The sequence below is a fragment of the Lonchura striata genome, chromosome 11 (genome assembly GCF_050655825.1).
Source record: "Lonchura striata isolate lonStrDom1 chromosome 11, ASM5065582v1, whole genome shotgun sequence".
NCBI classification, from domain to species: Eukaryota; Metazoa; Chordata; class Aves; order Passeriformes; family Estrildidae; genus Lonchura; species Lonchura striata.
This window is the reverse complement of record NC_140713.1, coordinates 4,099,219-4,152,265: the sequence shown is the minus strand read 5'-3', so window position 1 is coordinate 4,152,265 and position 53,047 is coordinate 4,099,219. Positions and strand designations below refer to the sequence as shown.

The window sequence follows — 53,047 nt, the reverse complement described above, 5'->3', positions numbered from 1 at the left end:
TTGAGACACTCGAGCGTGTCCAGGAGGCAACAAGGCTGGTGAGGGGCTGGGAACACAAGCCCTGTGAGGAACGGCTGAGGGAGCTGGGGGTGTTTAACGTGGAGGAAAGGAGACTCAGAGGTGACCTTATCACTCTGCAGCTCCCTGAAAGGTGGTTGTAGCCAGTTTGGGGTCGGTCTCTGCTTCCAGGCAACAACTGACAGAACAAGACGACACAGTCTTAAGCTGAGCCAGGAGAAGTTTAGGTTAGATATTAGAAAAAAAATTCTTCACTGAAAGAGTGACTGCATGCTGGAATCGTCTGCCCAGGGAGGTGATGGAGTCACCAACCCTGGACATTTTTAAAAAAAGACTGGACATGGCACTCGGTGCCATGGTTTAATTGATGAGGAGGAGTTAGGTCACAGGTTGCACGAGATGATCTTAAAGGTCTTTTCCAACCTAATTAATTCTGTGATTCTGTCCATAGTTGGCGGTCAGTAGAGAATGCAAGTTACCGAGTACCCATCCAATGGGAAAGGGGACAGGGACCACCCCAGCCACGAAAGGATATAAATAGAAACCATTTTCTCAGAGGTGGTGTGTGTTCATCTCTTGGGGAAGGGAGGCACACACCTGGCTCAGCAGAATCGTTACTAATAAAGAGTTTTGTTTTGCTTCAACGATTTGTCCCCATTTAATTGTATCTAAAAGTGAGTACATTTTTAACACCGTGGAGGAGGAATAAGGTGAGCTTTAAGATCCCTTCCATGTTCTATGATTCTGTGACTGGGCACGAATGCAGCACTTTCACGGTCCTTCTCCCACTGCAAGCTCCTCTGGTCCTGGAGTTCGGGTGGGACTGGACAGAACTGATGGAGCCGCCGCATGTCTGGGGTAGCGGGGCTCCACGTTGGCCAGGGAGCGAGCGGCCCCACGGCTCCCGGCCCAGGGACGCGCCTGGGTGTGGGAAGGGGAAAAGAAAAGGGAAAGGGAACAATGGCGCGGTGCTGGGTCGGGGGCCGGGCAGGGCGCAGGCGGTGGCAGGGCCAGAGGTGGCGGCAGAGTGGGAAGAGGAGCCGGGCCCCGGTCCCTGTCCCTGCCCAGGGCTGACGGGGGGTGAGCGGGGCACGGCCGGAGGGTGCCGGTGCTCCGCCCTGCCCGCTCCTAGGCAGGGGCTCATGGAGAAGGCCCGGCGCCGCCTGCGGGAGTTCGATGTCGGGGACAAGTTCTCCCGCTTGCCGCTGCCCCGGGCCGCCGTGCTGCTGCCGCTCACGGTGCGAGGGGGGCGGCTGCACCGCTGCTCACCGTCCGCTCCGTGCAGGTACCGGGGGGCTCCGAGGGTGACAGTATGTACGGTGAGATTGGTCCGTGTGCTCCAGTGACCCACTCAGATCACCAGGATTTCTGCGTCAAAGTCCTTCAGGTGATGCTGAGGAGCCCTGTTCAGTCCTGGCCTGCCCAGGGTCTCCCCTGAGCATCCCATGAGACTCATGTCTCTCCTGATCCCTTGGATCCCTTGTTGCTGACCAGCAAATACACCTGGGGGCATGTGGGCAGCAAAAGGAGGCCCAGAGGAACAAATGAAGTGACAGCCCACAGCAGGAGGGGACACAGGTGAGGAAACACAAGCAGCCCAGCTCTGTAATATGACAAACCACTACAAAATGAACACCATGAAAATCATCATCATCTCCCTGTCCAAACCCACAGCCACATCAGTCTTGAAATATTTTCTATTGTTCTGATCTCAAAAACCAAGCTGGAGCATTGCAAATTAAATAAAAAAGGGACAAGGGAAAGATTAGTAAGTACAGAGCAGCTTCTGTATGATCACTGAATGGGATTCCTCAGTCTAGAAATCAAATGGGAGATAGATGTGAGAGGTTTGCAACAGCATGAATGGCCTAGGAAATGGAGATGAGGAAAAATCTGTCTTGATTTGTCACCAGTCAGGAACTTGAGGGCCTGAAAATGTTATTAGACAAAAACTACATATATGTGTAGAGGGTGACAAGAAAAAGGGTCTGTGACACGCCAGTGGAGAAGCACCATATGGGACAGAGCTGTGCACGCCACACATTGTATGGGAGAGAGTCTGATGGAAACCTCACACCTCACATTGCCCAGGAATAAAATAAAACTTCACCCAGGCATAACCACATGATAGTGGAGAATTAGGGATCCTCCTTCTTTCACTCAGCAACTCCCAACATCCCCTGTTAGAGGGGATCCACTTTGTCAACTCCCTAAACACCAAGGAGTTCTCAGTTTTCTCTGGGGTAAAGCTGAACAGGGGAGGGACCTCTAGAGGCAATGGAGGGGGATAGGACAACAGGGAGTGATGGTGCAGAACTGTCCCGTGCCCCGTGCAGGGCCCAGCACTCACCTGTGTTGCAGCACACTACCAGGGACCCGGAATGGTCACCAGTCTTCAGCGGGTGAAATCTCACTGTCACCTGCATGCTGTCACCAGCGCCCAGAATTCCTGTGGTTGGAACCACGAAGAAAGGACTGCAACACAGAGAGAGGGATCAGGACTGGGGGCACACCTGGGGATGAGATTCCTTCTGCAGTGCAGCTCACTTCAGCTCACTTGGGCAAGCAGGGAGAAAAGCAACCACAGTCAGCAGAAAACAGACAGAAAAGACTGAATCAGAAACAGCCACTGACCCACCTCTAAGAAGATCCAGCCCTCACAAGATCCTGTGGGATAAAATTACTTCACGTCCCCCATACTCAGCCCTCTGCAATGAGACTCAAGGGTCCGACTGCCAGCAATCCCATCATGGTTTGTGAAAAGCACAGAGAGGGTTCAGAACTATCTGCATGCACAACTTGACACTGACTGCCTCAGGAATTTCTCTTTACCTGCTGCCTATAAACCTCATCTCAAGAGATGCAAATGTTAGGGCACTACCTGTCCTGTGAGATTACAGCCTAGGAATCAGACAGGGAGAGGGAGCTTTTCCTTGAAGACCAAGGAATAATTACTGCTGAATTTGCAGTGTGGCTCTTTGGTTTATTTTACCTTGAAAATGTGCTGATTTAGCCTAAAAAGGGCACATTTTATCAGCATTTCGATGAAAGCTGTGCTAAGAAAAGGAGCAATCAAAGCTCTGAAAGAGTGCAAATGCAGATTAGAGCAACACAGTGACATGGAAACCCAAAAGGAGGATGCCATTTGCAGACTGAAGGATCCAATCCCAGCTAAATGAATCACCATTAGCAGCAGCACATCAAGGAAGTGGAACAGGAAGTTTTGGTGTATTTACCAGCAATGCAGTCTGGCACTCTGGGTTGTCATGCATGCTGGTAACTGCTTGCTTGGCCCAGCAAAGAAACTCTGTGCTATGTGTTGGTGCACTTTGGATTTAACAGGAGCAATTAGGATTGGTCACCAGGTAAACAGCTCTTGCCTGACAAACACAGGACTCCATGCTTTGATGCTCAGGGACAGCTCAGGGGAAATGTGCTTCTGCCCAGCAGCTGCTGGGCTTTGTGCTCTTCTACAGCCCCACTGATAAAACAAAAGTTCCTGGCCTTGGGGCTTTGCTGGTGGCCAATCTGTCACTTAAAATCTGGGGAGTTGGGTGATGAATGCATCACACACAAAAACAAAGAGAACATCTGGCAAACTGAACTTCATGTCAGTAGTGACAGCTGATGAACTTTGCTTCAGGTTCTGCTCATTAAGGATCTATTGCTGCAATGATGGGCCTGACCTATTCCCATTACCACTAGTGAGAACATCACTACTGGCTGATGAGGAAGCCTTGGGCCAGCAATGTTTATGTGCTGCATGTGAGACTTTGGAGGGAAGGGAGGAAAGGCCCCACCGTCCCCAAAGCCAGATCAGTGTACGTGCTCCTGCATCTGCCCCAGGGGTGATGCCAGGACTGCTGCAGGTCTCTGCTGGGGCTTGGGGCGATCAGTGCCTGGTGTGGGCAAGGCACGGGATTTTTTCCTATTCTTTTGCCAGGAATTTCACCAGAACAGAGAAGCTGCCAGTTAAGGGAATCCCTGGCCACACTTCAGCACTACATTCCATTCCATTCCATTCCATTCCATTCCATTCCATTCCATTCCATTCCATTCCATTCCATGCCATGCCATGCCATGCCATGCCATGCCATTCCCACTGCTGCCACATGTTACATGCTCATGCCCTCAGATGGCAGGATGGGAATAACACTCCGAGGGGTGACTTCAGGGGTTGCCTGAGAAAGGAGGTGTCTTCTTATTTTGAAACTATCAGGAGAAGAGTATCCAGCCAAGTTCAGGATTCAGTTTCAGGACTGAAAAACTGAGTGCAAATCAGCCTCTGCATCTCCAACATCCCACCCTGGGCTGTACCCAGCAGACTCCTCTGTTACTGCTGTAGCAGTCATCTCTCACACAGACCTGGCTCCCCAAGACCCAAGGACACAAGCTCTACAGCTAAACTTAACTTCTCTGAATTTCAGCCAACATCATTAAGCTGTTCCCCGAGCCCACAGATAGAAGAGCTGTGAAGAAGACATCCCTGACACTGTAATAACCAAATGAAAACCACTGCCAAGAGGTGGGGCTGGTAGGCTCAATTTTGGCCTTTTATCTGTAAATTGTGAGCTTTCCCTTAAGACAGTTCTCATCCTGTTAGATCTGCCCTTTCAATGAATCACTGCTGTACCCAAAAGGCAGAAAAAGATAAGCTTTGGAGGGGGTTTTAACAGGTTGCTTTCTTCTGCCTTTTAACTAGGTCCATTTGTATCTTTGTTTCCTTGTACGGCATCTAAAGACAGGTCCAGATCTCCCAATGGCACCTTGCAATCCCCAGACACTGCTCTTGCTTTGAGCAGTGTGTCTGCTCAGATGATTTCCAGAGGTCCCCTCCAGCAAGTTATTCTATACTTTTAACTTCTAAATCAGCTCAACTGCTTTTCACATATTCCCCAAATATGTCTTATTTCCTATACACCTGTGCATGTAGCTATGAACATGTGGTATATTGATAGGTATTAGAGGAGCTCGACCTTCATGGAAGTTCCCAATGAAGAATGCATGATCTTCTGGCAAACATTTAACACAAAACAAAAAAGAAAAAACAGCAGAAACAGAGGAACTTCAGAATATTTAAAAATAAATCTCAGTGAAAGAGGGCCCAACCATATTCAGAGATTTAAATCATCTGTTTGAAATTTTAAACTGGCTTTCAAAGGTTTATCATGGAACAGAAGAGGTGACTGATGTCCTCAGCTGACAAGGGCAATCAGATCAGCTTTAAGTAACAGGAATGCACCAGATGCCTGCAGCACAGCTCAAGCTGGGCATCTGATGCAGGGACCACTGGAAAGCCACGTGCCTGTGGCCTCCCAGAGAACGGGTCTATTTGGCTGACAGTGGTGAGTAAGCATTTCAGAAGCTGCTTGCGCTCAGGTGGGTGCAAGCCAGCTACTAACATGTTCCAGCACCCTGGAGGAAATCTGGGACAGAGAAAGCTCAAAGGCTGCATCCTGCTAAGAACACTGAAAGCAAGAGCAGATGCCATTCATCCTGCCCATTTCCAGCCAGGCTGCAGGGCAGCAGCTGCGATGCTCTGGTTCCTTTTGTTCCTCTATCCCAGCCCTGTTATCACCCAAAGGTGTTTTGGACTGCCTCACCTCTGGGTGCTCAGCTGGTAACGAGCTGCCTGGTTGCTGACATTGCAAACCAGCAGAGTCTTCTGGCTGCTGTACTTGACCGGACACACCGGGAAGTCCAGCTGGTCAGGGAAGTCCAAGATAGCTCGGGCACCAACTGCCCGAATTGGCACAACTATCCTTTCCCTTGCACTGCTGCAGACAAGCTTGTGGAAATAATCCTGCAGGAAAAGAAACTAGCTCAGCACAGGATATTTAGTGCCATCCCCATGGCAGAAGAAAAACCATTTCCTGTAACTCATCAATGGCATCCATTTACCTATCCCACCCTAAAATGAACACTATGTCCTACTAATATGTCACATTTTAAAGGCACCAGTGCACTTTGCAAAGCCTATCTCTGTGGCATTAAGCTCTTGTGTCACTTGGATCATACAGAGAACTACCCTAGGCCACCATAATTTTTACTCTAAATTTTAATAATGTTAAATAATTCCTAAGTCCCTTCTAAGGAACATGGAGCTAGGGAACACAGGACATTCCTCTTTATGTTTCTATATTCCCGCTGTCTGAGAACAGGACAAAGTGTTAAACTGACTCTAAGCAGCAAAAGGAAGATGAGAAAACAGCTGCACCCAAAGAGCTCCTGCACCTCTGACCTGGTGTAGAAACATTAGTTGGCTCGAACTCCCTTCTAACTTTGCCTCTCCAACCAAGTCAGGAGAAGAACAGTGCTAAGAGGTTGAAGGATGCTGTTGGAAAGAGCCTCTCTTTGTTTCCCTGCAAGGCTTCCTCCCTTCCATGCCATGTCCTAAACCCTTCTGTATGAACAAGCCTCCGGATCACAGCACTGAGATCAGACTTGCCAGGGCCCCAGCACTGGTGTTCAAACGTCCTCATAAAAGCAGGTTTGGCAGGGAATGGGTGCCAGTTGACAGAGCCACCACAGTGACAGGCATGAAGACAGAGCCACAGCAGCGTCACTGCCACAGGCTCTGGGCTCACGGGTCTGCCTGCAGGTTGTACCTGCCCTACACGAGCTCTTTCAGGCAGGTGTCCAAGTCCCCTGCAGCTCACCAACCTCCTGCTGGCTAAGGGCACCTAGAGCCCAGTGTGGCTGTGCCAGGCCGGGCTCACAGGCCCAGCACATCCTCTGCCCTGGCCCTGCAGCTGTATCATGGTCAGCTGTGCTCTGGGACAGCACAGCTGCAAGGCTGGAGAACAGAGGGTGTGAAAAAGCATCATCACTCACCTGTGTTGAGGAGCTTGATTTCCTTCCTGTTGAGAGCTCTGTAGCTGATGGAGCAGATTCCCCTTGCTTTGAACTGAGGGGAGAAAGCAAAGATATCTGTCATGCTGAGCTCCCCTGCCTTTCTCTGAGGCCAAAGCTGGCCTTCCTCCTCACAGAGGAAAGCCTTCTTGCTCCTGATGGCTCCCAGAGAGCAGCCTGTAGCACCCATTGCTGGACAGAGCAGCTTTATCACCAGCTTTGTACTACACATGGGGATACTGAGACATTTTTTTGTTCCCTCTTCCCTAGCCAGGGATGCAAATGGATGATAGCTGTGGCTGCCTGCCACATACCAGCTGTGGGGTGGTGCCTCCTCACAGGAAGGGTGGTGCAGGGCTTCTCATACCTTTTGCTTTCCAATGCAGATGCACCCTCGTCTGCTTGGCGGATGTGGAATTTGAAGTTGACCATGCCTTTGTTCTTCAGCACAAGAGTCCGGCTCTTCCTGGTGCCCTTGATCATGGTACCGAAGTCGGTGGGTGAGGCAGGCTCAATGCTGTACTTGCTGTACTCGGCTCTTGCTGACACCTTCAATGGGATGTTGGCGACAGCCTGGCCTCCTTCCCTTGAGCTGCCATCTATCACCTGTGTCCACAGGAAGGGAGGTAACCAAAGCAAAGAGGCCAGCCTCTACCCCAGTCCCAGCCTCCACCTCCATCCATTTACCCTCCCTGTTTAAGCACCTCCTCCAGAGTCAGATGCTCAGCTCCACTTAGGAAGCCTCCCAAATGGTTTTGAAAGGCTTTGTTTGTGTATGTAGGAGAGAGGATTCTCCAGTAAAGCCCTCCTTCCATTAGACACCTATCCTGTTTATGCTCCCAGAACAGCGTGTGATAACACAGCCTGGCCCAGGCAGCTCACCTGGCAGTACAGGATGGGCTTGTTCTTGAGGACAATTTCACTTGTGGGGTGGAAGAGCATCTCAATATTCACACCAGACTGGGAGGCAGTCAGCATGCCTGACTGAGGCTCAGCAGTGAAGTGGGATGCCAAGTCTTGCATCCTGGGACCTGCATCCTTCAGCATGAAACTGGGGAGAAAGGGAAGGAATGGAGATCTCTGCAGTTAAAAATATAGGTACCACCAGCACAGCCAGGACTTTGCATTGGACCAGAAAAAAAGAAAAGGGAGAGTCCAGCTCTGCTCAGGGAATCCTGGATCTTGACAGAGAGTGCAGTCAGTCACGAGGTTACTGCAAGAAACCTTAAGACAAAATTTTTCATTCACTCCTTTACAGAGTCTCAGAAAGAGAAAGGAGGTGACCATCAAAGAAAGGCAATGAATCTCAGCATTTCAGTGGCTGACATTTCTGGGGCTCTCCTTTGGGCTCCAGCTGAGCTGTGAAGAACTGCTGGTTTGTGGCTGGATTCTCTGGTAGAATAATTGAGATCAGAGAGCCCAGGGTTTTTATTTACCATGAGGCAGCCAGCATGGAAACAGTTCTAGCCATTGACAGAGGGAGAACACGGGCTTGGGAGCCTGAGGAAATGCTCACTACCAGGCAGCTGGACTCACCTGTACTCAGTGTTGTATACCCCTTTGCTCTTCAGACTCAGGACTTTCTTCACATTATCCAGGACATTAATGGTTCCAAATTCCAAGCTTCCATCTGGACCTGCAGAAAACCCACAGAGCAAGGTCAAACATGGTTGCAGAATATACCAGGTCACAAACTACATGGAGGTCTTGGCACAAAACCCTTTTCAGCAAGTTTCCATTCTTGGAAGTGTTTTCCAGCTACTTGTCTACCCTTTCTCTTCCCACTCAAAATATCTGCAGGCTTAGTACCTAAGGAGCTTGTCTCCCATTTCCTCGCTTCCAAACACAAATCCAATTGCTTTATATGCTGTGCTGAGCCTGTGGGAGTTGCAACTGCCTGTTCATGTCACTGTTGTTTCAAAGCCCCAAAATCCAATCTGCACATGAAGCTGCACACTTCAGAGTTCAGAGGGGAGAGACTTAAGGCTGTCAGTGCGCTGACAATGCTTTATTCCATGCACCTTGCAGGGTACGTGCTTTATGTGTCCATGCCATCCTTGCATCCCATCCCATCCCATCCCATCCCATCTCATCCCATCCCATCCCATCCCATCCCATCCCAATGTGCTTTGGTTGCCCACCTCCCAGGGTAATGTAGTGCACCTGGACTACTTTGTTTGGGAGGCATCCACTGACCTTCAGGGATGTCGATGCTCAGAGGAATGTCATAGGCTTCTGCAGAGATTTTGATGTTTTCAGTCTGAACAATCCCCAGGATGTTTTCTGTATCTGAAACCTGAGGCAGCAAAAAACAGACACTGTTCATTAATTATTCTTTTGGTAGACAGCCTGACAGCCCTTGTCTCTGCTGGCTGCTTCCCCTACGGCCTCCCTGGCTTCACAAGCATTGCAGGACTCCCAAGCTTTGCTGTTTATCTCATGGGCTGCCCCAGTGGGATTCTGCTGCAGTAAAAAACCCTATCAGCCCAACTCTGCACTCCCACAGCAGGGAATGTTGCTGCTAAAGCATCCTTGAGAGGCACAGAGATGTAAGAACAACCACAAGAAGTGTGAGGTGTCTCAGAGCAGGTGGCATTGACAACCTTCTCCAATCACCTAGCACCCTCTCTGAAATGCAGCCCCTAATCCACGGGGAACAAAATCCCAGGGGGAGAGTTTGTTGCACTATGCAAGAGCTTCAGAGAAAGTCCAGGAGGAATGTAGAGATCACGCTGCAGTCTGTACAACCACACAGCAACCTTCAACCACTCACAGGGACAAGGTGGTTGTGGTACAGGCTCAGGATGCAGTGTCTGGTTATCTGGGGGGATGTGGACGCACTGCACATTCTGGCAAACGCTGTGCAGAGGCAGAAGCTGGGGTCACAGCGCCCTTGTGTCTGTCAGGTGCAGCTCTTCCTGGCTCTGTCCCTAGCAGCACACAGCTGCTCACTGTGCCCCGCTCTGCCAGGCAGGGCACAGCCCCTCTCACCTCTAATCGGAGGCTCTTCTCAATGCTGCCAATCTGCCCGGCCTTGAAATGCACTGTCACTTCAAACTCTGAGCGGGGAGCAATGGTGCCTTTATCTCGTGACAAGGAGAAGTCCTCAGCAAGGTCATCCAGCCCACTGAGCTGTCAGGCCACGGGCAGCAGGGTGTTGTTTCTCAGGACCAAGGTCCTGTTGTCAGTCCTGCAGAGACAGGAAGGCACTTGGTGTCAGCTGCTGGATGGTCACACCAGCCTGGCCACTGAATGCAACTTGGAGCAGCTCCATCCATGCCCTGGAAACCAGAGTCAAACGTTTTCTCTTTGTCACAAGTTTTGGAGTGCTTGTGGGATGACTGACCTGTGCAGAAGCAGCTTGTCAAAAGACAGCTCCAGGGGGCTGACGTCCAGCTTCACGTGCACCCCATGGCAGCACAGGCTGAAGACCACTGGCTCCGGGTTCTTCCCAATGCTGCAGATGAGTTTGTCTTGCAGGAAGCCAGGGGAAGTGGGGTATGCCCAAATGGTCAGCTCCTGGACACGGCCCCACAGGAAGAAATTGAAAGAGCTCTGTGTGTGAGCAGGAGGAGCAGCCCCTGGGCACTTCTACGGTGCTGCTCTGCCTGCCCTTCTCCTACCTGCTTCTCCTTTGGTTTCAGCGCCATCCTGCGAGAGTTCAAGAGGAACGTCGCTGCTTTCCCAGCATTCTCAAAGGAGAACTGGACCTCTATGTTCATGGGGGAGTTGTTGAGGATGGTTATTTTCTCCGAGTTGCTGGGACAGTTCTGGCGCTTGTACCTGTCCACAAAAGGGGAAAAGGCTGCAGAGCAGACTGCTGCCTTTGCCACACACAGAGGAGAGCACCGTGTGCACCTGAGGAAGCAGTGCTGGAAGACCCTACTCTAACAAACAAGTGAGGGAAATGGATCCCAGTCAGGGGCATGGGCGTGTGCTCAGCCTGGCCTTACTCTGATGCCTTCCCCCGGACTTGGTGTCTCCAGCCCAGAAGCCTGATGATGCTCAGGCCACTTTGAGAGTTTTTGATACAATGCAAATTCAAAGGTGCCCAGAAAAATAACAGTGCACCAGGCACATGGCTTCTTTCCCCTTCTTTCTTGGTGTGCCTTCCCTGCAGGGTATAAAGAAAGGCTTTTGGAAAAAGAGTTTAGCTAATCTTTTTCATCAAAGTCATGAAACTGGTTTGAATTTCATGGGTTAGCTCAAAGTCTGAGAAAGAAATATAAAGCATCAATTTTCAAGAGAAATGCAAAAATATAACAAATGACCCTTCTCTCAGGTGTGGAAATGACTTTGGAGTGAAAGGGTAAAAGAAGCAAACACAAATCCCAGACCATCCATCAATCTGGCTAATGATTGTCTGCTATTTTAAACTATTTTGATTTCATTTCCTTGGGTTGTCAAAATAGACTTAGCCCTCCAGAGTTCCTATGGAGACAAGATCTGAAATATTATTTAAAAAAAAGAGTGACAGTAAAAGTAGAAATACACAATAGCTTCAATGACAGTGTGTTTAGGCAAACTTTATCCAGCAGTGAGGATGCAACGTTTTTACAGGAAAATGTAATTCCTGCTGTACGTTCCTCCTGATACCCATTGGCAGGTCAACCATAAAATCTTATTAATAATTCCAGATTAATAAAAGGTTTACAAAACCATCTACAGAATAATTGCTTGATCAGGCTACTTGCAGAGCTCAAAGCATTTCAAAAATCACCATAAAGTTCATTTTCTAAGGGGTGAAGCTGAGATGTGGAGGGGGACAGAAGTTGCCCCCAAATCACTTTTGGACTGGCAGCAGCATGTGGCTCTGGCCACCAAGGTGGCCACCAAGGCACCCACTGGGCAGGCAGAGCAGCTCCTCCAAGGCTCATTTGCCTCTTATCTGCTCAAGTTCACACATCCGTGGTCCTTCAAACCCATGTGTCTCCCAGGACTCTGCTGGGGACTGCCCTGGATTGTGCCACCAGGACAGCCTGTTCTCCCTAGGAGTGTCCACAAAAGTGCAAAGCCCAGCAGGGAGCACATACCAGTCTCTTGATTTCCCACACAGCAGTGGTCCAAAATGGAATTGCTTTGTGCTCTCAACATATTCCTTGAAGATGATGTCATCTGCCTCCATGGTCTCCCTCCACTGTGGAAACACCAGCCTGGGCAGAGAAAGTGGGGAAGGAGGAGCTATGAGATGCTCCAAGTAGGAAATGTAGTCAGAAAGCCAAAACCCTTCCTGGTGGCTGAGGCACCATCTGCCTTGCCAGCTCCAGCACAGGAGGAGGTGCTGGGTGACCTCAGGCAGCACGATCTGCCCAGGCAGAAGCCCCAGGGGTCAGCCCTGGCTGTGAGTTCAGGGGCAGCTGTGCTGTGGGGGCTGCCAGGGGCCAGCCTTACCGTGGGTCCTGGCTGATGCTGGGGTACAGGCCGGTGCCACAGCAGGGCAGCTCGTACGGGTGCTTTGTCTGCACGAGCTCAAACCTCAGTGTCTGCTCAAATTTCCCTGGCTTTTTGGTGGAGAAGTGGACCTTCAGTTTCACCTCACCGTGGGCAGGCACTAGCCACCGGTACCGTTTCAGCCTGGCAATTAAAGAGGAGCCTTCAGACATTGCTGAGGAGCAAACGAAACAAGGAGGGTGCACTCGCCATCCCGTGGAGGCACTGGCACAGGGTCACTGTGGAGCTGGGGATGATGGGCCTTGTTTGGCCAGAGGACCAAAGAAGCAGAGGCATCACTTCCTCCTGTGCGCCTCACCTGAGGAATTCTGTGGGGTTTGAGGCACTTTCCAGCATACTTTTGGACCTTGTTGCAGAGGAATCCTGGGGACTTCTCTGCTTCTCCTTTAGAGAGCTGTCTCTGCTGGCTGCTGTACCTGTCTTTGGTTGGCCCTCAGCAGAACTGCCCTTCACATTTGGGGCCTCGGCCTAAGGGGAGAGAGAAAAGGGAGGGAGAGGTGAGCCCTGAGACATCCCCATCCTGGAAAGCAAAATGAGGGTTTGTTCACCAACAGAAGAGAGAATAAATAAGTAAGTCCACCTGCCCATGGACTTGGTCTTCCTTATTGGTGTTTTGCCTAGGACACTCCTTCAAACTCAGGACTCTCCTCAAAGCAAGTTGATGGTTTTAAGTGATTTTTTACCTCTTGTCTTACAGAACTGCTCTGTCTCCACAGAGCTGTCTCTTTTGTCCCATCCCTGACAGAAAGGAGACCTGCAGACACGAGGCCCCATCACATCTTCACTACCTCTCCACAATGCTCTTTCCATCCAACCTGTCCCCCATGCCCCCATCCAGCCTGGTCCCTGCCCTGGCAGCACTGGAGCACCCACCAGATTGTCTTCCACAGCAGCACCTCGCGGTGCCACAATGGTGAAGGGCTCCACACGCTCTGCAGGGCCCAGCCGCTCCTCTGGGTACTTGACCATGGAGAGCACAGCAGCAGGGGCAAGGGGAGGGCCGTCGGGACGCAGTCCCAGATGTTTCAGCATCTAAATCAGAAGAGAAAATCCTGCTTATACTTCTGTCTCCTCCATCCTTCTTCAAAGGCACTGGGCTTTTGGCAATGAGTTTTTTGACTTATATGAAGTATAAGTGCTTTGCTATGCCCAGTGGGGTGAGCAAGCTCCAGAGCAGAATCAAGAGCTACAAGTGGGACCAGGAGAGAAACCTCTCCCAAGTGACTCAGCGGAAGAAAACAATGACTATGAGCTGCCCTGTCCTGGGACTGTTTATAATGATTTCCGGGCTGGGAAACTCTGAACAGATGGGACACTTGTACACAAAGCACTCACACTTCCTGCCCATCTGAGGGATGGTGATAACCTCCCCATCCACACAGATGGTACAGAGCCATTGCGGAACATCATCAGGGGCCTGGACAAGGCTCTGTGCCATTATCACCTGGGGGACACAATGCTCCAGGGCCCATGACCATGGCAAGCTCAAGATCTCAGCCTTGCATGGTTTTACCTGGTCTTCCGTTGGCAGCTTCCCATCCCTCAGGATCTCCCTGATCATGGCCTTGGGATCTGAGACCTGGATGTCCAGGCATGGCACCCCAACATGCTTGTCACTGACTGCCCCTTCTGCAGCTTCACTTTGCATCCCCAGCTGAGATGACTGAAGACTCCTTTGGCCTACACGTTCACGTTCAGGTTTCTTCACCTTCTCCTGAGGTTTACTGGTTTTCTTTAGACCTTTGTTTTCACTTGAAGGCTGGGACTTGTTTCCCTTTTGGATCATAGGTAACTGCATAGTACCCTGAACTCTGTCCCAGGAGGAGAAAACCTCTGCGATGTTCTGCTGTGACGACTCGTAGATCTGAAACCTCAGGATCAAGTTCTCCATCTCAGCTGGGTCCTCTGGGATTTTGGCTTCCCCCTTCTCTGGGACTTTGGTTTCCTCCTTCAGGGCTTTTGTTTCCCTCTGCTGTGGGGCTTTGACTCCCCTCTTCTCTGGGGCTTTGGTTTCCTCCTTCCCAGAGGTTTTGGTTCCCCTTTTCTGTGGGGCTTTGGAGTCCCCCTTTCCTGGGGCTTTGGGTGCCCCCTTCTCTGAGGCTTTGGTTTCCTTTTTCTCTGAGATTTTTGTTTCCTTCTTTTCTGGGCCTTTGGTTTCCTTTCTCTCTTGGGCTTTGGTCTCCTTCCTCTCTGGGATTTTGGTTTCCTTCCTCTCTGGGATTTTGGTTTCCTTCCTCTCTGAGGTTTTGGTTTCTTTTTTCTCTGGGATTTTTGTTTCCTTCTCTGGGTATTTGGTTTTCTTCTCTAGGATTTTTGTTTCCTTCTTCTCTGGGGCTTTGGTTTCCTTCTTCTCTGGGGGTTTGCCTTCCTTCTGTGGTTTTTCAGGCTGCTTCCCCACGGAGATACGTATATTTTCCTTCTTCTGCTTCTCTTCCTCCTTCTGCCTCTCTTCCTCCCCTAAGTCTTTTGCCTCCTCCTCAAGCTTTTGAGCCACCTCCTTCAGCTCCCTTCAGCAAACAAAATAGAAAACATCGCAGAGAGTCACCACCAGAAACTTGGGCTCACTAGTCCTGGCTGGCCCTGCAATTCATTCCTTGACCCCGAGGCCAGGCAGAATCATGAGACCATTTCTGTGGATTTTCCTCAACCCACAGAGGTTGGGAACATCCCAAGTGAGTGCCATGGTGGAAGAGGACCTCCAGGACCAACCAAACCTACGCCTTGCCACCGTAAAGGCTCGACTGCAACCTCCCTCTTAAGGCACACCCAGACACCTCCAGCTCAATGCCAAAGGCTGATCCACCAGCTCTCTGTGCTGATGCCTGAAAACGCTCTTTGTCTCTTGATTTCCCAGTTTAAAGCAGAACACAGATTGCTAACATCTGCTTATCCCTCCTACAATTCATCCTCCGCTCATTCAGCCCCCTTCTCCCTGGGCACAGCCTGCCCCTTCATGTGAATAATCCTTTCAGTCACAAAGCAAAGGCTGCAGGAATCCTCTCCTGCAAGACAGGCTCCTGTCAGCCAGGTTTCCTGCTGGAATCAGCTGTGACCAAGCAAACCAGTGCTATCTGCCATGCAAACGATTTGAAGCAGCTTTGTCTGTCACCTCGCCATGAAACCAACTTCAGCCTGGGCTGAAAGGAGCCCTGATACACAGGCTTGCTTCAAGCAGCCTCCACTCCCAGCTCCACAATTTTCCTGTGAGTCCTGAGCTGGGCTGCCTTGCTGGAGCAGAGCTTGCCTACTGCTGCAGCGGAAGGGGAGCCTAAAGGACGGGAGCTTTTATGGGTGGTGTCCCACCATAAGGAGAACCTTGGCAGCTCAGCATTGCAAGGACTTCATCTGTGGCAGGACCAGGACCCTGTGCCTCACACCTGCCCATAGCACAATCCCACTGTTTTGGTGAAGAAGGGAGATGATAAAGAAGGCATAAATCAACATCATGGACTTGAAGAGACTTCTACAGGCAGTGCCAAGGCAAGCCCAGAGCCCAGCTCCCTGCAGGCAGCATGTAAGCCAGGAGGGCTCACCACTAAAATAGAGAAGATGATGTTCTAGCTCAACAGAAGAAGGTGCTTCCTCTCTTGGGAGCCAGGGAGCTAAGAGAGTGGCCATCCTTGTGTTGCTTCTGGCCTTTGCTATCAAATACCTCTGAGCTCAGAGTCCTTGGAAACCCTCTAGGGACTCTGAGCAGTAACCCATGGACGGCTTACTCACCCCTCCGTCTGTATAGTCTTCGTTTCCAGTATTATTTTATCCACTTCTGCTTTCTTCTCCTCAGGGAGGGTGTCATACTCGTCCTCATCCATTTGCAAAACATGTTCTCTGTTCCTCTGAATAGCTTTTTTCTGCTGCAGTTCTTTAAACCAGAGGAGAAACCATGAGTGACTGCAAGCAGAGCTGGATGCTCTGTGTCAGCTGCAAGGATTCACAGCCTTTCCTGACCCAGCCTATCATACCAGGAGATATTGGGGAGCTCATATCCCTGCTCCAAAATTCAGACAATCCCCCAAACTATGGCCGGGCAGTGTGGTTCTTGGGCTTTGCCTGGCTTAAGTGCACCAAGGCTGAGGACAGTCGTTTGTCACTGAGCTACAGCAGCTGGCACTTGTGCACAAGATTTAATGTTAGAGATTAAGGTGAGTCTTTAAACCTCACATCTCCTGCAGCTCTGAGATGAGTGCTGGTTACACTGAGGCAGAAGGTAAAAAGATTAATAAAAACATTTCTTACAAGCTCTGCTGCAAATCCAGATACACAGAGATATGGTTGAGGGCTTAAGAGAGATAATTTGAGAGGAGATATCTCACCTTCCTTCTCTGTTTGAGCTTTCTTCCTCTTTCTTTCAGCTTCCTCCTTGGCTTTCCAAGAAGCATAATCCTGATGCAGGTTCACCATGTAAATATGATGACAAGTCTTGACAGCTCTGAGTACACAGAGCAAAGAAGATTCCAGGCTGCTTGCAAAGAGGATCTCCAAGCCATCAAAGACCACTCCCTTGTAGCAGTCTTTACCCTGTGAATAAAGGGAAGAGTAAGTCAGCCACTGCACACAGGGGGCTTGCAGCTGCACTGCAAACCCCGATGTCACCAGCCATCCTTGTTCCAAGTGCAGTAGCTAAGGGCAGCTTGGATCTGTCCGTGGGCTCTGCCAATAAGGGCAGCTGCAGCTTCCCCCAGGGCTCCCTGCACACAGTCCAGCATCCTCCAGCAGCATGTACAGACCTCCTCCTCCTCCTCCTCCTCCTCCTCCTCTCCGAATTGTACCCCAGTGCTGTCTCTCTGGAGCAGGAATGTCTCCTTTTCCCTCACCCCACACACCTTCAGCCTCTCACTGAGGATGTCCACCAGCAGGTCCTTGGGCAGCACACAGCTCAAGCAGTTCAGCTCTTCCCCACCACTGCTGGTGATGTTCAGCTGCTGCGGCGCAGGAGCAGTGGAAACTGTGAACTGCAATGTGGACCATTGTAAGGAAAAGAAACCACGGTGGAAAGCCCTGAACAACTCCCACTGCTGGGCTTGGAGCTGGGGTTCCTCCCTAGTGGAAACTAGAACAGCCCTGCAGTGCAGGCTGGGGGCTCCAGGGGATGGTCCTGGAGGGCCCATCCCTTGGCCAGCAGACACCCAAGGTTGCAAGCCCCCAGTGCAGCCTCCCAGCACTTTGCTCACTGCCTGCAGCCACACTAGCCAGGACTGCACTTTGCCAGTAAACCACTGAGAAGCAGTGGAGCTGTCTGCCAGAGCACATTCCCAGCCCAAGTCGTGGCACTATGGACCCACCTACCAGGCCGTGGCTGGCACAGAGCCTCCACTGTAAGCAGCCCCTGCTCATCTCAAAGACAATGCAAAGGTCCCAGGCATCAAACAGGGCAGATCATGTTTACCTTGGTGTCCTTTATGTTGGGTTTGCTGGCTGGCACCTTCTTTTGTGCTGGAGGGTTCTTGCCTCTGGCATCCTTCTTGTTGATTTTTTCCCCAGGGGCTTGTTTATTCTTGGTTGGAGCAGTGAGGTGAGGCTTTTTACCTGCACAGGGGACAGATGGTTCAGAGGGGCTTTGAAAGCAAGCAGGCACCTTTCCCTACAACAGGCACAACCCTGGGAAGGAACATGGCACTTTTCCCCAGTCTGCTGGGCACTGGGAGCACTGTTTCCCAGAAGCACCTCCTTCCCTGCTTTTCTTACCAGCAGGTAAAGCACACCATCCCATACTTGATTTTAAAGTCAGCACTATGTCCCTCCTAACAACTGTGCACACAGGTGACGCTGCTTGCACAGCAGTTCCCCTGCAGATCAAGCCAAAGATTCGTCCTCCAGGAGTAATTTTTCCATACACTGCACCCATCCAGCATTCTCCTGTGGAGATCTGCAGCCCTGCCCCACTTGCATCACCTGTCTCCACTGAAGCTAAATCCTCCTATGGGAAAAGTCCGGCTGGGACCCAGATTCTTTTCCTTCCCACCAGCTCCCAACTCAGCCAGGTTCAACACTGAGCAGTGCAAAACTTCCCCCTGCACCGAGCCAGGTTTGGCCTCACCCTGCAGAGCTCAGGGTACCAAGTACCCAGGAAGTTTCGTGAAAGTCTCCAGTCTCACATGGAGAACAGCCCAACGAGTTGTGTAACCTGACAGTGGCCATAGGTAAATCTCTGGAGAGAAGAGCTCATCTGGAGCATGTCTCTCATTAGAAATTCCTCTGGGAGGCTGTCCTTCCCTTCCTCTCACTTGCAAGGTTGCACTCACAGTCAGTCTTCCTGTGGCTTAATGAGCCACTTCAGAAGACTTTTCTTTGTTACAAAAGTGCAGGGCAGAACTGCTGCCCACGAGGAGCAAGCTCAATTCAGCTTTGAGGAAATATAAAAGACTTGGGAAAGAGACAGGCGTGCTTCACCACCCCTAGAAAAACAACCACATGCCAAGAATGGCAGCAAAAGGGGCCATAAAAGAACCTCTGACTAAGCCCTTAAAATGGACTTTTTTTTTTTTTTAGACAAGCCAGAGATGCACTTCAGCCATGTTCCCTAAGAGACTCAAGGACTGCAAAACTGCTGCTCTGAGTAAGCAGAAGTGGACATTCAAGGTGGGGTTCTCAAGCTCTGGGTCCAGCATTTCTCCTTACCAGCATTACCTTTATCTTTGCCTTTTGGCTCCATGGCAGCCTTGGTGCAGAGCTCCCGGGCACTGAGCCCTGCTGGGCTCCCATCGTTGGCCATGGCCTCTTTCACCACGGTGTCAATGGATATGTAAGCAGCATCATAGTACTGACACAGGCCTGCTGCTATCTCTGTCTTTCCTGAGAGAGAGAGGGGGATGCTTGGTGACACTGGCACAGGAGGCATTGCAGGGACAGGCCCTGGAAAAATCTCCAACAAGATTTCAAAGTTAAAAGGGCAGTGGGAAATCAAGTGTCCCTCCAGGGGAGGCCATGGGGGAGGCAGCTAGAGCGTGGGTACAAGCTCTGAATTCTAGAGCCAAGGGGATCATCTCCACCTCCTGTTCAGCTGAGGACTTTGCCTTAAGCACCATGGCCCACCAGGACACGTTCCTCCTGCCCGCCCTCTCCCTGCAGCCCTGGGCTGCAGCTGACGTACCTGCCCGGGGTGGCCCATGGATGATGACAACAATCCCTCTGGGCTGCCTCTCTGAAGATGCATCAATGCTCAGGTGGCGCATGACAGCCCGAGAGACAGGACTGCCAGTGCCTTTCACCATGGACTCAGGACAGAACGTGAGAGTCCTGTGATGTGCTGCAGTGCAAAACCAGGTCAGCCTCCGGCCTACCTTTGATCCTCACCATCCTCCCCATCCCCTCAGATCCCAGGAAAGGAAACTTGGTGAAAGCAACATGTTCTTGTTCTTTTGTTGCTAGGAAGGTGCAAATATCAAAGAGCCACTGATATTAGACTTGGTCCTACTGGCTGAAGAACTCATACAATCCTAGTCTTTGTGGCTAAGGGACACAAGGGAATATCCCGATTATTTCCACAGTCTGTGGCAGGCAGATAGGAGTTTGCTTTGGCTACACACAGGGTTGGTAGAGGATGCCACAGCCCTTCACCCAAGAGCTCCTCCACCATCTGGGGAACAGACAGCTGCTAAAAACATGGACTTTCCCTGGAGAGCAAGGTGACAGAGAGTTCAGGGTGTATGGACTGGAGTCCCAGCTGTAACCACAGTCAAAAGACACCGCCAAACCCTCACTGTTTTTCTGACCTGGTGCTGCCTTGCCCTTGGCCTCAGCCTCAGTCCTGGCCTTGGTCTTAGTCCTGGCCTTGAGCTCTGCCTGCTGGGCCTTTGTTCTCTTCTCTGTTTCATGGTCTTTTAGCACCTGTGGAGGCAGAGTCTTACCCACAGCACATGGAGGCATTAAAAAGCTCTTTTGATACTCAGACCCCACTGCCATCCGCAGGATCTGTGTGTGTAGGGAAGAGAAACCACACACAAGATTCCTTTTCTTGCCTTTTGATCACACAGACTCAACAAACCCGATTTCTGTCTTCTCCCTTCCTCCCAACAACAAAAACTATTTAAGTCCTCCCAAGGCATGTCAGCAGAGTTGCCTTTGCCCTGGGGATTGCCTCCATCTCCCTGGCACAAGCCTGGGAATGCTGGAGTGCTGTGAAGCTTGGGCAGCACGTACATGGGGACCAGACCTGCCTTCTCACCTTCTTCTCCTCAAGGTACTGCTCATCAAAATCCAGGGAGCAAAACTCAATGGGGAAGTCGCATGGGTTCCTCACCACTGCTGTGGCCTCCAGCCCATCACTGTCCACCAGCACCCATCCCATCTTTAGTGCTGGGGGGTTGAACTCCAACCGTGGCTCCAGACCTTGTCCTGAGAGGTGCAGCTTTAAGTGATTGCTGCTCCCACAAATGTTAAACTCCAGCTCATTCCTGTAAGACCTCTGAAAAGAGAAAAGTGGAGAAAACTCATCCAGGTGACAGGACCCCAAATACAACTCTTGCCCCAAGGTCAGGGTGTTATCAGTCCCTCCAAGGTGAATGGAAACCAGATATTTACTTCTGCTAGGGACTACAGCATCTGTGTCCTGGTCTGAGTAACTGGGATGAATCCTGGTGTGCACTGTAACTGGGTATTTGGTAGCAGATGCATGTACAATGGACTGTCAGACATTTTCCCCTAGTCATGCAGGAGTGCAATGCTCATGGGAAGGGCCCTCGGGGTTACAGTGTCCAGACACTGTCCTGGCACTGCTGCATCAGGCAAACATCAGCTCCAGGAGAGAGGCAAATCAGCTCTCGCTGGCCAGAAATAAGGGTCATCACCTCTGCTTAGTGTTTGGCTCTGGTCCAAGCCAGACAAAAGATGGTTACATCTCTTGAGCAATTAAAAGATCCCTGGGACTGTTTGTGAGCACAGAAGCACTTGTGTCCATGCTGTTACACACTACCAGTTTCCAAGACCCAGCGGCCACAGGCAAACTACTTTTGGGAACGCTCCATCCTTTAAGATGAATCCCCAGATGCATGGGAATCTACAGGCAGGCCAGAGCCCCAGGCACTGCTGGCAGCACACCACTACAGGTGACTGCCCACCATGCCCAGGAAGGTGTGTGGTGGCTGTTTTGTCTGTCAGTCCTGCAGTAGGATGAGCCTTGACTGGTCATTCCAGGATTATCCTCTGCAAGTGGGCAGCTGCTCTGTACTGAGTGTTGCAGCTGCAAATACAGCCAGGCAAGGGGGAGGCTGAGGAGAGTTGGGCACATTGCCCCCATATGCTGAGGGGCAGCCCTGATGCTCTCTGTGCAAGGTCCCTGTGGGCATTTCAAAGCACATCTCATGGGAGTGCTCTGTGGGGTGAACTGAGCCACGCTGAGTATGGGCCTGGCAGAAAACTCCCTGTGAAGGCAGAGCTCATACCACACCCTCTGCACCAAGCCCTCATTTCCAGACAGCCCTGACAGGCCTCCTGGGCTGACACCTGCCAATCTCACCTCCTCTTTGGGTGTAAACCGGATCTGCAAGTTCCGCCACTTTCCTGCACCAAGGATTCCTTTGGAGGGCTTCACTTCAAAGGGACAGGGCTCATCCTCCAGCGCCTGCTGCTTCTGAGGTAAGGCTGGTGTCGTGTATTTGAGGTGATTGTTCTGGGCAAAGAAATCAGTTGTGTGAGGTCTCCTCGTGCTCTGAGACACTGATATGGTGCACCCACAGCCAAAGCAAGTGTGGCCCCAAAGCCTAGAGCTGGAATTAAAACCTGTAGACAGGGCAGGCAGATAGGGAACTACTGTCGTCAGAGGAGGAGGAATGGGCAAAGATGGCAGAAAAGCAAAGCATCAGCTAATGGAACAGGTCCAGGCAAACCAGCCTGGATCCAGACCCTCAGAAGCTTCCTCAAATGCACTGTAGACCCAAATGCTCAGGCAGCCACAGGAGCAGAAAGGGCAAGAGACAGAAAGAAAACACAACCAAGAAGTTACATGTTCAATGTCGCCTGTGCTTTACCTTCAGAACAGGCTTGGTGCCAGTAATGAACCATTTGCAGGGTACTCGGAACCAGTTGTGGAGTTGGATGGTCTCAACCTGGCACTGCCCAATGAGGATGTCAGAGAAGTGCAGTCTGTTCTTGGAGAGCTCGAGCGACAGTTCAGACACGGTGGCATGGAGGCGGATGTTATATGTGGGGCCTTTTGTCACCTGGAGAAGGACAGAGAATTCAGTGGAGGGTCCAAGTGACATCTGCTGCTGTGCCCAGCCTGCTGGCTGCCCCAAGGGCTGTGGTACCTCTATGGGCAGCAGCACATCCACGTCACCCTGGGGCTGGTGGGCACTTTCAAAGCGCACTTCAAGCACCACGGTGTGGTTGCGGGCCAGGCCCTGCACCTGGTCCAGGTCCACACTGAAACCTTGAAGAGGTGAAAACAGAGCAGCTGAGATGCATGAGAAACACAAAATGTGTCATAAGCATGTTAAGGCCTTACAGGTGTCCTAGCTGAGAGGTCTGGGGAAAGCCCCACACTGTGCTGTGACCTGGACAAAAACTTCAGACTGCACTGAACACACCTCAGATGCAGTGAGCCACTGTGTGATGGAAGTGCAGCCTTGCCTCAAGGCCTCTTTTGGAAGCCTCTTTTGATCCACCAGAGGATCTCACAGGCTGTTTCCTCAATAAAGGCTGAATACAGGAGCTGCGACAGTGTGAACTCCAAACAAAGCACTTCCAAAACACAGCAGACCTCACTGGTTGACAAAACTAGCCCATAGAGCGCCCAAAGAAACTTGCTGCTCGTGGGAGCCAAGGGCAGAAGATGCTGAGAGGTGACCAGGGTGATGAGCCCATCTGGCCCCTGCACAGAAGCATTTGGGCAGTCACAAGGCAGACCAAGTCCCTGGGCATGGCTGGCCAGGAGAGTTCTGCCTCTAAAGCTCCCAGCAGGGCCACTGAGAAGAAAAAGCTCAGAAACCTCCCCAGGTTCAGTGGCTTAAGCTAATCTGTCTGAGACACCTCCTTCAAGCTTCATGAAGTGTCTCTACACGCTTACCTGTGTCTGGCAGGACAGATACATCAACCTGGAAGGACACTGGGATCTGCCCTGGGTTGGTGATCTCCAGAGGGCTTCTCTCAATGTGACCCTTATGGACAGGGCCCATGTCCAGGACATACTCGGGCAGCTCAACTCTGCAAGGAGGAGTAAGGACAGTCCTTAAACCACAGCCTGGCTACACATCCAAGTGGATGGAGGATACAAAGACAGTGGCTATTTCTCTATTCACTGCTGTAAAAACTCAGCTCAAGCCCATGAAACCCATGGCCCGACCACCGGGCAATGACTTTGGGAAGTCAGGAGGAGTGCAGGTCCTAGGTTTTATCAACTTCTAATGGTACCTGAAAATAAAATTAGTTTAAAATGGACACTGGCCACAGCTGCTCTGCCATGAAAAGCCAGTGTGAGTACACTGGGTCTCCACTGGTCTCAGTGAAACTGCCTAGCCTGGTATATAGCCTGAGCCTGACATTGCTTTGGGGCCTAGGAACAAGATTTGCCTGCACAGGAAATCTTCATTGCTCTGCAACCAGATCACATGATCTGTTCTGCAGAGCATCTTCTTCCTGAATTGAAGCCTCCTGTGCTTGTGCTGCATCACGATGGTGCAAAGAGAGGGACCAAGTTACCTGGATAAGCCCTGCCACCCCACCAGGGTTCAAGCCATCTGATTTTGGGTTTTAAAGGATTTGCTGACATGTGCAGTTCCCTTCTCCTTTTGTTTAGTGTGCTCTGTTAGTTGGCACCAAGACATCAGCTGGGAGCTGTCTCTTTCAGAGCTAGTCAGCAGGGACAGAATTTATGCTGTCTGGAAGGGCTTGAAGGTCTGCACTGGGTCCCCCAGCTCTAGGGACAGAACCCCCACACCTGTGGGGAGCTGAGCAGTCCAAAGCTCAGCGTGGTGCTGGGGAAGGGAGGACACTCTGCTGTTCCCATGTAGCGTGTCACAGCCACCGGGACCAGACTCCTTCTGAAGTCCAGGCTATTCCCAGCTCTGCAGACACAAGGAGCTCTCAGGAGAAGGGGACATGGCTGGGTGTTCCCCATGGGGCACCTGGGGATGGGAGTCCCTACTCACTTGACAAGACTCTGGCACAGCTCCTTGTCAGGGAACCTGCTCTTCGGGGGATAGTATGTGAGCTTTTGCTGCAGCTCCAGATCAGCCTTCTCTATCAGCGTCCTCATCGTGTCTATCTGTAGCTGAGAGCTTGGCTAAGGAAAGGGAAGACAGTGGCTGATTAGCAAAGGTCCTTCCCAAGGCCCAGCTTGCACCTGAGAAAGGATCCCTTCCTGCTCTTGTTGAGAGGGGGTGTGGGGGTCCTCCTGGCTGGCTGCTCAGTGTCTGTGACACCTCCTGCTCTCTTAGCCAGGACCTCATCTCCAGGGACACAACTCCAGCATCTTTGCCTGCCCAGACACTGTTAGGAAAACTGATCTGGTCAGGCAGATATAGGATGTCGGATGGGAAGTTATGAGGCAGAAATGCCTTGGGAGGAAACAACTGTGTAGTTTACGGAGAGAGAATGAACCTTTTTCCCATAGTTCCTTGTTTCAGATGCAAATACTGTTCTGTCCATCAAGCTGTAGTTCAATCCCCTGTTCCAGAAAGTTCAATGTTCTGTGTTCATTCATTGGTCCCTATTACTTGTCATTCATCCCTTGTTCCTCCATTGGTTGCTTTCCAATCACCCCATCCCTGCTCCTCCCATTACCCTTTCTCTGGCTGGTTTCTTTCCACAGTTACCCCGCCTATCCTTTCCCAGTTATATACCCTGGACCCTCCTTCACTCAGGGCTTGCTGCCTCTGAGCCTCTTCAACCTGCCACCCTGCTACCTGATCTCTTTACCTCGCTTCGCCTGGACCCTCCAATAAACAGAGTTGGACCCTCAAGCAGCAAGCCTCTCTCCCTTTTACTGGTCTGCCATTATTACCACATCTAGCCCTCAGAGCATCTGGTGGTGTGTGGGAGCTATCCGCACTGACCAGAGAGCTCGCTCTCGGGAAGGCACCACCCCACCGACACCTGCCCTGTGGCCACAGGCAGACAGACCAGCCAGGAACCTTCCACAGCTCCAGGTGCTTGCCTGCCCACAGCTAGTACCAAGGCAGCTTGGACAAAAACTGCTTTGAAAAGGAACCAGAATGAAGCTGGTGCCTCTTGGAAATGAGCACCACCAGCACAGCCCCAGGGCACAATCAGGCAGCCGCTGTTCAGGTCTGTAAATCTAGCAGGGCTTGGGTCGGGACCAAGAAACTCCCCAGAAATGACCTGCATTTCCTTCAGAGCACCATCTGAACTCCATCCTTTGAGCGTGGCCTTCAGGATCTCTCCCTGGGGTAGAGCTGTTGCAGCCCCAGAAGAGACCATGAGCAGAGTGGCAGCCCTAAGGGCAATGCTGAGGTGACAAATGGTTGTAAGTGGGCAGGGAGGTCCCAGGTGCAGCAGGGAGCTGCTGTGGGCTGCAAGGGGCTCAGGTGACATGGGGAGGGTCGCATGTGCCAAACAAGGCTGTAGCTGTTCTTACTACAGTGCCAGAGCCAAGATAACGGGGCTTCAGGTCCCGAGTCTTTGGATTCAGAGTCTTCAAGGTCTGAGTCATCAGGGTCTGAGACTTCTTCTGAACAGCTGATATACTCCTCCGACTGTACTGATGCAGGGGTTTTACAAGCTGTTTCAGTGGCTTCTCATGTTTTTCATTTCCTGAAGGAAGAAAATATCCACAAAGAGAAGTGTGAGCAAAGTGCCAGTCCCATTTCAGCTGGGAAGTCCCTGCCTCCCAACACTGGTTTCTTCCAAAAAGAAATCCCTGAAGCAATCTATGGGAGGTGGATGCTGCTGCTGCTCTCTGAATCCTCATGTTTGCTCCCACCCATCTCCCACCCCCCAAGGAGCATCTCATCCCCTGCAACGTCACAGAATTCCAACCCTGCCAGAAGCCCTGCCAGCCTCTCTTACAGCTTTCCCAAGCCCTTCAGTCTAGCCATCATCCTTCAGGACCCTGCCAGATGTGCTGGCAAGCTCTGCAGGTTGGTTCCTGGGACAAAGCCCACACGGCATCCTCTGCTCAAGACTCATGAAGCAACCAGGGGGCTTGACTTAGTCTGGGAGTCCTGCAGCCCTCCAGGCTCGGTAGAGGTGAGCACGAACTGCCCTATGGGCATATGGTAGGGAACAAAACCGGAGGAGCCCTTCCTGGGGCCAGACAGGCAGTGCCCACCTGTGATGTTCCAGGGCAGGTTCACGCTGATCATGGGACAGGACGCTTCTCCTTTCAGGAGGATATTTTCTGGGTCCAGGTCACCCACTTTAAGCTGGTAAGTCCTCTTGAAGGCTCCTGGTAATCCTGGCACGTAGGAGAATTTCAGCACTTGCTTCTCACCAGGTGCAATGGAGCCCTGCAGGGACAGGAGAAGAGGGAGGGAATGCATCAGAGTGATGGGGATGGCTCAGGGGACAGACAGGCTGAGGAGACAGGTTCTCATCTAGAAGAAGCCATCAGACCACATCACCTTTGTGACAAATACATCACAGTGTTGGCTTTCGCAACTGTTAGAATAAATACTACGCGTTTTATAATGTTGGCTTTTGTAAAAGAAGTTTTGCTAAGGTTTAGAGTTCTTTTAATGCGAATGTTGTGTTGTGATATAAATATTGGTGAAGAGCTGTTGTAATAATAACGTTTAACCAGTGAAGGAATGGAAGCCTGTTGAATGTGCTGAAAGGTAACAAATGACTGGGACCAGGACATCTGCACATGCTCCAAAAAGGCAGGACAGAGGAGGAGCTATGTTAAAATATTTCAATATGTACAAGCATTTGTAGATATGGATTAGGCTGATGCAATACCCAGGGTATATAAGGGGTGTTGCTGTGTTGCCTGGGTGCCTCTGGCTGTGCCTAAGCACCCAAGCCAAGCACCCAGCACTGTTACTTCTCCTTTGTTGACTTTGTCCCCTACTGTCTCTTATTAAATTTTCTTTAAATTTTAACTAAGGAGTGGCCTTCGTTTCTCACACCTTCTACCTTCCTTGTGCCCAAAAAGTCGAGCCTCTGACCCTAGGGTGCCGTGTGTCCTCCCCAGGGCTCATAAGGCTGCAGCCCCAGCACAGCCTGATGTGAGCACACCTCTGCTGCTAATGGGGTTTGCCCTCTGCCAGCAAGAGCCCACCTCATCAAAAAAGGCTCTTCTGCTGCCACTGGGGAAGTCCCCGCACTGAGCAGGGCCAGCAGCTCCTCTCCTCCCTTGTAGGAGACAGGCATGAAGAAATGGGAAAGCAATTGGCTTCCTCTTCCCACTGCAAAGAGGGACAAAGGCAGGAGTGCTGCTTCGGCTCAAAGGCATCCAGGCAGGACTGAGAAGCTTGGACAGCAGTGGGATGCTGTTAATTTTTCTCCCCGCTCTTCCAGCCCTGCTGCTCCCTGGCCCAAAAAGCCGCTGCACAGCAACAAAGCTGGAGGAGGCAGAGACCAGCAAGCCTACTTAAGGGATATGTGATCACACAGGCACGGTAAGGTGACCCTCAGAAACACTCCAGTGCCAACACAACCTGAGATCTCAGCCGTTGGAGTCCCCAGAGTGACTGTGAGCAACCAATTGCACTTTTAATTATGCCACAACATATGTTATAAATACACGTTCTGATGTGGGGTGAAAAATTACTATAGGGGCTGTAGATGTGCTGAGAGCCTTAACACATCCCGCGTGTAAAGGAGATTGCTGGGAGACAATGCAGGCAGGCTTTGTCTAGGGGGCTGCAAGAGACCTCCCCCGTGGAGGCAGGCAGACCCCAAAGCCCAGGAAATTTTTGCCTGTCTGACCAATCTTCTAACAACTTTGCCCGTTTGACCATCTTCCTAAAAGGGCGGAGTTATGGGAGGAATCTTACCATATCGAAGCAGTTAACACTGCCAGGTTTTCCCCACCATTTTTTGTTTTTTTGTTGGGCTGAGAGCACCTGGAGGGTCCGGCTCCCTGCAGAGCCATCTCTTCCCCGTCTGTCTACGCTGCTGTCGCCGCTTCCCCGCTCGCCACGGCAACCCAGTGCTCCGCTGCCTCTCCGAGGGAGCAGCCGCCGCGCCCCGACCGTGACAAGTGCCCGGTGCCAAGTGCCCGGTGCCAAGTGCCCAGTGCCCGGTGCCAAGCCGCAGCTGCTGAGCCCGGCCCGGCCGCAGCCCCGGGACAGCCGCTCCTGCTGCCGCTGCGGATGGAGCCCCTGCACCGCACGCTCGGTGCTGCTGGCAGCACGCTTGCTCCATCTGCCGAGCAGGACCCAACAGAGCGGCCCAGCACTCTGGCGGTAGCGCTCCGTCCCTGTCCTCTGTTGCTGTCTCCGTTGCTCATTTTCTCTCCCTGCTCTCTTTTCTATCCCCTTCTGGTCGGGACCATACCCTTTCTTTATCAATAATCAGTTTTCAGATATAACACTTGCTGCGTTTGTGCCTTATTTTCATCTGAGAAATCTATCAAAAAGAATTCTCCTCTACTTCCCTTACAGCAGAACAGTGACCAACACACTTGTGCCTCCTGCCAGTGTCTGCCCTGTGACAGCAGAGCCCCCATCAGCCAAGGCCTGGGGGAGTCTATCAGGAGAGCTCTTGTTTGATCTCCTCTGCCCCCGGCAGAAATTGCTTACAGCTCTGTCTCTCTCATGGCTGGGTTTGGGGTTTTCCCCTCTGACTTTTTTCCCCCTTCCCCCCACCCTCTTTTTTCCTTTTAACACTCTTCTGGGCCACCTGGCACAGGGCTGGGGTCAGTCACTTGTGCTACTTACAATGGTGGGATTGACCAGAAACACACCAGGCAGATGCTCGGCTGCAGCGCTGGGATTTAGCGTCCAGATGAATTCAATCTTGCCAGTGTTCACCAGGGTGACCGTGCTGTGACCAATTTCATTAAATATCTGGAGAGAAGGCACAGGAGCAGGAAGTTACAGACTCAGGCCTGCTGCTGGGAATCTCCTTCCTCTCTCCTGGCCTTGGAAGCAGACACATCATGGGAGCAGGGACCAGGGAGGAGATAAGGGCACTTGGGAACCCGGGGAACCCCCAGACACAGGGCACTTGCACAGGACCAGGGAGCTCTGGCAGCACACAGCGGTGTGGTAACAACCGTGTGAGGGCCAGCAATAAATGAACCGGGGCACACGGGCCCTCTGCACTCTGAGGGGTCACCAACAGCCAGGAGAAACAGAGACAGCACTGAGGCATTGCAGGAGAAAAGACACCTGCATGCAAGTATTGGCAAGCAACATACATGCAACAAGGGATTCACACAGGGCAACACCGACAGGGCCAGCAGCTGGAAATATCTGTGGGCTTTCAGTTAAAAGAGTGATGTGGGGATTATTCTGGGACAGTCTCCCCAAATACAGTGACTGGAAGCCCAACTTCTTCCCCTGACTGTTGTGTGGATTAAGCAAGAGCTTTAGATAAGAGCATCTTCGTGGAGGTCAGGCTTTAAGAGTGGATCAGCAGAAGGATGTCTTGGGAACATGCCCCTCAGAGCACCCCCCGGGATCCTGCCTTCCTCAGGAGGCAGTCTTAGGTACCCTGAAAAAGAGGCACTCCCAACATTTTGGAGAGGGTTGGAGATGGCCATTTTAAACCAGCTTGGATGCCAGATGTGTCCCTCAAAGGTTGTACTTCCAAGCCCCAGGGCCAACAAAGAGGCTGGGAAGGGAAGGGAGCCCTGGACAGAGGTGGGCAGGAACCTGCTGGCCGTGGTCCCAAGGCAGCTGTGCCAGGGTGTTGCAGTTCCTGTTTATTTTATTAGTTTATTGTCAAATAATTTGCTCTGTTGCACCTCCATGTTCTCCCCAAGTTGGTTCATCCCTGATTTGTACCCTGCCTCAATGCTGTCTTTCATGCCATTCCCCACCCCTTGTTCCAGCTCTTTTCCCTGCCTGTCAAGGCAACCCAACCCCTTATTCCCAAACCTGTGCCACTTCTTAGCCTGGGCCAATCCCCAACTGCAACACCCCTTTGGAATTCCCCTAAACTTGGATGCCCCTTTGGCCCATGTGACTTTACCCTTCCTCCCCCTGCCCAATCCCAAAAAATTGATGTATTCCCTTTACTCCTCCCCTGAAGACTCCCCACTGGACAACTGCTAGCAACTTCCCCGTAAATTGCAACAGTATAAAAACCCATGCAGCAGGGAGGGCTCTTTTACATTGCTCCTTTCACTTGAAATAAAATCTTCCCTGTGGAGTCTTAAGACAGAGAGCCTCCTCCTTTCTCCTTCGCCTGGTCCCTGTTGTGGCTTGTATCTGGCACTGCAGAGCATGTGGCTCTAATTCTGTCTCTGGCAAATCCCCACACCAAGGCAGTTCCTCACACCTGGCAGCACCAGAGTTTCTAGAGCTAGCCTGGGCTCTGGTGGGCTGTATCACCAGGGGACACGTGTGGTACCTGAGAGCCGCAGTTGATCTCCCAGAGGCTCAGGGAGTAGCTGACACGTGAGGCCTCCCCAGTCACCATCACCTCGTAGGTGGGGCCTCCCTCCACGTGGCACAGCGCCGTGACACTGGAGATGGCGTTGAGGTGGCCAAAGAAGGTGAAGGAGACCTGCTGGCTCCCTCCTGGCTGCAGCACACCTGACACTGGCACAATACTGAAAGCCTGGAGGACAGGAGAGATTGAGGTGTTGAGCATGGAAATGGGTGCAGAAGAGCATCCTGGACCAAAGTGCAGCTGTAGCCACTGCACAAACATGGCCACAATCACCCTAATCTCTTCCTGCATCTGTGCCACTGACCAATGGAGGGACCATGGGGAAAATCTTCTCCCATACTCAGGAATCAATGCATGAATTAACACATTACATTAAAGTGAACTGGGATGTCTCCTGGTAGCAGAAATTCTCTCTGGCGCACAACTTATTCTTTTTAATGCCTTTCAAAAGCATTTCTTACTGCTTTTAGAAAAGGGGAAGACTCAGAGTGAGAGCTCTTGGAGCTCAGGGAAGGACTCTGGCCCAGCTAATCTGACTTCTGAGGCTTTTCCCTTCTCTTTGATTTAAATGCTGCTTTCTCAAGGTGCCTCAGCAAAAGGTCCTGCAAAAATTTCCTACGGACTAGCTGATGTGTTCCAGGGGGAGCAATGCCCTCTATAGGTGCTGCACAGCGTCCCTGGAGTGTCCTACAACATGTCCTGCACAGCCCCTCCAACAGCCAGTTGGTTCAGCAGCACTTTGTATGGGCCTGGAGGGACGTGAGGCCCCTCTGTGTGCAGTGCTGGGGGCCACCAGTGGGACTGGGAGCTACAGCCCTGCTTGCCACGCTGGCAATGGATGAGTGAGACGGATTCCCTCTTACCTCCTGCGCTTCAAGGGAAGTGTGCGGTACATCCATAGAGCACCTGAATCCCGTCAACCCTAGTGGGGTGTAATAGCCTGCACGAGTTTGTGGTGGCACCTGAAAAACAAGCCATTTTCTATGCTAGGAGGAAGAGACGGCCACTTTGCAAAGTCTCAGTTTGTAAGACAGCTCCAGGGCCAACAGTGTAATACCAGCTCTTGGGTGAGAGCAGACACCTGGAAACAGGTAGTCTGGCTGGGCTGGGAAAAGGGTACATGGAGATCAGGACTCATCACAGCTTGCTCTGGGAAGGAAGCTGGAGGTCTTACCATGATGATACAGATAAAAGCCTCATCTCACATTGTGAAGAAAACAAAGCAAAAAAATTCCACACTCAACACAGGCTTGTAGAATCTGAGCGTGCTCCTCCAAGAAAAACTCTCCTATTTCTCCCTCTCCCCACATCCAGCCACTGGCCCTGCTGCCTGGCCAGCTTTCAGAGCACAGGACAACAGGGCAGCAAAAAGAGAGGTCAGCACGAGCATGACTTGTTGGTGGCAGGCTGGGGAGGCAGCACAAGCACTAGGTGTACAAGAAAATCTACCTCTGCTCCTACAGATTGGGCAAGACCCTGCGATTCTTTCAGGGCTATGACTGCCTCCTCCACATTTGTAATCTTGAAGCGTCTTGTTTGAGATGCCAAGGAATCCAAACAGGTTCTCTTCTCCTTTGGTGGTTGAGGTTTGAATGTAGGTAGGTAAAGCTCAGATCTGGAAAACAACATAACTATGAACAGGGACCTGCAGTGGGAAGGAGGGAGGAACACCTGCACAAGCAGCTCCTGGTCAGGATGCAGCCCCTGACCAGGGTGCTGGCATGTTGAACTGAGAAATGGTTTGATCCAGCCCTTCCCAATCCAGGCTGGAGCGGGTCTGCTCTATAGGCAGCCCAGGGATGACACTGAGGTAGCAGTGGTACAGCAGCTGCAATTGCTTACATTGAGGAACTAGAGAGGATAGGGATTAACATCTTGTGGGGATGCAAAAAGCACAGTGGGAGGAAAGCAAAAAGGTGAGATCTGAGGCACTGAGGGGCAGACCCGGCCACAGACGAGCCAGCACAGCCCCCCACAGTGCCCAACGCCAGAACCTCTGCGGCTCCACCAGGTATTGATCAGGAATGTTTCCCTGACAGTGTAGGGGGGGTTGATTGACATTTTTCAACACTCCAGGCGACTCAGGTCACATTCCCCATTTTAAATTGAAGCAGGTGCCTAGAGTAACTCTGCTTGTGTTTCTAATGCCATGTGAGGGACACCGTCAAGCCGTGCCTGCCTGTCACCCAGATGAGCTGCAAGTGCTCCCCACACAGTCAAACATGACCTGGATGCACCATTCCCAGACAGGCATTCAGGGCCTGTAATGACCTGCTCCCCAAAGAATCACTGCCTTTAGCTTTGTAGCGTGTGATCTAAGGCTGGGTTTCGTTTCTGGATGAGGGGCTCTCTCATCATAACCCCCAAGAGATCCCCTAATCATCTATTCCACTGTCTTTAGTTGAACGAATGGTTTGAGGCAACTTCCCAGGACCATGGTGACCAGAAGACATTTTTCACCCTAAAGTAGAAACTCTCTGGAAGGCAGGGATAGGAGATGATGTGATGAACAAGTCCTGATGTCAAGCAGAACAGAACCCATAAGGTACATGTTGCACGGTGGAAAAGTCAAAATAAGTAACAAGTGTCCACAAAACAAGGGAGTGAAGAATGCAAGGTGTCCACTGAAAGCTGACCCCTGGGAGGGAAATCATCCTGGCAGTAAAGGAGTTGTCCTAGCAAAGAAGGAAAGGGAAGGTAACAAGATGTTCAGCATCAGCCCAGGCACTAAGTAGCTCTTTCTCTGGTCTTGGGACTTTCTGGGCATCCTGCAGCACAATGCAAGGGAGGAAGGCAAGGAGCAGAGAGCAGCTCCTGCAGAGAGGACCCATCCCAAAGCAGAGGGGCCAAAAGGGCCCTCAGCAGCACTGTGGGAGCTGGCACTAGGAGCCCTTCATCAAGGTGGACATTGCCTCAGGCCACAGAGGTCTGAGAAAGCAGCTTTCACCCCAGCTTTCCTTCCCAGGGGAAACCACTGTGGGGGCTGCACAGCACCAAACTGCTGGAAACCTATTCCCTGAGCATCCAGCCTGACCACAGCTGGTCAATGTTATTTGCCAGATCCTAGGCCAACACCTTTGTTCTTTGCCAAGTACAAACAGGACACCAGCAAGAAGAGCTTCAGGGAGAGGACAAAGGTGCACATACCTCAACTTGTTCACCTGGCTATCCGAATGGAATGACCAGTGATACTTGACAGGAAGTGGGCTGCAGTTGGTGATCTCCAGAGAACGCACTTCTTCAGTGCCAGCCATGATGCAGCCAAACTCCAGGGTGCTGGGCTGGATTTGGAGATTTGGGAAGAGGACTTCTCCCCGAAGGGTGATATGATCCACAAATGGATGGCCCCTGACCATGCCTATCTTCAGAACTTTCTCTTTTTTCCAGCTCTTAAAATCCAGTTCATAAGCTGGCTCAAATGCAATGTAGAGATGACAGGTCTCCCCTACATCCACTGTCACAGGCTACAGGACACAAACAGGAATTAATCACCTGTGGGATGATGTCCCAAGGTCTGACAGCACAAAACTGTAAATGTTCAAAGTGACCCCAGCTTGGGCTTCTCAGTTCATGGTTCATTTCCTTACAGCAGGGGTCTGTAGGCACCACAGTCTAGTCCAGGACTCCCTCAGGCCATTTCTGTGCTCAGCCCCAATACAAGGGGGTGGCTGCGGCAGAGCTGGCATGCTTTCCATGAGACACCTTTACTGCATGGCTTGCCCAGACCCAGTTGCCTGCTCCCTTCTCCCTGTGCCTTAAAGGCAGGACGGATCCTCTCAATTCAGGTAAGATTTTGATTCCTTCAGCAGCTCCGCTGATGCAGCTCAGGCCAGCTCACTGCTGATGCTGCAGAATGAACTTCTTGACCCAAGGAGCTCCCTTGAAAGGCACCAGAAAGGCACCACCACATCCCTCCTGTTCAGACCCCACTGCAGGAGTCCAGGGCTGCTCACCTGGCCATCTGGGAGGGGCTGCTGGTCCTCATCACAGACCAGGAACGGCTGCTCCAAGTCCAGCATAAGGTCCAGTGGCAGCAGGCAGGTGTTTTTTAAAGACAAAGGCTGGTACTGCCGAGTCAGATCATCACTGGGTTTCTATGGAAACAGGAGACAAGGAAAAACAGCCTCAACCAGGCACAGACCTCCTCCTGCTTCTGCTGCATCTCACATTTTTCAGCCCCAGAAACACATTCATTTCTATTTACCCTTTCTATTTATTACCCTTTCTTCCAGGAGGTTTTTCTTTAAAGATACTTCTCATGTTTAGAAACCACAGCATCCTCTGGGGGACAGGGAAACACTCCCATGTACAGATGAGGGAATAGGTCCCTGAGAGGAGGTGGCTGCTTCAACAAAATCTAAAGCAGAAAGTGACTCCAGACCATTTGTCTCCAGTTTTGTCCTTCTATTGGGCAGAACAGCACTAGATGGTCTTCACTCACATACAGTCATTTCTCACAACCTTATTGGCTCTAGCAGCCTCATAAAAGCCTAGGCTCTTTTTTCCTGTCTATGCATTGTGCTGGGCTTCTTGCATGGTTTAGAGAAACCAGAGACTTTGGGAAACTACTTCTGGATGTGCTGACATCAAACAGGTGCTGTGCCATAGCATGCATAAATCAGTTTGTGTGTGTGGCATCGAGCAGAACCCAGGCAGAATCAGGTAGAGCTGAAAAGCTTCTAATTGCATCTGAACTGCCTGTTCCAGGGGGGATTCTGTACTTCAGTGGAAGCCTGGGAACCAGAGGAGAGGCCTGAAACTGCAGAAACCAAAGGATGAAACATTGTCTCTTTTTCAGACAACTTGCAGGAGAGGGAAAGATGATGCTGGAGTTGGAATCCAGAGACTAAAGGGCACCTGCTCTGCTTCAGTGTTATCATCACTGCAGCTGCAGGATGTCTGGGGGTGTGGGTCTCAGATTCAGTCAAAGAGAGAAATGGAGAGTTTCTAGCCAGGCAGAAGCCTGATAAAGAGCTGGGGGAAAATGTAAATAATTCTTTATCTCTCTTGTTCACATTGTTTATAGTGAAGTTCTATCACTGTGCGTCAGGCACTCTGCACCAATGGGGTGGGTTGTTTCCACTTCAGGACCAATGGAATTGGTCCTCACAGAGCTCTGTATAAAAGAGCAGTGTATTTTGAATAAATGAGAGTTTCACTCTCAGCAGCCTTCTGAGTCAGTCTTCTCATTCCCGTCCTGCCTCAACAGCAACATGGGGGTCCTCTGAAGCAGGTGCAGCTTAGGGAAATGCACAGCAGAGAAGGCAAAGAGACACAGGAGATGATGGGTTTTTCCTTGTCAGCCTGAGGAATTCACAGGAATCTCCATTTTTCCCAGCTTCCTTAGAGCATCGGTGTACAGACATCACCGTGCCTTGGAGGATCCTCAAAAGCCTCCCTTTACAGTGAGCAAAGAAACTGGCATTTCTCTGGAAGCGGCCACGATCCCCCTTGGCAGTGCAGCTGTAATTTTACTTTGGGGAAGTTAAATACCAGTCTCACCTCTAAAAGCGTTGTCACTTACTTTACAGAGTGTCTTAGGAAAGGTAAAGAGGAGCTTTAACACAAGCACACAACCCCCTCAGCCATGCTGTTAAATGCCAGGATGCAATCCCGAAACTTACCTTCTCCACGTGGAAAGAGAATTGTCTGGCTGATATTTCTATGGAGGGATCAATATATTTGCAGATAAGGACTGTTTCTATTATCTTCTCTCTCCTGCTGGCTATCCCTCTGACAGCTTCACACATCACATAATCCTGCACCTCCTGCATGCAAGAGTCACTTGTCACCAGTGGGTGGTGGCAGGGCACCCTGCAAATGCCCGACATTGGCTCAGCACCCACCATAGGCCTCATTCCTGCCACTGAGTTATGGTCACTGCCCCCTTTTCTTCCTGCGATGCAGCTTGTTTATTCTGTGCTCAATTGTCTGCAAGACTGTACCCCAATAACCACTTGGCACTTGTTTAATTCACTTTCTTTTTGGGCTCCTAGTCTAAGTGTAATTTATTTCTCTGCCCTTCTTTGCTGACTAAGCATGCAATGCTGTTTGCCCCAAAAGAGCAGTATTTCCTTCCAGCCCTACTTTGGTATCAGCACTGGGTTCTGGTAGCTGTGGAATCACAATAAAGTCTTAGCTGGTCTGGGGGGGGGCAGCAGGGAAAGCAACTGGTGCTGCCACAAAAACGTGTGGTCTTAAACCAGTTTCTTGAAGGCCCCTGCTCATTTCCCCAGGCTAACGTCGAGGGACTGTGGAGCAAGCCCAGGAGAGGGGATCTGATGGTTGCCCAGGCTCAGCCCCTGGGGGGCACCTCACCTGTGCGACGCGGGAGAAGCCTCGCAGCACCAGGTCCGCAGACTCGCCTGGCTGCAGTTTCATCAACGGTGGCTCCAGCGCAAACATGGGGGCGGCACGTTTGGGGCTCTGGGAATCATCTTTGGGGCTACTGAGGGCTGAGATGCCCTGGCCCCCCTCCTCAGGTGGGCTGTAGCATCCCGCGCTCCAGAAGAGCTGATAGAAATGGTGGCCCCTGTTTGTCACTTTGAACCGATGAATATAGGGAAGGAAGCTAGAATAGAAGGCAGGATGGAAAATATTATGGGAATAGCTATTTCCCTGGTCATCAGATTGCTCCCAGTGAGCAACCTGAGGTGTTAATAGCTTGGAGAAGGTCTTCATTTCCAGCTCTTAATGTGGACCAGAAATAGTATCTGATAAGCTGCCCTGCTGATGTCATTATTGCAAAGAGAAATATGTTTATAATGATAATGTAGCATTTTCCAGGCAAGGCTAACAGGACCTGGTGTTTTCCTCCAAAATCTTTGTTCTGGGGTGATTCATACTGTTGCTGTACTTTGTACTAATCTGTGCCCAAAACTGCAACTGAATCTTTGAGATCCTGCACTTGGGGACTTTGTGTGTGGGGGTATGATTGCAGGCATTCCCAAAAGCCAGCTCAGAGGCAGTTTCTGGATGATCCCAGCAAGCTGATAAAAATTGTCTGCCTGCTCCAGGAGAGGAAACCAGGGAAGCAGGGCCTCTCTCGTTGGTAGCAGCCTTGGTTTTGCACTGGTAGCCATCTGTAGAAACTTCATTTTGCAATAAGAAACTGTTTGGAAGTGAACTTTGCAAACTCTGCTGGCAGTGAAAAATTGAGCGAGGTCCTGGGCAGAGCAGGGCAGCAGCAGAGCCCATGAACAGCGTGAGGAAGCAGCGGTGCAGACCCCACACAAACCAGAGAGTTTCCATCTGCCTCTGGGACTGCTCTGTGGGTTCCTGCCTTCACGGTGGGAACTGTCACCCTCCTGTCTCTTTGTTCCCGGGGCCCCTGCATGCCATTTTGGTGTGATGCCATCTTCCCTTGGTCCCTCAGCCACAAGGAGAGACCACCTCATCTGGGCACCATTTCAGGAACCTTTTGTGAGCCTGCCATCATCACTTGATCATTACTCACTGTCCTGCTGACAGACATTTATGTCCTCACTTGATCAAGTAATAATCAAGACACTAGAACTAAAGAAAATTCAATGGCAATTTAGCGACTTGTTTCTCTGACAGTGGCTTTTGAGGGTGTCCAACAACTCTCAACTGGCCATCACATGTTTCTAAAGGAATCTCTCTGCCTTCAGGGAAGGAGTCAGGGCTTTGGACACTGAAGACCTTGCCTGAAGGACTGCAGCAAAACTGCTCCTTGTTGAGACAGGAGCAGAGGTGGGAGTGGAGAGATCTCCTACCTGAATTGGCATCCCAGGTTGAGCTCTGGGGCAAATGGTTTGTCTATGACAATTGTGCTGCCAGTGCCCAAAGCCACCAGCTGATAGGCAGTCCAAAGGCTGTCCCCAGTGAACAGCTGGATAGTGTTAGCAAAGAGTCCAGTGTCATCCAGGGTTGCTGTGACAGTCACAGGCACCTGACCCCTAGCGGGGATCACTCCTTCTCTGGGTTCAATGGTGTAACAATGGGGTTTGCAAGGCTGCAAGACAAGCATAATATGCATTTAGGATGGGAACCATACACCCTCGTGTCTTGTGGAAAAAAAGACTAAAGAGGGGATGATAAAAATCATAAAGGCTTAAAATCCCTAAAATAGAGTATTGGGCAACAGCAGAGCTCCTACAGCTTGTCTTTTCCCCTCCTTTAATGGACTCACCTAATTAACCCAGTTCTGCCCAACCCAAGGGATACTTATCCTCAGGAGAGTGTTCCTTCCCCAGTCTTTCTCTGGAGTGTATGCCAAGGAAAGCTGCTTTCTCTCTCCTGGCTTCTCACAAAGGCTCAAGGCCAGAGGAAGCCAGGACTGCTCAAATCCCACTCCAGAAACCACACAGCTGGAGGATAATGCTGAGAGCCTGAAGAATATCTCTGCAAAACCAGTTGTGCAAATCCCCAGCACCAAACTATTCTTTCCCAAGGGGCCATCAGTGCTTCTCAACATCCCCTAAATGACTGAAGCCCTCACTTCCCACCAATCATCAGCTGTAGAGAGGTGCCCCAGTACCCTCTGCTTTGGAAAAGTCATCTCCAAATGGTAAGAGCAGAGCAGGAAAACAGGAAGCAGAAAGAAAACTGGACAACATGTGCTCTGTGGGCACGGCTCACTCTTCCCTAAAACTCTTGTCATCTGGTTTTTCATGGATTTCACAGATTGGCTAAAAGAGCTGGAAGCTGCCCAAAGAAGGGAGGAAAGGCCTTGCACCAGCACAGCTGTGCAGACACAGCTCCCTGCTACAAGCATGTGAAACCCATCCTTTACACACCACGACCACCCAGCCAAGGTGCATTGCTCCCTGCAGAGGCTGAAAGCAGAATTCTATTGTGGAGTTAGAGAAAGCTGTCCTGGAAAAATCCCTCACTTTGAGGTTACATTTATCCCCCAAACAGCGGGAATAGCAGCAAGAGGAAAATCCATGCCCCTCCTTGGCCCAGGAGGCTGTGGCTGGACTCTCCCACATGGCCTAATGCTTTACCCACAGCCACAAACAAGTCCCTCGTATCAGGTTTTAACCAACCCCACAAGTCCAACACACCCAGCATGAAGAAAAACAAACCTCAAGCCCCTCATGGATCTCCCCATCCAGCAAACATCCCACCCAGCCGCAGGCCCAGCCTACAAGGCCTTCCTGGCTGCACCAGCCCTGCTCCCCCTGCCAGGGCAGCAGCCCCAGCTCCTTCTGCCCTGTGCAGCCTCCAATATTAAACTGCCTTTCTCTGCAGCTGGTGCCCAAAGATGCTCTTCAATGGCACAGAGACCACAGGCTGCAGGGGTGCACAGCCCCACATGTCTTTGTGTGGACAGCCCAGCTAGCCTGACCCACAGGAGGTGTGAAAAATGCCTCCCCACGAGCAGTCTGAGGACAGACCCCGCACCCTGCTCTCTACTATGAACAGCAGTTTGGCACAAAGCAAGTGAAGATGGAACAGGGAAACCATGGGGAAATCCATGTTCTCTGGGGAGCAAAGGACCACAGGTTTCTCTTGATATCAGAGCTAAAGACAAAAGATAAAATTAAGGGAGAACTTGTCAACACAATCCAGACTAAATTCTGCTCCAGTATCTCTGCAACTGATTTCATTGAGGGGTGCCCCAGCTAACACCACTCCAGAGCCAGGTTCCTCTTGCCTCGCTCAGAATATTGGAGTATCTTGCTCCCTGGCACAGCCTGCACTGCCTGTCCTTTCTGCTGATTTACATGCAGTGCTACAATGGCCCAGGTTCAGATGTTTGGCACCATCATTTCCATGTCTTATATTAAAACATGTAAGTTTAAGTCCTTGCAGCCACTCTTCAAATGCCAGCTTTCTTTTCTTTTACAGAAAGCTCTAGGTTCCCAGAAGTCTGACATCCTCTTTTGTGCTCAGAGAGATGACATTTAAAAACAGATGTTTCCAAAGTTAATAGCATTTTAAAGAACAATTAATTAAAATTATCCTTGATTGCTGCTTAGATTAAACTACCTTCTGTGTCAGACACTGAGATTACCACCTCTAAGGTGTGAGCTGTTAGTGCCACCGATCCCTCCTGTCCTTATCCTCAGCAGCCTGTGCCTGTTTTCCCCAGGAGAATCCCTGTACCCTTGCACCCTGCCAGGAGCAGTTGCACAAAGGCACACATCTCCCCTTGCACTCACCAGTGGGTTTCTCTCATCCCCAAACACGCCGATAAGAAGGTTGGTGCGATGCTTGCCCACTGTTTGGACTTCAATTGTAACTGGAATCTCTGCAGTGCTGTGAGGCTGGACAATCCCACAGGGTTTGTGGCTGGAGTAGAACACAGGAGAGTCCTCCTTGCGTTCCTGGCAGGGACAGAATCAAATGCAGCTTCAGAGGGACCTCTGAAGAAATTATAGACTCCTTAACATCCACCGCAACAGCAACTTACACACATTTTTAAACATCCCCATGACAAAGGTAAAAGGCACAAACAAGATGCAAGAATTGTAGGCTTAGCATTCTCAGGGGTTCCTGCAAGGAGGCTGCCAGCACAGGCACTGGTGTCTGTGGATGCAGCAGCTTTTCACAACCCTCTAATATCGCCCACAAGAAAACACCCTGAAGACTGGAACATAAACTATCCTCAGGAAGTTAAACTACATCCTTAAGTTTACATTCAGGTAGGATCCTGTTCTCAGCAGATCTTTAAGACAGAACAGAAACCAGCAAGGCCTTATCCAAACCCTTTTTTACCCTAATATCTCCTCAATAATATTTGAGAGGAGGAGGAGGAGGAGGTGGATGCGATGCCAAACCTGGGGAATAAGCCCGTAGCAGCCAGGAAGATTGGTGTTATTTGCAACGAGGAACTTCCTCTGGTATGGCACCTTCGGCCGGCACTCACCGTACAGCAGGACTTGGGGGTACACGTGCAGCTCAGGAACGAGACACCTGGGCAAAAGATGACCCCGGGCAATGAGACACTGAGAGAACGGAGAATGTTTACCCCCAAAGATTGTGAAATGGAGCATAACACATTTGTCACTGTCAAACAGACATTTAACAACCCTACAGTGGTAAATTGCCTTCAAAGTCTTCCTGCTCAAACATGTCTTGTAAAGGAGGGGCAAACCCTGAGCGGCAGCGCCAGAGGCTGCCAACTGCCCCAGGCAGAGCACTTTGTTCCGCAGGGGCTGCCTCAGCTCCTCCTTTACCCAAGGGGGTTTGCAAGGACTCCTGTAACAGTCCCAGTGATCTCTGGGGAAGCCTTCTCAACAAGGATCAGTGCTCACTAGGGCTCAAGGAACACACAACTCTAGCGTCTCAGTAAAAATTATTCTCTTCTCTCCCACGGTGCTGCTGCCCTGCTTGAGAACTCAGCTGTTTGCCCCAGCCTTGGAGGGCACGAGACACCCCCTGCCCTGCAGAGTGGGTGATCTCCCCTCGTCTGAAGCCCCCCTAATTCTCCTTTTGCCTTCCGATTGCCACGAGGAGGAACCCCTTCCCCCACTGCTGTTCCAGCTTGAAGGAGATGACAGTGCAGGTGCAGCCACTGTACCGTCACGCTTGCTGTTCCAAACAAGGCCTGACAAGGACCTGGCAAGGAATTGGCAAAGACCTGACATGGACCCAGCATGGGGCGGCCTGCTGCGATGCCTGCTTCACTCTCCACCTTTAAGCCAAATGAACTTTTGGGGTGACTCTGGTGGTCTCTCACTGAAGACCCCTCATCTACCTTGTTACCACCATGACAGACCGAGATTGACGACCCTCCTCCTGAGGACTGAGACTGAGACCCCTACCACAGGGAATGAGGGAAATGGTGGTGTGACCACTATTGACATGACCTGTTCTTGTCCAGTAACTCCAATGGACTTATTCTTCATTGTGTTCATCCTGCCTTGGTGGTTTCAGTGGACTCACCTGTTCCCCCGCAGCAATTTCAATAGACTCTCATTGTCCTGTATGTTCTCCCCTTTTTCCTTGGTGGACTATAACTGGACCAGTCGGTTGAGCAGGACTTTGGAGACTCTCCCCGACACAACAAGATGGATCCCCATCCCTCCGGATCAGTGAGGATCTTGCCTGTGTTGGTAGCTATTTCCATCCCCCTCTTTTCTCTCTCTTTATGCTTTTATCTCCTTTCTGACCCCACTATCACATTTATTGTTTTGGCTCCTAATAAAAGTGCATTTGTTGTGATTAAACTGATAGTCCCCTGCTGTTTGCCTTTTGCACTTTTGGGATCGGTTAATGAACTATCACGACACCCCGGAACAAGTTGTTGAAGTTGGCAAAAAAGACCAATCTGTGGTTGCGGCCAAAACGCAGCTGGGTGCCAGTGCAAGGGCCCATTGTCTTCACTGATGGTTCTGGAAAAACAGTCAAAGCCATTGTGACCTGGAAGGATGAATCTGGATGGCAAATGCTGGAGGGCCATGAGCTTGGCCCAACTGGTTGAGTTAAAAGCCGTTGCCATGGCACTCCAGAAATTTTCTCACGTGCCTCTGAACTTGGCCACTGATTCTGCCTATTTTGCAGACATAACCAAGCGATTGGATTGTTCACTTCTGAAGGAAGTAAATAATGCAGTTGTGTTTCAGTTATTGAGAACCGTGTGGAGTGCTTTTCAGGCCTGAGTTCATTCATATTACATCTTGCACATTCGGAGTCACACCAAGTTGCCACATTTCGTAACAGAAGGTAATGCCAGGGCTGACAGGCTGGCTAACCCTGAGTAGGTAGCGCCTCAGCTGACAAGATTGTGCAAGCCAAAGCATCGCATGGCTTTTTCCATCAAAGTGCACATACCTTGCAGAAACAATTTCACTTAATGCCAGCTGAGGCTCGTGACATTTTCAGTTCTTGTGCTAATTGTCATGGACTTGCTGCACCTTTGCCAGCAGGGATGAACCCCAGAGACGTAAAGGCCTTGCAGCTTTGGCCAACAGATGTTACTCACAGCCCTGAATTTGGCTGACTTAAGTATGTGCACGTGTCTATCAACACCTTCTCTGCCATGTGGGCCTCTGCTCACACTGGAGAAAAGGGTCACAATGTGACTGCCCATTGGAGGATGGCTTTTGCAATCTTGGGAATACCTTCTTCTGTGAAAACTGACAATGGCCCTGCCTATGTCTCACAGAAGATGCAGCAGTTTTTACGTTTATGGGGAGTGTCACACAAACTTGGTATTCTGCACTCTCCAACGGGCCAGGCCATTGTTGAAAGCGCTTGAAGCATGTTCTGTTCAAACAAAAAGGGGAATGCCTGGGGAAACCCCACATAGTCAATTCGAAAAAGCTTTATATACAATCAATCATCTTACAGTGCCACAGAATTCAGAGAATCCTGTTAGTCTAAATAATTTTCTCTCATTGCACTCTTCAGGTGAGACGCATCTACCTTGAGTGAAAATCCAGATATGGGACCTAGTCACTAGTAAGTGGGAGGGCCTGTACGACATTATCACCTGGGGACGCAGGTATGCATGTGTTTTCACAGATACTGGAGTACACTGGGTACCTGCGAGGTGTGTCCACCCTGATTTGCTACACCAAAACCACAATATGGCCAACAGGCAACCTCTGAACAATGATTGAGATGTTTGTCAATCATCAATCACATGGCCCCTCCACGAGTGGGGAGTGAACATTCCATCCTTTCTTTGTTTCTAAAAAGGACTGTTGACAGGCTAAGACTATCAGTTCTTTGAACAAAGTAATGATAAGTTGTTACTGTATTAGATTTAGTATTGAGGTTGTATTAGAATAGGTAACATATTTTAAGATTAATAGTGTGTTTCTTGTAAGAGGGAATCCCAAGATTTGATCTGTCCAACCATTTCAAAATGGTGTCCGATTGAGGTTCTGATTGGTAACTATCAACTGATAGAGGAACCTCTGGAGCTGTGTTTGTTTTGCTTTCTGAAAGGATCCTCACAGAGGATTACAAACACTGCCTCCTCCTTTAAACACAAAGTGGGACCTGTGGATGTGACAGCCTGGTCAGAAAGCAAGGAAACTAGATAAATTTTCCCAGAATCGGTCTGAGAGTCTTTAGGGAGTTAAAGAGAAACAATGATAGCTTATTATCATAAACAAGCTGCAGGTGGTGTTTTCCTACTCTCTGTTTCCTTGTGTTTCTCAAAGATGGTTTATAAGAAAGGCATCTTGTTAATTAGCCAATCAGGCAAAATGTATTGATTAATTGACCAACCAAGTCTATCTGTATCAGAACAATGTATAAAGAGAGGATCCATAGTAAAGATTCGCACTTTGTGCAAACCAGCCTTCTGGAGAGTCTGTGTCGTTTCTCACTCAATAGCGACAAAACACTCCACAGAAAACACAATTATGCTAAAGAGTATCCTTCTCCTTTCTGCAAAAGGCCCATCACAGAGGGCATAACCAGGGTGGCACAGAAAGCTGCATCAAGAGCTTGTGGTGGGAAGGAGAATTCTTTGTTGAAAGGGACTTGTAATGCCTATGGAAATTCTGTGCAGTGACAGAGCTCTTGTAAGAGGTGTAAATTGGTACAATGCCTTCAGGTTTAAATTCAAGCTAGAAGAATCCCTGCTCCCAGAGCAGCTACCTTTCTGTCACTGCTCTTGGACTGCAGCTTCAGAAATAGGCAAAACAGACCTTATCTTCAAAAACCTAAAAGTTCGTTTTGGGTTCCTCAAGCAGATTCAGGAACCACCTGAATTATACATGTAAATACTTAACATGAAAAGACAAGTGCCTCAAAAAGGCAAAACAGCTTGGTAATTTGTAGAACATAAATTTGATCAAAAAGAAAATGTGTTAATAGATCGTTCTGAAGATGACATTCATAATTTTCCTGGTGATATTGTGCACTGTACTGTAACAGTGGGCAACAACTGGACATGGCCAGTAGAATAACTGTATATGCTTTTCAAACTTATTCTTAGTATTCATTGAATTATTCATTGAATTCTCATCCTTTTGTACACTTGAGCTCTGCTGTAAATTTCAGAGACACTTTTTCACAAGCTTCTAACAAGTTACTCTGGATCCATGGGAATTACTGAGACCAAAATGAGTCAAAATGCCAAGTGGGATTACTCTTTCTCAAAGCCTGGAGTCACACAGAATGAAGCAGTACTTAAATCATCATGTGCATCCCATAGACATAACAGTTCTGTTACTGATCATGTGCAGTATTTTTTTTACTTTTGCTACAAATGAAAGAATAAGCTACAAATAATATCTTGAACCTGTGTAAATTAAAGGATGGCATTGCAATACGCTAAAATATTCCAAGGGCACCCAATGCTGGTGCAGTAATACAAGAGAACTGTAAGTATGTATTATAGTTATTATTCATATTAGGTAAAAATGGCTCAACTCAGATTTACAAAGCAGGAAACAAGTCATGGAGAGTTGAAATGATGGAGCTGGGACAATGTAGCCAGTCTGCTTTTTGTGAGACATGCTCTTAAGCAGTGGCAGTCGAAATGTACTCATCTCCTGTAACTTTGCTCCTTGTGATCTACTATCCACCTCTCCAAATTTTCTGCTCTTTTTTTTCTTTATTTCTTCAGCTGAGTACCAAAAGGAAACACAGAACTGCAATGTTTCTACCAAAATGATATATATTTTTTTCAAACTAAAAAATACTCAGAGCTTTTAGAAAACACAACAGAAATCCTAGAAAGTATAAACAGTACAAGATACTGAATGATATTTTTACATCATTCTACATTAGCCAAAAAATGGATAGTAGGGCTTGAGGAACAAGGATATAAATTAAGTTTTGTTAAAAGGGATTTTTTTTGGTCTCTGTGACAACTGTCATCACCATGATGTAAATACTTCACAGTCTATTTAAATATTCCTATGTTGTATTATTTCACGATCAGCTATGATTTATTTAATTTCTGTTGTGCCCATCACTGAATTATCTGAGCACAATCTCCAAACAAGACAAATGGTAAAGTAGCAAAGGGATGCAATAACTGAGCAGCCAACAGGATAAGCCATATTGGCTTTGCTGAATCCTCTGTGAGTGCTTTCCTTTCTTTTCCTCTTTGGTTTAAAATGCAATACATTTTCATTACTTCTGATGACTCACATCTGAAAGAAAAAGGCAGTAGCTGTTTTTGGCAGGGTAAGTTGCATTTACAGATTGGATCACCTTGTTGAACTGCATTTTTTCTTATAAAAGCTGCTCATCAGCTTGAGTGGGGAGAAGACGCAAAGGATGAGAGAGGCTGGTGGAGCTCTGATGGTCTGAGGATCCAATGGTGCAAAGAGCTGGAAGGTGAAATACCTTTCAATGAGTTCAGGGTCATTAGGGAAAGGGAGTGTGTGCCTGAAAGCTCAGTTCTGTCAGCCGTATTCACCTAGTAAAAGGTTCTTTTCCTGCACCTGTGTGTGTGGCCAATGCCAAGGGATGGCAGCTCTTTCTGTTGTGGGGGCATTGGAGCCTCCAACTGCAGAGTATGCAAATTGAGCTGCACTGAAATGTGTTCTCCAGTTTTGGGGCTGATCCTGGTTAACATCTTTATTGATGATCTGGGGGTGGGGATTGAGAGCACCCTCAGTAAATTTTCAGATGCTCAGTTGGTGGGAGTGTGGATCTGCTGGAGGACACGAAGACTCTGCAGTGAGACTTGGACAGACTCGATCAATGGGCCAAGGACAAGGGCGTGAGGTTCCACAAGGCCAAGTGGCACATCCTGCAGGTCACCAGCCGCCTCAGTGTGAGCCAAAGTGTGCCCAAGGGGGCAAGAGGCCAATGGCACCGGCCTGTCTCAGCAGCAGGGTGGGCAGCAGGACCAGGGCAGTGCCTGCCCCTCTGCGCTGGGCACCGCTGAGGCTGCACCTCGAGTGCTGTGCCCAGCCCTGGGCCCTGGTGGAAAAGGACATTGAGGGGCTGAGCGTGTCCAGAGAAGGGCAGCAGGGCTCACAAAGGGACTAGAAAACATGTCCCATGAGGAGTAGCTGAGGGAGCTGGTTTGTTCAGTCTGGAGAAGAGCGAGGGACCTCACCGCTCCCTCCCACTCCCTGACAGGAGCGTGCAGTGAGGGGAGGCCACTCTCTTCTGCTGGGCCTGCAGTGAGAACCAGAGGAAGTGGCCTCACATTGAGAGGAAATTCAGGTTACATTTTAGAAAAACAATTTTTCACTGTTAGGCGTTCAGGCCTGGGAATAGGCTGCCCAGGGAGGTGGTGGAGTTGCCATCCCCGGAGGTGCTAAACAGGCCTCTGGATCTGACACCGGGAAATGGTTTTGGGTTTGCAGTGGCAGTGCTGGGCTGAGGTTGAACTGGATGATCTCAAAGATCTCTTTCAGCCCTGCCGGTTCTGCAATTCCCAGCGCTTCCCGCCTGGCTGAGGGGAATGCTCAGAGCTGTCCCAGCCCGGAGGCGCTCGGGCGGCGCTGCGGCTGCGGCACCTCCTGAGGGGCCGGGCCGGGGGCTGCCCTCAGCACTGCGGGATCCCAGCCTCAGCCCGGCGGGGCCTCCGCTGTGCTCCAGCCTGGAGAGCCCGCTCCTCAGCCCGGGGATCCCAGCCCTCAGCCCGGCGGGGCCTCCGCTGTCCCTCATCCCGCAGATCCCAGCCCTCATCCCGCAGATCCCACCCCTCATCCCGCAGATCCCACCCCTCACCCCGCAGATCCCAGCCCTCACCCCGCAGATCCCAGCCCTCACCCCGCAGATCCCAGCCCTCATCCCGCAGATCCCACCCCTCATCCCGCAGATCCCAGCCCTCATCCCGCAGATCCCACCCCTCATCCCGTAGATCCCAGCCCTCATCCCGCAGATCCCAGCCCTCATCCCGCAGATCCCACCCCTCATCCCGCAGATTCCACCCTCACCCCGCAGATCCCAGCCCTCATCCCGCAGATCCCACCCCTCACCCCGCAGATCCCACCCCTCATCCCGCAGATCCCAGCCCTCATCCCGCAGATCCCACCCCTCACCCCGCAGATCCCAGCCCTCATCCCGCAGATCCCACCCCTCATCCCGCAGATCCCAGCCCTCATCCCGCAGATCCCACCCCTCATCCCGCAGATCCCAGCCCTCAGCCGGGCAGTGCTCGGCACTGAGCGCTCGCCTCGCCTCGGGGTCTGCCCCGAGCCGCCCGCGCCGCCGGATCGCGGGTACCTGAGCTGTGCCCATTTCCCCCTCGGGACTCCCCAGCCCTCTCACAGAAGAATGCAGCTGCTGTTTCATCTTTAGACTGTTGCCTCCCCCCACACCCCCCTTTTTATTTTCAATCTTCTATATGTTCTTTCCCTTTTGTATTTGGGCTGATCTGGAGTGGTTGCTAAGACTTCAGAGTGGAGCTCTGATAATGAGCTGTAAATCACACACGGCTCATCTGAGGGAGGAGGGTGCGAGGGAGCTGAAATAGGCCAGGACATTCCCGAGTCCTGTTGCACAGCGCAGCGTCCTCACGGCCTCCGCTGCTGCTGTGGGGTTTGGTTTCCACAGGACGCCAACAACCCGCACTTCTCCCCTCTGGGGTTTGGTCCCTGGGTTTCGAAGGACAAGTCCCGCCGAGGCTGGCTGGTCTACTGACCGTGCCAGCCATGTGCTCTAGGGCTACTGAGCACACAGACTGACAGATCTGCACTTCTCCAGGAGTGGTTTCTGCGGTTTGAAGCGATGTTACTGGGTTATTTTGCATAACTGATGGAGAAGAGTTTTATATGCAACATTTGTGCGATGTTTGTTGAAGCAAATTTACTTTCTTGTCTTTCTACCTAGCCCTGTGATGCAGCAACAGAGGGTGAGCTATTTGCATCTAATTAATGTAGGCTGGCTTATAAATACTATTTTGTGTACTTTCTGTATGTTGCAAAAGTAAAAACGATCCAGGTGAGGCCAGGATGTGTCCTTGTATACATTCAATTTTAAACCCTTTGTGCTTCCTAAATTGTATAATTGTATAAACATGTATTAAATTAAACTCTTCTGAAATGCAATTAGCTCCAGAGTGAACTCATTTTTACAGCCTTCCTTTTGTTTGGGTGGTTTTTGTTTTTTCTTAGGCTGGTGGGGTGGTGGCAGTAGGACAGAAAGAGGTGAGGAAGGCTTGCAAGCTTTTCCTTGATGTGGCAGGGTTGGATTTGCAGGAAAATGAAATGCATGTCTGTTCTCACTTCTGAAAGGCTGCGGGGAGATGAACTCTCTCAATTCTATGGGGGTGATCAGTAACTCTGAAGAGAAAGCAGGGCTGGCTGTCTTCTTTAAGATGACAATGATTCTGCTTTGAGCCTTTGCTCCACTTTGAGAAGGAAAACAAATCCATTCTTAAGCTGGATTCAGCATTGATTTAAAGTTCCTACCTGAACTAAGTAATTTTTTGAGAAATTGTAATAGGTTACTGTGATGCTTGCATCAACCTTCTGTGTTTGGGACTTGGGGCATGTTATGTATAGTAAATATAATTCGCGCCATTCCTTGTATGAAATATGTAATATTGGATGCTTGTTAAATCATGCCCGTTGTATTAGTTCCTCCCCCCTTCCCCCCCCTTTTTGTAGGTGAGACTTGAGTGTATACTGGAAACTGATTTACAAGTAAACAGATGTGGCTCAGCCGGGAGATGGGCCGTTGTCTGCTGATCGTCTGTGCTGATCGTCCAAGATGGATATCATGGAAATACTCAGACAGATCCATGTGAAAGAAGCCTTCCCGTAAACGCCCAACATTGAATTTTTCTCCTCATCACCAAAAAGAAATCCTTATTAACATATGGACTCCGAATAGAAGAAAGGACTGATTGCTAAAACCTTGGCCTCAGGCAGAATTTTCCCTATAAAAACCGCCTGTGCCAGGATGGAGGTGTGTGGGCATAGGGGAAAACCTCTGCTGAGGCTGACTCCTTGTTGCACATCCAGGGTCGACCCCGGGCTCGGCTCTGTCCTTTCTGTGTGGCTGGCTAGATAGAATTTGACCGCTAATAAAATTATTTTTATTTTTTAATCTGGCTAAAATAAACTCTCGTTTATAACAATCTTGGTGACCCCGACATGATCTGGTTTGGGGGTATCCAGGAGTTCCCCTATCCTTGATCCGGGCGGTGCCCCGCTGATTTCAGCGGCCGGACAGGACTGAGAAACTCCACGGGACCAACCAGATTCCGAAAACAGCCGAAAAGCCACGTTAAGGAAAGGGTATAAACGGGCCCAGAGCTCTCGGAACTCGGAGCTAAATTTCCGAGGCTGCAGCAGGAAACTTTCACTCGTAAAATCAACATGCACGAAGAATCCACGCGGGAAAAGGAGCCGTGAGTATCGCGTGGTTGAGTGGGGCGTGAGTGGGTGTGTGTGAGACGTGACATAGTCATGGCGCGAGAGCGGACCCCAACGAGCCGCAGTTCCACTAGCCCGAGAGGGAGGTGGTTGGCCACGGGGGAAGCGAAAGTATTTCAGTATACTCACAACATGCATACGACCTGAAACTCAGGGAGTTACGGGGATCCACCCACGGACGGGTCGGGGGAGGGAAGGTACGTTCTCGTGGATTCGAGAAACTGGTAAACCTCACTGGCCCCGGGCTCGGGGAGCCCGACAAAAAGGTAAAAGAGAGCTCACTGTTCTTCCAACTGAAAACCCACGGATCGGTTCGCTGTGCAGTAACTAGGTTGGCAAGGTTCGGTCAGGAACAGACCGGTTTAAACACTTGGTAAGACTCGGTCCAGGACAGGACCAAAATACACATTTTAGCACGCGGATTGCTGACTTCTTGGAACGGCTGGCAGACACTGACTTGGAATACGGTAAGGAAAACTTTAATATGGGACAAAAAAACAGTAAGGTGCAGGGGGGACCAAAAGGAAAAAATCCTAAACCAGGAAAGGGTAAACACCTGACAGCAAGAAAAGGTAAGCACTCAAAACCAAGGAGAGGGGAAACAGAGGAATTCCCTGAGATTCCGAGAGAAAGTCCCCTGGGGTGGATGTTAGAACACTGGGAGGACTGCTCTGTGAGACGGAAAAGGTCCAAAGAAAAAATGGTACACTATTGTGTAGAAGTATGGGGAAATATGGAAATTGGAAAATACCAATACTGGCCCGTTTTTGGTACCTTCAAAAATAAGCTCTGCCAAGCACTCTCGGACCACTTGTACGAGGAGGAGGAGTGGGACGATGAGGAATTGGACTATGCCAGGCTATGGGAGTATGCCAGTGCATGACTGTTCCCTATTAAGACCTCTGGTAAAAGGGTAAGCTCGGAAAAAACCTGGGAACCCCTAGAAAACCTGCCCCCCCCATACCAGGTTCCCCCAGCTCAAGCACGGGTCCCGGCAGCTCCCCCATCAGCTCCCCCGGCTCAGCCTGCACCGCCACATAATGTACAAGTCCCGATGCAGGTGCTCTGGGACCTTCTCAGCCCCCAAACCTCCCTTCCACACAGCACGGGGACACACACACACACGCACACACACACACACCACAACGGGGAAAACACATCTCCTCCTGCCAGTAGGACCCGGCAGAAAACGAGGAGAGAAAGGGACAGACCTAATCTATACCCTTTAAGGGAAGTCCCCACAGCTCCCGGAATCATCGGGTTTGTAAATGTTCCCATCGACACCGGGGATGTAAGGGCTTTCAAAAAGGAAATGGGGAAATTAATGGATGACCCTTTGGGTGTGGCGGAGAGGTTAGATGAATTTTTGGGAAATAGTATATATTCATATGATGACATCTCGGCTATATTAAGATCTTTGTTTAATGCTGAAGAACGAGCTATGATAAGGCAGGCTGCCATAAAGGATTGGGAATTCAGAAACCCCCAGGGTGGGAGCGGGGTGGAAAAGTGGCCAGAACAAAGACCGTCATGGAACGCTCAGGCGGAGGCAGACCGAGCAAAAATGATCGGATTAAGGAACATGGTAATACAAGGTATTCGGGGAGCAGTCCCCAAGGGACAAAACATTAGCAAGGCATTAGGGGAATGCCAGGGGAAGGATGAAACTCCTACTGAGTGGCTGGAGAGGCTCAGGAAAAGCCTTCAAATGTATTCTGGTACAGACCCTGAATCCCCCGTGGGGGTGGTCCTTTTAAAAGCACAATTCGTGGCTAAATCATGGGAAGACATTCGGAGGAAGTTAGAAAAAATAGATAATTGGCAAGAAAGAAGTTTACAACAACTATTGAGTGAAGCACAAAAGGTATATATGAGGAGGGATGAGGAAAAACAAAAGACACAAGCCAGGGTGTTGGTGGCAGCAGTAAGGGAAGCACAAGCACAAACGGCTGGGACGTCATCTCCAGCCCCGGGGCACCAGGGAAAGCCGGTGCACACACAAAAGACAAAGAAACGGGTAAGTGCTCCTGAATGTTTTTACTGTA

At 50.5% G+C, this 53,047-nt stretch overlaps 3 protein-coding genes across 5 annotated transcripts; all 3 read right to left on the bottom strand.

Annotated features, from left to right (window-relative positions):
* Positions 1–2,455: 2,455 nt before the first annotated feature.
* On the bottom strand, positions 2,456–8,397 carry LOC146766359 (uncharacterized). Its single transcript, XM_085589405.1, has 3 exons — positions 7,753–8,397; positions 7,238–7,476; positions 2,456–6,925 (listed from the first exon to the last, which is right to left on the bottom strand). The coding sequence occupies exons 1-3, from the start codon at positions 7,915–7,917 to the stop codon at positions 6,646–6,648; spliced, it is 684 nt and encodes a 227-aa protein (XP_085445531.1). The 5' UTR covers positions 7,918–8,397; the 3' UTR covers positions 2,456–6,645.
* Positions 8,398–8,404: 7 nt separating this feature from the next.
* On the bottom strand, positions 8,405–29,253 carry LOC144247088 (axonemal central pair apparatus protein HYDIN-like). Its single transcript, XM_085589396.1, has 25 exons — positions 29,100–29,253; positions 26,546–26,723; positions 25,853–26,028; positions 24,405–24,538; positions 23,324–23,460; positions 22,566–22,687; positions 22,287–22,478; positions 21,776–21,928; positions 20,486–20,725; positions 20,034–20,148; positions 19,412–19,567; positions 18,949–19,113; positions 17,708–17,847; positions 17,145–17,273; positions 16,635–16,839; positions 16,042–16,183; positions 13,835–14,828; positions 13,195–13,353; positions 12,620–12,789; positions 12,262–12,444; positions 10,494–12,023; positions 10,217–10,389; positions 9,862–10,060; positions 9,067–9,166; positions 8,405–8,506 (listed from the first exon to the last, which is right to left on the bottom strand). Exons 2-21 carry the CDS (start codon positions 26,577–26,579, stop codon positions 11,744–11,746), a joined length of 4,026 nt encoding a protein of 1,341 aa, XP_085445522.1. The 5' UTR covers positions 26,580–26,723; positions 29,100–29,253; the 3' UTR covers positions 8,405–8,506; positions 9,067–9,166; positions 9,862–10,060; positions 10,217–10,389; positions 10,494–11,743.
* Positions 29,254–30,808: 1,555 nt separating this feature from the next.
* On the bottom strand, positions 30,809–48,121 carry LOC146766358 (axonemal central pair apparatus protein HYDIN-like). Of its 3 annotated transcripts, none has more exons than XM_085589400.1 (6): positions 37,099–48,121; positions 36,405–36,548; positions 34,734–34,874; positions 33,928–34,244; positions 32,230–32,395; positions 30,809–31,742 (listed from the first exon to the last, which is right to left on the bottom strand). In XM_085589400.1, the coding sequence occupies exons 1-6, from the start codon at positions 37,459–37,461 to the stop codon at positions 31,509–31,511; spliced, it is 1,365 nt and encodes a 454-aa protein (XP_085445526.1). In that variant the 5' UTR covers positions 37,462–48,121; the 3' UTR covers positions 30,809–31,508. The 3 variants fall into 3 exon arrangements, 2 of the variants coding, with proteins under 2 accessions (XP_085445526.1, XP_085445527.1); XR_014957794.1 differs by lacking the exon at positions 32,230–32,395 and having other exon boundaries at positions 30,817–30,948; positions 31,644–31,742; positions 37,099–46,449; XM_085589401.1 differs by lacking the exon at positions 32,230–32,395 and having other exon boundaries at positions 31,578–31,742; positions 37,099–46,450.
* Between the last annotated feature and the right edge of the window lie 4,926 nt (positions 48,122–53,047).

Coding starts and splice junctions, on each gene's coding strand:
- LOC146766359 (XM_085589405.1), bottom strand. CDS start 7,917: ATGCTGAAGGATGCAGGTCCCAGGATGCAAGACTTGGCATCCCACTTC. Junction 7,477..7,752: donor AGCCCATCCTGTACTGCCAG/GTGAGCTGCCTG, acceptor CTGTGGACACAG/GTGATAGATGGCAGCTCAAG. Junction 6,926..7,237: donor TCTGCATTGGAAAGCAAAAG/GTATGAGAAGCC, acceptor TTCTCCCCTCAG/TTCAAAGCAAGGGGAATCTG.
- LOC144247088 (XM_085589396.1), bottom strand. CDS start 26,579: ATGATCAGCGTGAACCTGCCCTGGAACATCACAG. Junction 24,539..25,852: donor ATCTTGGCTCTGGCACTGTA/GTAAGAACAGCT, acceptor CCCTTTCCTTAG/CCAAGCTCTCAGCTACAGAT. Junction 14,829..16,041: donor AAGACTATACAGACGGAGGG/GTGAGTAAGCCG, acceptor TGTTTGCTGAAG/GGAGCTGAAGGAGGTGGCTC.
- LOC146766358 (XM_085589400.1), bottom strand. CDS start 37,461: ATGAAGACCTTCTCCAAGCTATTAACACCTCAGGTTGCTCACTGGGAG. Junction 34,875..36,404: donor TCTCTTTCCACGTGGAGAAG/GTAAGTTTCGGG, acceptor CTGTTTCCATAG/AAACCCAGTGATGATCTGAC. Junction 34,245..34,733: donor AGCCCCTCCCAGATGGCCAG/GTGAGCAGCCCT, acceptor TGTGTCCTGTAG/CCTGTGACAGTGGATGTAGG.